Below are 72,089 nucleotides of genomic sequence, written 5' to 3'. Positions count from 1 at the left end.
GGTCTGATTACATAACATAAAATATCTTGAGAAATACCATATGTAAGGGAAATCCTCAATGGAGTTAATTGATTAAGACTCTCTCACCACACCACCTCAGAAATGTTTACAGTCACATAGGGCAAATAAGAAAATAAAAGCTACAAAGAAAAAAATTACAAATATCTAATTTTTGAGGCCCTAGACAGCAACAGGTAAGTGTGAGAAGACAGTCTACTGCTTAGCAAGGCATTCAGATAATATACCACGTGATTATATTTGGTTTCCAATTCATGAAGCCAGACCTAATAGAGCATCTGCTCTGAAAATCAGTCGGTCTTTATTCCTTGTCTAAACAGTAGATTTCAATTAAGTAAGGAAAAATTATCCTCTAAGAAAACAACAACAAAAAAAATAAGTCCAACAAGCTGAAACAGAGTCCAACATAAATTGTGTGCAGCTAACACTGCCTGCAATGTGAATGTACTTGGACAGGACTCTGTGCTCCTGGGCAACTGCACACCCCAGGAATATTATGGGATAGACGAATGGCTAAACCTCTCGTTGGATATAATTGGTATTATAATTACAGAATCCACTGAGGAAGGTTTTCTCTGAGAGGGGGTGAGAGGTTGGAAGCTAAATCCCTGCATAACCTGTATTTCACACTATGCCCTGTCTGGTCCATGCTGAACCTAGATATAAATAAATGTGACCTGATACACGGGTTCCATTTCTCCATTGCTCAGAAAAGCCATAGCTACTTTATGAAGAAGGCTTGAAACATTGATTCTGACCAAACACTGGAAACAATCTCAGCACCCTACAGTGCCCTGGCTACTATGATTATCACAGTGGTCCTCTTACCAGGTTTGACTTATTTGCTTCTGTAGAAATAGGGAGATATGGTACAAAACAGTAAACAAAAACTCAGTGTAGAGTCAGATCAACATTTAAGCCCTCCACCCAACTCTGCCATGCTGTGGTGTCTCTCCCTCCCAAGGGCAACTCTTCTTCCACCTGGCTATGGATCCATTCCCTCTCATTGCTTACATCAGGGTTGTTTTTTTGGTTTTGTCTTTTGGGTTTTTTTTTTTTTTTAAGATTTTATTTATTTATTTGAACAGAAATCACAAGTAGGCAGAGAGGCAGGCACAGAGAGGGAGAGGCAGGCTCCCTGCCAAGCAGAGAGCCGGATGCGGGGCTCGATCCCAGGACCCTGGGATCATGACCTGAGCTGAAGGCAGAGGTTTCAACCCACTGAGCCACCCAGGCGCCCCTACATCAGGGATGTTTTATCTCCCACAGATCAAGTCTGCTGTCTTTGTTGTTCCTCCTTCTTCATCTATAGAAGATTCTTAGCTCTTGTTGATACCATGAGTCAGTCTCCCATTTGTGACCATTGGAGGGCCATTAATCCTTAAGAACAGCAGGTTCTCTGCTGTGTCTACTTCCTCATACATTCCCTGCAGCCTCCTCTAATATAATTTCCATTTCCAATAGACAACTGAAAATGCTCTCCTGAAATGTGAATAATGATGCCTACATATTAGCGCTCCTACTCTCTCCTTTCAGGCCTCAAACTACTGAAGTCTGGCACTGCGGCCCACATTCATCTTCTTGGAACATTTCTCCCCTGATTTGAGACACTGATTTCTATTGTCTCCACTATTCTTAACCACTTCTATTTTAGGCTTCTATTTCTCTTTGAGTGTCAACAGTCACTAGTACTCTTTTATCAGTACTCTTTTAACTATTTACCTTGACGATGATGATGAATGTAGTCACAACTTGGTTACAAAGGTTTAGATAATTGTTTAATACCTGGTGTTTACTAAGCATTCAAAATTAAGAGTAGTTATAACAAATTTTTTACTTCATTTCCTATCACACTTTACTATAAAATCTACATTTCAATACAAGGAAGATTCTATACTTTCAAACAACAACTTGATGTTTTCTGAGATACTATCTTCATCATGGAATGTCTTGCCTCCTCCCCTAAGGACTTGTTGCTGTTGTTGTAAAGAACACTTTTTTATCGGATTGTAGTTGATATGTGGTATTACATTAGTTTCAGGTGCACAACAGAGTGATTCAGTGTCTATATGTTATCGTATGCTCACCGCAAATGTAGCTACCATCTGTCACCATACATTACTACTATAATACCATTGACTATATTTCCTATCCTGTGCTTTTTAGTCCTATGACTTATTCATTCCATAACTGAAAGCTATACTCCCACTTCCTTTCACTCATTTTGACCATTCTCTCCTACTCCTCCCTCTGTCAACCATTTCACATATAAGTAAAATCATATGGTATTTGTCTTTCTCTGACTTGATTCACTTAGTATAATACCCTCTAGGCCCATCCATATTATTGTGAATGGCAAAATTTCATTCTTTTTTTTTTTATGGCTGAGTAATACTGTATGTGTGTATATATAATAATATACATATACACACACATATATATGTACATACATATATATGTATCACATCTTTTTGTTATCCATTCGTCTATCAGTGGACATTGAGTTGCTTCTGTATCTTGACTATTGTAAATAATGCTGCCATAAACATAGGGGTGCATATATCCTTTTCAATAAGTATTTGTAAAGAACATTTAAAAAAATAAATTACTTTAAGAAAAGAAAGTACAGAATAAAAAAAGAACTTTTAGATATTTACATGGTTTAAGCATCACACAACTCTAAGGATTTCTCACAGCCTTCAAAACCTGTTTAAATATCAATACCCCATCAGAATTTTTCTCTGGGCCCTGTGAGCATATTGTTACCTCCATTAAAACGTATTGCCTTATGTCTTCAATAATAATGTAGCCTGTCAAAAAGCTAGGATCCCATGGGACTCAGTGTCTATATAAAAGTACATCCAAAGCACAGTCCAACAATTAAAATATTTACAATATAATTCCAGTTTGTATTTTCATCTCCATTTGTATATGCTATCCAATTTATAACCCACAATAATGCTTCTCAAAAAGTTCTTTTGCCATTTCTTAATTCTTTTTCATTATCTCCAACTGCTCTAGAACAATTCACATGCTAAACCCTCACTCATTCACCCAATACCCACGATGTGGGGAACAAAGGCAGAAGGATAAGTAGATAAAAATTAAATGTCCTTATAACCTGCAGGCCACTGACAAATACTTGAGGCAGGCAGAGTATAATGTGCCTCCAGGAAGCTCCCAACTTTCTTAATATTAATGCCCTACCAGAGGTAAAAATAACCTTGGTTTGACAAATAGCAAGGCCTTTGGTATCCTGTCTTCTCTGGCATCTAAAAATCCTTTTGGAACCTCCCTTACCTTTACATCCCCCAACCTCAAAGTATATCATCAGTTGCTCCTCACAGTCCCAGGGAAACAGCTCTTTCTGCCCATGAGTCCTGTCCCGTGCTTTAATAAAAACATCTTTTTGCAATGAAGACATCTCGAGAATTCTTTCTTGACCTTTGGCTCCAGACCCCAATGACACTACTTCAAAAACACATCACCCATGGCATTTTTTTTCTTAACCTTCTAGATTGAATTAGCTTCTTATTTATCTGTTGTTTGTTTTTTGCATCAGTATTCAGATATTCTTAATTCTGTGTGTCGCAAAACTTGGAACGTCCCTGGAAAAGACAGAATTCTTTTAAACGTGACAGGATTTGAGTGATATAAACTTGGGACTGAAGAGGAAAATTACCCAGAGCAGGCCCAGGGGCAGGCCCTAGAAGATGGTTAGTTACTAGCAATAGCAAGAGATAACCAGAAGCTCCATGGGGAGCTAGAGGTAACAAGCTGTTTCTGCTTCTGTAGACAGGCTTTCTGCCAGGAGCCCGCACTCCCCTAACCGCTATTCCTACCTAAATCAACTCTCCTCCCCAATTTAAAACCACCTACCAGCAGTCAGCACAGCTCTTGGAACCTGACCTCCTGCCCTGTCCTATAAAAGCTTTGTAACCCCACTACCCAGGGCTCAGAATTTCGAGTGCAAGCTCATCTGGGTCTGCGGACATAAAATAAACCTGAGTTCTCCTACTTCTCTAAGTGTCGCTTGGTTTCTCACCAGTCTGATTTTTATTTTCTCCAACAGGACAAGGAAGAAACCAATAACACTCACATATGAAGAAATCACATCATCACAATTTTAATCACATGTGTTTTCTTCCCCTTGGTTTAAAATGGTAGATAGAGGGGCGCCTGGGTGGCTCAGTGGGTTAAGCCGCTGCCTTCAGCTCAGGTCATGATCTCAGGATCCTGGGATCGAGCCCCGCATCGGGCTCTCTGCTCAGCAGGAAGCCTGCTTCCTCCTCTCTCTCTGCCTACCTCTCTGCCTACTTGTGATCTCTGTCTGTCAAATAAATAAATAAAATCTTTAAAAATAGATAAATAGGGCGCCTGGGTGGCTCAGTGGGTTAAGCCGCTGCCTTCGGCTCAGGTCATGATCTCAGGGTCCTGAGATCGAGGCCCGCATCAGGCTCTCTGCTCAGCGGGGAGCCTGCTTCCTCCTCTCTCTCTGCCTGCCTCTCTGCCTGCTTGTAATCTCTCTGTCAAATAAATAAATAAAATCTTTAAAAAAAAAAAAAGATAAATAAATAAATAAATAAAATGGTACATAGAGGGAGTCTCTATATCATTTGCATTATAAAGCACCAAAGCACCCGTAATTCATGCATTTATTTGTAGAACATGCAGTATATATCATGAATAATAGAAGCTAAGATACAAGGGAGAGGAAAAGGAAGAAAGAAGAAACAGGATCAAGAAGGATATTGCTCTTAAAGAGCTTATGACAAGTGATTAAGGTCAATATGTCTAGCACATTAAAGACACTCAAAACTTATATGCTGAATTGATTGTACTACCCCAGCTACTATTCTCTATTTTGCAGCAAACTGCCATACAAAATTTCATAAATAACTTGCAGTTATCCTCAACCTAGGTGCTCTAATTGGTTGTGAGAATTCTAAGAAGCAATTTATAATAATAATTAAATGTTTGAAAGGGTTTTAATTTTTAAGATAAATTAGTTATTTCTGTAACAAGATCACTTTTACCTATTTGCTTATAATATACATTCTTAGCTCAAAGAAAAATGAATAAAATTAAAATTAATATGCTGTAAATTGCTCATAAGCCTGGGTATATCCATGAGTGTCTGCCTTGCATGTGACCACCATTCCCATGTGTGTTCACAGTGGGGAAAAACAAAAGATGATAAGAACTGGTGATCTAATAAAGGCCCCATATTTACTACTTCTCATAATAAATCAGCAAAAAAGCTATCACAATGATTAAGAAACTCTGGCATTATCATCCTTTCTATTCATGTTTTCCCTCACCTTTTCCTCTTCATATACTCATTTTTATTCCTTTCACAAACTCCATTTCTTTCCAAATGCCTCTTTCCCCACTTGAACACTTTTTATTTTAAATGTTCATCTTCCATCCCTTTATATGTTCCTTTTCATTGCCATGCTTTCTCTGCTTCCTGCCCTACCTCACTCTGCAGCTCCCTTTGGGGACTAGAAGTGGCTAAAAGCAGCAGGAGAGGCTGAGAAAGCTGAGCAGGAAGGAGAGAGTGAAATAAAATGGACTAGCTATATGAATATGTCATTCAAGGGCTTACAACCACACAGACTTTACTTGGGGAGGTGACACGGAAGACTTTTAACCCAAGGGGAGATTCAGCATATGCTGAATAACTAGTTAAGACTCATCTGGATCTTATTTTCCTTGGAAAGACACTCCTGGATGTTAAGAATTAAAACCCACCATCCTCTTCATCTACTCTCAGGCAGTTCCTCCTGTACAATAATTGGAATGCCCTCTTTACCTTACCTTCTTACCTTACTTTGGAGGCAAATTCATGTGTCATATATATTATTCTAGAATTTTCAGTGCTTAACAAAGAATCTTGCATGTTGTCAGCATTTCATAGCCTACGAATTGGTCTTCTGTCCAGTTTTGCTTTGATTCCCTACTTGCCAATTTTCTTCACAGGAAACTCAGAGTAATATTTCTAAAATACAAAGCTATATAAACTGTTAACTGCTTTAAGATATTTAATTTCCCTCTAGTGACATTGTTCCTATATCTTCTCTTTAGGACAATATCTATCTCTCCCATTAGTCTATAAACTCAATAAGTGCTTACTCTTCCATGTGTTGTATGGAGCAGTGGGTGTGGTGCACATACAATGAATCTTGAAACATTGAAAAAATAAAATTAAATTTAAAAAAAATAAAATTAGGGCCCCCTGGGTGGCTCAGTCAGTTAAGTGGCTGCCTTCAGCTCAGGTCATGATCCCAGAGTCCTGGGATCCAGGCCCGCATCAGGCTCCTTGCTTAGCAGGAAGCCTGCTTCTCCCTCTCTCACTCCCCCTGCTTGTGTTCCCTCTCTCGCTGTCTCTCTGTCAAATAAATTTAAAAAAAATAAAAATTTAAAAATAAATAAATTTTTTTTAAAAAGAGCTTAATCTTCTTGGGGCACCTGTGTGGCTTAGTAGGTTAAGAGTCTGGCCACAGCTCAGGTCATGATCTTGGTAATGATCTCAGGGTCCTAGCACGGAGCTCTGCCTCGGGCTCCCTGCTCAGAAGGGAGTCTGCTTGTTCCTCTTTCTCTGCCCATCTCCCTTTACCCATCTCCTTTGGCTCATGTGCTCTTGCTCTCTCTCAAATAAATAAATAAAATCTTTTGTTTTTTCTAAGATTTTATTCATTTATTAGAGAGAAAGTATATCCATGAGAGAGAGAGAGAGAGAGGGCAGGCACATGAGCAGGAGGAGAGGGAGAAGCAGAATCCTGGCTGAGCAGGAAGTCCGATGTGGGGCTCAATCCCAGGACCCTGAGATCATGACCTGAGTTGAAGGCAGACACCCAGGTGCCCTTAAGTAAAATCTTTTTTCTTTTTTTTAAGAGCTTAATCTTCTTATAATTCTAGTGGTCAGAAAAAAATCTAGCACCCAAATATTTGATTCTATTTATACTGGTTGTATTTGCTTAAATATTGGTTGAAATTACTGAATGGATCTTGGGATCTATGTTTTATTCAAAGACATGTTAACTTCCCTGGATTTGGAACAATTAGGACAACACATGTATTTTATCTAGTTTATTTGTTTATATGTCTCCAATATTCTGAGCAAATCATGCTCACTCTCCTAGTTGAAAGGGACCATGATTTATTTATAGTGTGCAGGATCTAGCACAGTAAAATGTTCAAATATACAACAACTGTTTACAATGGTGTTACACTTGGGTTAACTGCCTAGTTTTTGAAAATGAGACAATAACAAAAAAATAGATTTTCAAAAGCCATATTTTTAAAGTACATTCTCAGTTTTATATTTCCCAGGACTCTGATAAATATTTTACAAATAACTAAGGATATACATCTTTCTCTAAAGAGCTTAAAAGTAACTGTCATTCTTCTTTATCACAGGAGGGTACTGAGACAGAGAGAATGAGTGATATGACCAAGGTCACAAATATAATCATGAGGTGCAGATGACAGTGACATAAACAGAATCAGATAACGATTCACATAACACAGGGAGGAAGGCCAGGAATACTAAACAGGGAATAATGATGGGGATATTAGACAGATAATTCTACAAATTCATACGCCTCATCCTAAACAATAAAATCCTTGACCATACAAAGCAGAGACCATCAGGAATAAGGGAAGCAAAATCTGAAAGCACATGTGAAATAACTGTCATCTCACTGAGGTTTTAATAAGAAAAAATCTTACAGACAAAAGCCAAAGATCATGCCCCCAACATAGCCTCTCCTAAAAGACAATGCTCATCAGGAACTGTCATCTGCATTCCTTAGGACAATCAATATTATGTAGGTTTAAAGTGGTTAATTTAACTACTATTTAGTACCTAGACTATCTAGTTCTTAGACTCTTCCTCATTTTTGCTTCTGAATGCTTACTTATTGTTCCTACTGAACCTACGGCCTGGTAGTTGATCTCACAGTCCATTACAAGAAAGTTTCAGGTTTCATGTTTTTTTAAAAGGGCATGATCTCGGGACATCTAGGGGGCTCAGTCTGCCTTCTGCTCAGGTCTCAATCCCAGTTCTGGGATTGAGCCCCACATCAGGTTCCCTGTTCTCAGTGGGAAGCTTGTTTCTCCATCTTCCTCTCCCTGCTGCTCCTCCTCCTTGTACTCACTCCCTCTCCCTGTGTCAAATATATAGTTAAAACTTTTAAAAATAAATAAAAGGGCATTATTTCATACTACTTTTTGGAGTATTGGCCTTCCTAAATTCCCTATTTTACTATAGTCATGCTCAAAGGCACACTTCTTTCTCCACAATGGGCTTAGGTTTTCAAAATCTCTTTATTCTCTGCTCTTTCACGAACCTAATCACGTGCATCACCTGGTGGCTGACGTCACATCCTTGTCAGCCCTGGCCAGAGAGGAGCTGGTCCTTCCCAGTCAATTCTGAAACTTCAAGGAAATCTACATTGTGAAGGGGCATTCCAAGAATTTATGAGGCAGGCCAAGATGTGCTAAAGATCACTGCAGTTTTAAAAGTTATAGTTCTGTCTGGTCTGGCAACTAAGACAGCTATCCTTTAAATTACTTTATATATATAATATATATATATTTAATATATATATACACATATATAAATGTATATGTGTTTATATATTATATATATTATATTTATAAATATTATAAATTTATAAATTTAATTTTAATTTTTTAAATTTTTAACAAAAAATATAGATTTTATTCTCTTTTGGTCCCTAACTCATATATTACTGCATGGAGGTTAAGATTATGACCATAGCATCAGACTACCAAGTTCAAATCCCTACTCCATCATTTGCCACCTGTGTGACCTTAGGTAAGCTCCTCACCCTCTCTAGGTCTTCATTTGCTCATCTGAAAAATGGAGATGATATAAATGTAGACCTCATAGAATGGAAGTGATGGTTTAATGAGATAATGTATATAAAGCATACATGATATAGAATGAGCCCTTCATAAAAGCCAACTATAGATTGCTTTACTTAAAAACTCTTTTCAGTTCTTGGGGAATTTTTAGGAACTAAACATTTTTAGGATCTAAAAATTTAGGTTGCTTATCTTCATATATAAATATAGAACACATTTATTTTCTAAAATATTTTACTGATTCATTTAATGTAGTAATAATAAAAGAATTTTAGAGACAAAGGAAAATTACATCTTCTAGCAAAAATTTTTTTCAAGGGTTGAGCATTAAAGTATAAACTGCACCATTTTAATGTGGGTATTTACTCAAATTCAGGAATGTTTTTAGGATTAAAGGGGCCTGTGGTCTAAGTGACTAAGTATTGCAGTTTGGCTTAGATTGTCCACATTCAGTAAATCTAGACATTAAAGAGTGCTATATAAATTAATCTTGATTGATCTTCAAAGGTATCTCTGTAACTTATGTCTTCTTAAAATCGGTTTCATTCTTTAACACCATTCCATTATGCTTTAGTATGTAGTTTAATGGTTTTTTCCTTCTTAGTATAAAATATAAGCTAAGAAATAACATGCTTAAGGCAGCGTTTTTGATCTGGCAGTCTTCAATTTTACAGTCAAGAATGTGTTCAACAAGCCAGAGATGTACAATTCTCCAAGCAGGTGAAAAAATGTGATTGTGAGGGCTGACATGACAGTTTTCTACTATTTTCAATGCATGTCCTCTGCATCTGCTCTATATCTAGGAATATGTTTTTATATTTTTTTCTAGAGAAAATTAAATGAGCATTTCTATGTTTAGTTTCCCAGTTATCATAAAATATATAAAAGAAAATACATAAATTAAAGGCCAAGGAGATACCTATCTAAGTGCAAAGCAGTAAAATTTCAAGGTTGGTTATAACCCTAGACAATCTTTGTCATCCTTACAAGTGTTTCTTCAAACAGTGATGAAATTAATGCCCGTAATGTGCATGAAATAGAACCTTGTGTTTATTTTGTTTAAAGTGAATACATTCATTAATTTGTAGATAAATTTTGCAAGACTCTGAAGTCTCCTTTCAAATAAAGGCAATGAAAAATTAAAAACTCATTTAGTTGGTGCTATAAGTTTTGTCTTGAATTTAACTGGATTCCAATTAAAACTCTAATCAGCTTAGAGATATGATACCCATTACAAGATGTCTCACTTTTAAATATTTTAACAACACCATTATACACACACACACACACAAGAAAACAGAGCCATGTATTACTGTTTATTATTTTATATTATAATATAATATATCGTATTAATACTGTTGATTATAACCTGAGGTTTTTAAGAGATACTTAACATTTGTATAGACTACCCATATGTTTGTAATTATTATTATAAAAGTATTATTAAAAATATTATAGTAGTCAGTTATTTGTAATCTTTTGAAATTTTAGTTAGTAAAGACAATTGAGTAAAATATGCCCCTGCTATTCTATTTTAGTAAAACACTTCAGAAAGGAAAAATTTAACTAGAAAATAGGGCATAATCTTAATGATTGCTATGGACTGAATGTGTTTTTTCAAAATTCATATGTTGAAACTTAAATCCCCTATATCATGGTATTTCGAGATGGGGCCTTCAGTAGGTGATTAGGTCGTGAGGGTGGAACCTTCAGGAATACTCTAAGTGACCTTGCAAGGATACTCAGAGACCAGAACTCTCTGCTCTCCACTATGTGAGAATATAATAAGAAGATGGTCATCTGCAAACCAGCAAGCCATACCTCATCAAAACTAGATCCACAGGAGTATTGATCTTGGACTTCCCAGTCTCCAGAACTGTGAGAAATAACTATTTGTTATGCAAGTCAACCAGTCTATGGAGAATTTTTATAGTAGCCCAAACTGACTAAGACAATAATATTCTTTTTTAGAAAATTTTTTTAAAGATTTTATTTATTTATTTGACAGAGATCACAAGTAGGCAGAGAGGCAGGCAGAGAGAGATAGAAAAAGAGAAAGAGAGAGAGGAGGAAGCAGGCTCCCTGCTGAGCAGAGAGCCCAATGCTGGGCTCTATCCCAGGATCCTGGGATGATCCCAGGATCCTGGGATCATGACCTGAGCCGAAGGCAGAGGCTTTAATTCACTGATCCACCTAGGCACCCCAGACAAGAATATTCTTTCAAAAGTATTCATTATTCTTATCCTTGACTGCCTCTTCTCTTTGTTTTCCCTCCATTTCCTTCCTTTGCCATCCTGAGTAACTCAACCAAAAAGGCATTAGATGTGACAGGCAAGATAAATACTCACTTGGGGGAAAGGGTTAGAATGCATGGAGTGACAAGACCCAAGAAGGGTGATGAGGGATAAGATTAGGGTTTAAGAAACAAACAGAGTTGCTGGGGGGAGGGGGGTTGTGAGAAGGGGGGTGGGGTTATGGACATTGGGGAGGGTATGTGCCTTGATGAGTGCTGTGAAGTGTGTAAACCTGGCGATTCACAGACCTGTACCCCTGGAGATAAAAATATGTTTATAAAAATTTTAAATTTTAAATTTAAAAAAAAAAAAAGAAACAAACAGAGTAAGAAGGTCATCCATGTTGGAAGGTGACCTGGTATAGGATGTCACAGTTCAGTTAAAAGATTCTCATTTAAATAGTTGCTTTACTACTATTATATTCCCATCTTTTTCTATTATATCTGCCTGTTCTGAATAATTTTTAACTCTTTCCAGCTACATACTCATGAATAGTTGATTAATGAAAAGAAATTATTTTTCAGTGGTCTTTAATTTTTTGTGTGCATAATATTGCTCATTATAAAATGAGATACTTATGAAACATGGTCTCTTAGAGAAGATAAAATTGGTCAAATGAGGGGCTTTCCTGAGGATAGTTGGGACAAAAGCATGGCCAAGCTTTGGGTTCTCAAAGATGATGCCAAAGAGCTGATTATGGACTATTTGCTCTCACATCTGTAAAAAATTAATGCTGTGTGTATCTTATGTCATTGGAATAGATTCTCTTCATTAACAGACATATTGATATACATAGAAAATCAATGGCATTAACAAGTTCTTGAGAAGGCATGAGGTACAAATGTTGAAATGTTGATATGGATACTTCAAAAGAGTTCTGAAATGTGAGCAACATCATTTGGCCTCTCTTTCAGGAAGAAGTTCAAAGTTGTTTCCAATTCCATGTTGATCCTGGGATCATCCCAGGATGAATATGGAATTTAGGTTCCTTTTAACTTCTTAGCCAGTATTCCTTGTCATGGCAGACATACTGGTGCACTTGTCTTGTCATATGTACCAACAGATTTGGGTAACTCTTCAATAAAGAGAATGAGCAATCTTGCCATTGAGAAAGCAAATTTGCATAGTGACTGAAAGTATGGGCTTTATCTTCAGAATAGCCTAGATTCAAATCTCATCTCTATCTCTTTACTATCTATATGATTAAGTAAGTCACCTGAGTAATGATTTCTTTAGCAATAAAATGGACAGAATGATAGCTAGCTCAAGGGGGTAATGTGAGTGTGAAAAGAGACAACGCTTACTGATTGTACTTAGCACACTATCAGGCACATGGCCATCACATAACACACTGCAGCAGTTCCAGTTGTTCTTTTAATTGTTCATAGAAGACAATGGGATAAATGGGGAATCAGTCATCTAGCCAGGTTTGAAATCCGGGAACCCATTTGATAGTAATTTTCAACCAAAGGTTCCTGATATAGCAGGTAGACCATAAAGGTATAATATAATTTAATTTACACATCCGTGGAAGATAGGAGAGACTCTAAGTCCCTAGGTACTCTTGACTGGTACTCTAACCATTCAATATTACAAATAAAAAGCAACTGTTGTCTCTGTTCCTAAGATAAGAATCTAAAGAATGTACATGGCCACAGATATTTTTTTAGGTGAACATACTCTTGGTATTTTGAGTTCACAGATCTGGTACAGTTTCTTCAGCACTGAGACCCTAATTGAGCCTGTAGACATCTTGTCTGGAAACTTTAAAAATTGGTTGGCTTGGTTAACAGGAAACGGTGATTATTTTGCAAACCTTAAGTCAGGCTTTCATCCAATGTCCATCTACAATAGTGAATGGTTAATGCACCAATCCCTAAAGCCTGAATACAGCCATAAACTAAAATGCCAAGCAATAGCCAGGGACTAGCAGGAGTGTAATCAATAGCCCCAGCCCTGGTAGATTTCCAGCCTTAATATTCTGAGCCTGTTGCAAAAATATCAGCAAGAAATCTGTCTTTGGGGAATTCTAGATCAGGTTCTGCTGAAAGGGTGATGATTAATGTAAATGTATCAGTCAAAGAAGTAAGTGCTTTATTCTGGCATTGCTTCTGAAATACATGGTAAGAGACTCAACAGGAACACAGAAAGAAAACATGGAATTGGAAACAACTTTGAACTTCTTCCTGAAAGAGAGGCCAAATGATGTTGCTCACCACATTTTAAGCCAGAGAAACTTTTTACTGGGTAAAGGCAGACACCATCTGGCTACCCTGGGCCATATCTCAGCCAGACCACCAGATGATGCAATAATCTTCTTACCAAAACCTAAGTAACTAAGAACAAGTATCCTGAGTGAAATAAATCAAGCAGAGAGAGTCAATTATCATATGGTCTCACTTACTTGCAGAGCATAAGAAATAACACAGAGGACACTGGGAGGGAGATCGGAGGGAGAGACAAACCATGAGAGACTGTGGACTCTGAGAAACAAACTGAAGGTTGTGGAGGGGTGGGGACGATGGCTGAACCTGGTGGCGGGTATTAAGGAGGGCATGGATTGCATGAGCAATCCTGAGTGCACTGGGTGAGGTACATAAACAATGAATTTTGGAACACTGAAAAAAAAATAAAATGAAATGGGAAAAAAAAAAAAAAAAAGAACAAGCGTCCTCCTCAGCACCACAGAAGAGTTTAGAAATAATTAAAACTAGTGTTTCCTGTGTCACCTATAAGAGGTAACACCCATATGGAACTTTAGCATCATCCAACAATGGGATGAGGGGGCAGAAACAACATTGAACTTCTCTGGAGTTATCAACCTAATTTTGGAAATAATTCAACATAGATCAAGTGCAATGATAACTGACAATCTCACTTACCAAAGTGTATTTTATTCAATATTTCATTATTCCCTTTTATAGATTTTAATTTTAAATTTTTTTTATTTTTCGATTTAATAAATATTTACATAGCATTTACCTTGTCAGGAATTTCTAAGCCCTTTACAAATATCAGCTCATTTCCTCCTTTTATAACTTTAGGAAATAGATACCCTTATTAACTACATTTTACATATGAGGGTATTGGTAGTGGTGTGATTTGAGATTCTAAAAGTGTTTCTAAAATCAGTGAAATAAAAATACTCTAAATGACTCTAGATTTCTCCAAAAATTGGCATTCTTATCAGCATAAAACAGGCCCAGAATCTGAAGACAAGAATATAAAATACCCCAGATAAACCCTTAAAATGCCAAGTCCTGGTTATTTTAATGGCATACTTTTCAACGAAAATTTGGTGAGGTAGATTCAAATGCCAAATGGCTTTACACTTACTATCCATTTCCCCTTTTGGGATTCCTGCTCTCTTCTTCTCTGCCTGTCTTTGTTTTCTTCTATGACTTGCTTCTCTCAGACTCCCTCAAAGAAGTAATTATCAGAAGATTTTTTTCTCTCTCTGATAAATGACAGGGGCTAATAAAGAGATTGGTGGAGAGGGGTACAAAATATGAAAGGACTTACTGCAAAGGACTTACTTCATAGGACATCAAAGTGATTTTTCAGGAAGTCAGGAGATGTTGCTGAACTAAGCTCGGGTAGCTTTCTTCTCCCCTCACCTCCTTGCTCAACCACTACTCAGGCAAGATTCCACAATGGAAGGTATTTCATAGCCCAAGCCATCTTTCTCTTTCTGCACCAGCTAGCGAGAGTGACAGATGCATACCAGGTGTCACATCTTTTATTTTGATTAAGTAAATGCTCTCAATAGATATCACTGAATAATATTATCACCTAATTCTCTTGGGGTTTCTTTCTCTTTCTTGAAGTATTTGACAGTAGTTTTCAAATTAGGTAGCATAAATGCAGGAAGGATTTCTGCCAGTGTGGCCTAGTGTGTTGAGTGATGAGACTAACAGATGAATCATCTGTGATGTCATCAAAAGCATATTATTAGAGCTGCAACAACACATTTTATAAGAAAGAAAACAAATGAGCTATAAAGAACCTATCATGCTACAAAACCAAATGAAGAGTTTACCTTCAAAACTGGACAATGTTGACAATATAACAAATACCCACACAGAAACTGAAAGGTTTTGATTGACACACCAATTATTTCAAATATATGGACTTAGGTTGTCACAGAAATGAAGCATTTGGATGCTTTTCTTTGTCACGTTTCATCCGTATCTTAGCTATACTTACACCATATCCTCAGAGCTATTTCCGAGTCTTTCTTTCTCCTTAGTACCAAGGTCCATTACCCATTTCCCTTTGCATTTGCTCCACTTCCCAGCCCAAGCCCTGTCCAAAAGAGGGATGAATAACACAGAGAAAATATAAATAAGTCCGTTGTGTGCAAATATTTCATGGCTTGAAGTTGATCTGGAAGACAATGCTTTGGCATGCATTGTCTAATTCCAGCAGGACAGCCCATTTTATGTCAAACTTGAGAGGATTTTTGCTAACAGTTTGCTTTGCATTTTATCTTTCTAAGAATGTGAATCAGAAGTATAAGCAGTTGATGGTAGCAAACGTCTGTATTACTTTTCACTCAGTCTATCAACTATGTGATTCCATAGTACAAAGTAATGGGAAAGAATTTAGGAACAAAATGTCTTCTCCATCTCCTTAAAGATTGAAACATGACTGACTCATGCCCAGTGTTACCTCTAAGGACTTAGAAAAATTCAACATTAGATTTTTAGTGCTGTCATCATTTTACACCTGCTGCTAAAACCCATATTTTTCTAAACCTCCTATAGCTTTGGATTTACAGGGCTATCTACAGTAGAGATTTACTTTCTAATGTGTTCAAAAACTGTAATAAACGATGACTATTGTCAGCTGAAAAGCCAAGAACATAGTGCAGAGTCTGTTTCTTTTCGTTTGCTTCTGAAGACAAAAAAAGAACAGAAAAGAAAAACTAATCAAATTAAATGGTCATGTCATTTGGCATAGAAAAAGCATTTGACAGAATCCAATACCTCTCATAATAGAAACTCTCAGTAAGTTGTTAACCTCAACTTGATAAAAACATCCACAAAAAACCTGCTGCTAACATCATACTTAATGATGAAAGGCTGAATGCTTTCCCTGTAATATCAACAATGTAAGGATCTTTGACACCTACTCTCACCACTCTTATTCAATATACTACTGGAAATTCTAGCCATTGCAATAAGGCAAAAAAAAAAAAAAAGCATATAAATTGGAAAGAAAGAAATAAAACTGTCTCCCTTGCATGTAACATGGTTATCTACACAGAAAATCCTAAGAAATCTATAAAAATTATCCTAGAACTAACAGATGAGTTCAAAAAGTTCAAAAGATAACAAATAACATAAGAAAATCAATCACAATAAGCAGCAAAAACCAAGATTAAAATTACAATCCTATTGAGAACTGTTTGAAAAGAAATGAAGTACTTAGGTATATTTAAAATACAGCATGTATAGGATCTATATACTGAAAATCAAAAAATACAGATGAAATGAATCAATGTCCTAAATAAATGGGGAGACATACTGTCTTTATAAGTTGAAGACTCAATATGGTAAAGATATCAATTCTTCACCAATTGATTTTTAGATTTAATGTAATGCCTATCAAAATTCTATTGAAAATTTTTTGTAGGCATAGCAAGTTCCTTCAGAAATTCATATAGAAAGGCACAGCTCTTTGAATAGCTAAAACAATTTGACAACAAAGAACATAGTGGAAGAAATCACTCTGATATTAGGGCTTATTACATGGTTATAGTAATAGAGACAGCAAAGTGTGTGGAGACAGAATCATAGACCCATGGAAGAAACTAAAGAATCCAGAGACAGACTCACACAAATATTCTCAACTGATTTTTAGCAGTCTGCCTTTGTGTCTGCCTTTGGCTCAGGTCATGATCCCAGGATCCTGGGATGGGGCCCGACATTGGGCTCCCTGCTCAGCGGGAAGTCTTCTTCTCCCTCTCCTACTTCCCTGCTTGTGTTGCCTGTCTCACTGTGTCTCTCTCTGTCAAATAAATAAAACCTTAAAAAAAAGGAAATGGGCAGAAGACATGAACAGACATTACTGCAAAGAAGACATCGAAATGGCCAATAGACACATGAAAAAGTGCTCAATATCACTTGGCATCATCAGAGAAATACAAATCAAAACCACAGTGAGATACCACCTCACACCAGTCATAATGGCTAAAATTAACAAGTCAGGAAATGACAGATGCTGGCGAGGATTCAGAGAAAGGGGAACTCTCCTATACTGTTGGTGGGAATGCAAGCTGGTTCAGCCACTCTGGAATACAGTATGGAGGTTCCTCAGAAAGTTGAAAATAGAGCTACCCTATGACCCAGCGACTACACTATTGGGTATTTACCCTAAAGGTACAAATGTAGTTACCCAAAGGGGCACATGCACCCAAAATGCTTATAACAGTGATGTCCATAATAGCCAAACTATGGAAAGAACCTAGATGTACATCAACAGATGAATGGATAAAGAAGAGGTGGTATCTATCTAAAATGGAATACTATGCACCCATCAGAAGAAACAAAATCTTGCCATTTGTAACGATGTGGATAGAACTAGAGGGTATTATGCTAAGCAAAATAAGCCAATCAGTGAAAGACAACTATCATATTCTCTCTCTGATAGGAGGAATTTGAGAGGCAGGGTGGGGGGTCATGGTGGGTAAGGAGAGAAAAAATGAAGCAAGATGGGATTGGGAGGGAAACTAACCATAAGAGAGACTCTTAATCTCACAAGACAAACTGAGGGTTGCTGGGGGGTGCAGGAGGGAGGGATAGGGTGGCTGGGTTATGGACACTGGGGAGGGCATGTGCTATGGTGAGTGCTGTCAAGCGTGTAAGCCTGATGATTCACAGACCTGTACACCTGGAGCAATAATACATTATATGTTAATTTTAAAAAAAGAATTGCCTAGAGATACTTATATATGGGATGATACTGATTTTTTTTTTAATTTATTTGGGTGTAGTTGACAGATGATGTACATTAGCTTCAGGTATACAACATAGTGATTGAACTTCTCTGAATGTTATGCTATGCTTACCCCAAGTATAGCTACCATCTGTCACCATACAATGTTAAAATAATATTATTGACTATATTCCTTGCACTGTACCTTTTATTCTAATGGTTTATTCATCCCATAACTGGGAGCCTACCCTACTTCCTTTACACCTATTTTGTCCATCTTCCCCGCCCTCTTCCCTCTAGTAACCATCAGTTTGTCCTCTATATGTATTGATCTGATTCTGCTTTGTGCTTGTTTGTTTATTCATTTGTTTTGTTTTATAGATTCCACATAGAAGTGAAATCATATGGTATTTGTCTTTCCTGGTCTGACTAAAATAAGGGAAAAGCAAACAGGAAAAAAGATCCAGAAGGAACACACAGGTAAGTCCAAAAAGCTGGAAATTTCTTAGTTCTTAAATTGGAAATGGATTCAAAGTGTTCATGTTATCTCCCTTTATAACCTTAATGTATCGTGCATATGATCATTCCTTATATGAATCAAATATTACAAAATAAAATTTCCAAAAAATTAAAAGTTAAGGGAAAAATTAAGAATAAGCTAGGGAATAAAAGGTAGACTTGCACTCTAAATTTCCCAGTAATGATTTCAGTAAAATGACCTTTAATGTAAGCACTTATTTGAGTGAAAAGATGGGTTTTTGAGTTTAATAATATTGGATATAAATACTGGCCCAGGGAATCCCAAGTATGTGACAAGAGTTTGGGCAAGAGTTACAGCTTCCCCCTCCATAAACAGAAAATAATTGCATCTATCTCACAAGCATATCGTAAGGCTGACTTGTGAAATAACACAAGAATAGCTAGCACAGAATCGCTCAGTATGTTCAGTCAATGGTAGCTGTAATTTCACTGATGATGCTCTCCTACAAATTGGTTAACCTTTGAGGCACTAAGCAGTTACCAGTCTCCAAATTGTGGGGAACATCTTATTTTCACCACCAGGAATCAATGAAGAGTGGAGGAAGATGGAAACTACCATTTTAGTAGAACATCTACTATTTGCTAGGTGTGGTTTAGTCCTACGAGTTCTACAGATGTTCAAACATCAAATCCTCAGGCAATTACAATGAGGAAGGCTCTATCAACTCAGTGATACAAATGAGAAAATTGAGCTTAATTACTTTGCTGAGGATAAGTCTCTGGCCATTAACAGACCCAGAATTAGACCAAAGTGGGCTCCCTTGTCCACATTCCAGGGCCTCTGCTGGAAGAACAAGTGCTAACAAACAACCTTTCTCCTGGTTTAACCCAAGTCAGCCCCTACAAACTTGCCCTCCAGCTCTTATTTTGGTCTCAGGGTCCTCTATAGCTCACAGCCCATTTTCCGAGAATGGAAAGTTGATGCCTTTGAGCTCTAAAGAGTTCTTAAAAACTGCCTTGAGATTAAGAGTCACTTATGGAAAAATAAAAAATTAATTAAAAAAAAAACAGAAAAAAAAACTGCCTTGAGTTCCTTACCTCTCTCATTTTTTAATTTTGAATTAGCTTTCATGAGTCTTCCATGAGGAAGTGACTGAAAAATTCTCGCTAAGTTTTACATTACCTAAACCTTCACAGTTTGTGTATATACCATAAGAATAATACACAAACAAGGTTATTACCATAAGACAGACCTTAAATCTTATTACTAAAACTCAGCGAAGACCTTTGGACTCTAGTAGACATTTCACTGAGGAAGAAAATAGAGAATGAAAGCAAAGCAGTGTACCAGGTGGGAAAAGATAGGAAAGGAAAACTGGAGGATTCCAAACTGAAACTGAGCCTGCTTCCCAATACTGCCAGTGGCGATTCTCACTCCGTTATGATACACATCATCATCCTCATCTCACCACTCAGAGCTCCCCACCACGTTCTAGTCCTTGGCTTTCTAAAAGCCTACACAGTTTATGTTGTGCACATTTCCTTTAAGTCTGTCAGTTTTCAAATTTTCCTCTCTGAGATGGTTGGTGGGTAGCTAACAAATCATATTGCTGAAGAGTGTAGGCTCTGGAGTCCGAACTCCTCAGTTCTATCTTTTATTAGGTAGACAACTTTGGTCATGTTATTTAAGTTTTCTGAGGTTCAGTTTCCTCATCTTAAAGTGGATTTTAATTTTTATTTTTCCAAACATTTTATTTATTTGAGAGAGAGAGAGAGAACGAGATGGCAACAGAGATAGTGAGAGAGAGCATCAACAGGGAGAGGGAGAAGCAGGCTCCCCAGCTTAGCAGGGAGCCCACTGCGGGGCTTGATCCCAGGGCCCCAGGATCATAGCCTGAGCCAAAGGCAGATGCTTAATTGACTGAGCCACCCAGGTGCCCCTTAAAATGGATTTTAATAATAGTATCTGCCTCATTAGATTGTTATGAGCATTAAATGAGGTAATGTAACACCTCCAAAGGGCATAGCCCACGACCCTGGTACACTGTAAGTGCCAGACATTTATCACCAACATTGGCATCAACATCAAATCATGAGCTCCAAATTGAAGTAATACTAATACATTTTATGCATAATAGGACCTTCTGTGATGTTTGATGATATTAATGATATGAGGTGATGATGTTGCAAGAAACCTACCAATGGGACAAAATCCCTTAAGAGAATTTTTTAAAAATATAATTGCAAGAGGGACGCCTGGGTGGCTCAGTTGGTTAAGGAGCTGCCTTCAGCTCAGGTCATGATCCCAGGGTCCTGGGATCGAGTCCCACATCGGGCTCCTTGCTCGGCAGGGAGCCTGCTTCTCCCTCTGCCTCTGCCTGCCATTCTGTCTGCCTGTGCTCGCTCGCTCTCCCTCTCTCTCTCTGACAAATAAATAAAATCTTAAAAAAAAAAAATTAAAAAATATATATATAATTGCAAGATAATTCACAATAGTTCTGTACTATAATGAGAGCTATAGGCAAACCCTGGTCCTCACTTTTTGTTTCTGTATCCTTTTCTTCTTCTTTTTTTATATTGCTCAACTTGTAAAATAATTCATCTTACTATAAGAAGGATTCCTAATTACTTCATAGGAAATAGGAATACTAGGGGAAGAAATCAGAAAAGCTGACTCAACAGCATATTCTTTCATATTTTTACTTTGTTTGGTACCTTTCCCCCACCCCAAATGTGACATAACTGTATGTCTAAAAAGATGTATTCTTAGTGATTTCAGGCTCTACAAGAGCATGAAAAAAACCCTCATGTTAATTTATGGCAGTTTATTTTACATCCATATGGGAAAGTTCATTTGGCTTGAACTTTTTTCCAGACACTGATGAGGCTGCTATTGATTTAACACTCTCCTAGAATACAAACCCACAAAACACATAACAGGGGAAAAGCTAATTATGGTAATAAGAATCAAGCATGCATAATTCCATTAAAAATAGTCACCTCTCTTTGTATACCATGACTTTTTTTTTTTTTTAACAACTCTTCTGTTCATTAGGAGAAAATTACCTTTTAGTGTTAAGTGGACTATAAATGCACTGTTTACATTGAAACCGGGGAAAAAAAAAAAACTAATGTCATATTTTGTGTCAAGATGATTATTGCTATTGGTGTTTCCTGACTACATTACTTCAAAACAGTGTGTAATGAACACCTAGTTTGCACATGCTGAGTCACTGTCTGAGATTTCATTGCAGTAGAACATGCCCCTCCCAGTCTTTGTGGGTAAACAGTTGAGTTGAGGCTCATTTAAGTCTCCAACGTTACCTTACTGGCTCTTACTTTCTATAAGGACAAGGTGTTTTCTAATAACTCAACTACTGGGACAAAAGTCTTGTGTGTTTTTTTGTTTTGTTTTGTTTTGTTTTTTAATTTCTCTAGGAACCATAGTGCAAAAATTCAGAGGGATCTCAGGGTTTCAGAGGTTGAAGAGACAGCCAAATTTTTCTATTCTAAACTTCCAACAACTGAAGAAATCCCCAAAGATGGATGCTTCCAGCAAGAAGTCCATTGCCTCAAAAGGTAAACTATTCTATATTGAGTATCCTGTTAGAAACTTCTTTACTGGTCTGAACAGCTCTGTTATCCTTATCTGTTGAAAAAAGTTCTTCTATCTAAACATAGATAAAGACCAGGAAGACACAGAGTAATGATGTGAGAAAGATGGAAAAGTTAAACAAATTGAACAAATACCACGAGAGGTAGGGAATATTTACGTGCTATAAAAATGTGAAAACTTGTCTAAATTTCTATTATCAAAAAGACACAAATTAATAAAATAAATTGCCACGTTTTATCTATCAAGCTGACAAGTACTTTTGAAAACTAGTAAATGTTAGAGGGTTGGATGAAGTAAGGAATGGGAAATAGGATCACTCATACAATGCCAGCAGACTGTAAATTATTACACATTTTTACTGTGCATTTCTGCAGTAAGTATCAAAAGCTTCAAAATATATTTATTTTCTGACCCAAACTTCCATTCCTATTTATTTATTCTAAGAAAAAATGTACGTAAGAAATCATAAATATTGGGGCACCTGGGTGGCTCAATTGGTTAAGCATTGGCCTTTAGCTCAGGTCATGATTCTAGGGTCCTGGAATCAAGCCTGCATCAGGGCGGTCTCCCAACTCAGCAGGTAGTCTGCTTCTCCCTCTCCTTCTGTCCTCCCATCCCCACTCGTGCTCTCTCTCTAACAAATTTTAAAAAGAAATCATAAATATTAATGATATTTTTGTGGCCTTGTTTAATTCAAGAGGCTTCAAGGTGTTTTCAGGGTCAAGGGTGGCTTATACTGGATGCCTGAAGCTCTCCTGTCACCTTCTCTTTTGTGGAAATCACTCCCTGGGGAATTAGTCAAAGCAGGTCCAGAAATTCACAGAAAAAGAAAGTAAGAAATTCTGAACTGCCATTCTGGATCATTCTCCTCCAAACTGGAATCTGCATGAAATTCTGTCTTCACAATGGCAGCAACCCTAAACTAATGCCTCCTTCTTACTCATCTGAGTGACCATCATTTAAATCTTCATAAAGATCTTCAAATTCAGTTTCCAAAAAAAATAATTAAGTCATCATGCCTATCACTGTTGCCTAAGTAGTTGAAATTCCCCCTTCAACATTTTAATGTGGCTTACTCTGCAAATTTTTTTTTTTTTAATTTTTTATTTTTGATAAACATATATTTTTATCCCCAGGGGTACAGGTCTGTGAATCAACAGGTTTACACACTTCACAGCACTCACCAAATCACATACCCTCCCCAATGTCCATAATCCCACCCCCTTCTCCCAAACCCCCTCCCCCCGGCAACCCTCAGTTTGTTTTGTGAGATTAAGAGTCACTTATGGTTTGTCTCCCTCCCAATCCCATCTTGTTTCATTTATTCTTCTTCTACCCACTTAAGCCTCCATGTTGTATCACCACTTCCTCATATCAGGGAGATCATAGGATAGTTGTCTTTCTCTGCTTGACTTATTTCGCTAAGCATGATACGCTCTACTTCCATCCACGTTGTTGCAAATGGCAAGATTTCATTTCTTTTGATGGCTGCATAGTATTCCATTGTGTATATATACCACATCTTCTTGATCCATTCATCTGTTGATGGACATCTAGGTTCTTTCCATAGTTTGGCTATTGTGGACATTGCTGCTATAAACATTCGGGTGCATGTGCCCCTTTGGATCACTACATTTGTATCTTTAGGGTAAATACCCAATAGTGCAATTGCTGGGTCATAGGGCAGTTCTATTTTCAACATTTTGAGGAACCTCCATGCTGTTTTCAAGAGTGGCTGCACCAGCTTGCATTCCCACCAACAGTGTAGGAGGGTTCCCCTTTCTCCGCATCCTCGCCAGCATCTGTCATTTCCTGACTTGTTGATTTTAGCCATTCTGACTGGTGTGAGGTGATATCTCATTGTGGTTTTGATTTGTATTTCCCTGATGCCGAGTGATATGGAGCACTTTTTCATGTGTCTGTTCGCCATCTGGATGTCTTCTTTGCAGAAATGTCTGTTCATGTCTTCTGCCCATTTCTTGATTGGATTATTTGTTCTTTGGGTGTTGAGTTTGCTAAGTTCTTTATAGATTCTGGACACTAGTCCTTTATCTGATATGTCGTTTGCAAATATCTTCTCCCATTCTGTCAGTTGTCTTTTGATTTTGTTAACTGTTTCCTTTGCTGTGCAAAAGCTTTTGATCTTGATGAAATCCCAGTAGTTCATTTTTTCCCTTGCTTCCCTTGCCTTTGGCGTTGTTCCTAGGAAGATGTTGCTGCGGCAGAGGTCGAAGAGGTTGCTGCCCGTGTTCTCCTCAAGGATTTTGATGGATTCCTTTCGTACATTGAGGTCCTTCATTCATTTTGAGTCAATTTTTGTGTGTGGTGTAAGGGAATGGTCCAATTTCATTTTTCTGCATGTGGCTGTCCAATTTTCCCAGCACCATTTATTGAAAAGGCTGTCTTTTTTCCATTGGACATTCTTTCCTGCTTTGTCGAAGATTAGTTGACCATAGATTTGAGGGTCTATTTCTGGGCTCTCTATTCTGTTCCATTGATCTATGGGTCTGTTTTTGTGCCAGTACCATGCTGTCTTGATGATGACAGCTTTGTAATAGAGCCTGAAGTCCGGAATTGTGATGCCACCAACGTTGGCTTTCTTTTTCAATATCCCTTTGGCTATTCGAGGTCTTTTCTGGTTCCATATAAATTTTAGCATTGTATGTTCCATTTCTTTGAAAAAGATGGATGGTACTTTGATAGGAATTGCATTAAATGTGTAGATTGCTTTAGGTAGCATAGACATTTTCACAATATTTATTCTTCCAATCCAGGAGCATGGAACATTTTTCCATTTCTTTGTGTCTTCCTCAATTTCTTTCATGAGTACTTTATAGTTTTCTGAGTATAGATTCTGTGTCTCTTTGGTTAGGGTTATTCCTAGGTATCTTATGGTTTTGGATGCAATTGTAAATGGGATTGACTCCTTAATATCTCTTTCTTCTGTCTTGCTGTTGGTGTAGAGAAATGCAACTGATTTCTGTGCATTGATTTTATATCCTGACACTTTACTGAATTCCTGTATAAGTTCTAGCAGTTTTGGAGTGGAGTCTTTTGGGGTTTTTCCACATATAGTATCATATCATCTGCGAAGAGTGATAATTTGACTTCTTCTTTGCCGATTTGGATGCCTTTAATTTCCTTTTTGTGTCTGATTGCTGAGGCTAGGACCTCTAGTACGATGTTGAATAGCAGTGGTGATAATGGACATCCCTGCCGTGTTCCTGACCTTAGCGGAAAAGCTTTCAGTTTTTTTTCTCCATTGAGAATGATATTTGCGGTGGTTTTTCATAGATGGCTTTGATGATATTGAGGTATGTGCCCTCTATCCCTACACTTTGAAGAGTTTTGATCAGGAAGGGATGTTGTACTTTGTCAAATGCTTTTTCAGCATCTATTGAGAGTATCATATGGTTCTTGTTCTTTCTTTTATTGATGTGTTGTATCACATTGACTGATTTGCGGATGTTGAACCAACCTTGCAGCCCTGGAATAAATCCCACTTGGTCGTGGTGAATAATCCTTTTAATGTACTGTTGAATCCTATTGGCTAGTATTTTGTTGAGTATTTTCGCATCTGTGTTCATCAAGGATATCGGTCTATAGCTCTCTTTTTTTGGTGGGATCCTTGTCTGGTTTTGGGATCAAGGTGATGCTGGCCTCATAAAATGAGTTTGGAAGTTTTCCTTCCATTTCTATTTTTTGGAACAGTTTCAGGAGAATAGGAATTAGTTCTTCTTTAAATGTTTGGTAGAATTCCCCCGGGAAGCCGTCTGGCCCTGGGCTTTTGTTTGTTTGGAGATTTTTAATGACTGTTTCAATCTCCTTACTGGTTATGGGTCTGTTCAGGCTTTCTATTTCTTCCTGGCTCAGTTGTGGTAGTTTATATGTTTCTAGGAATGCATCCATTTCTTCCAGATTGTCAAATTTGTTGCCGTAGAGTTGCTCATAGTATGTTCTTATAATAGTTTGTATTTCTTTGGTGTTAGTTGTGATCTCTCCTCTTTCATTCATGATTTTATTTATTTGGGTCCTTTCTCTTTTCTTTTTGATAAGTCGGGCCAGGGGTTTATCAATTTTATTAATTCTTTCAAAGAACCAGCTCCTAGTTTCGTTGATTTGTTCTATTGTTTTTTTGGTTTCTATTTCATTGATTTCTGCTCTGATCTTTATGATTTCTCTTCTCCTGCTGGGCTTAGGGTTTCTTTCTTGTTCTTTCTCCAGCTCCTTTAGGTGTAGGGTTAGGTTGTGTACCTGAGACCTTTCTTGTTTCTTGAGAAAGGCTTGTAGCGCTATATATTTTCCTCTCAGGACTGCCTTTGTTGTGTCCCACAGATTTTGAAACCGTTGTATTTTCATTATCATTTGTTTCCATGATTTTTTTCAATTCTTCTTTAATTTCCCGGTTGACCCCATTCATTCTTTAGAAGGATACTGTTTAGTCTCCATGTATTTGGGTTCTTTCCAAACTTCCTTTTGTGGTTGAGTTCTAGCTTTAGAGCATTGTGGTCTGAAAATATGCAGGGAATGATCCCAATCTTTTGATACCGGTTGAGTCCTGATTTAGGACCGAGGATGTGATCTATTCTGGAGAATGTTCCATGTGCACTAGAGAAGAATGTGTATTCTGTTGCTTTGGGGTGAAATATTCTGAATATATCTGTGATGTCCATCTGGTCCAGTGTGTCGTTTAAGGCCTTTATTTCCTTGCTGATCTTTTGCTTGGATGACCTGTCCATTTCAGTGAGGGGAGTGTTAAAGTCCCCTACTATGATTGTATTATTGTTGATGTGTTTTCTTTGATTTTGTTATTAATTGGTTTATATAGTTGGCTGCTCCCACATTGGGGGCATAGATATTTAAAATTGTTAAATCTTCTTGTTGGACAGACCCTTTGAGTATGATATAGTGTCCTTCCTCATCTCTTATTATAGTCTTTGGCTTAAAATCTAATTGATCTGATATAAGGATTGCCACTCCTGCTTTCTTCTGATGTCCATTAGCATGGTAAATTCTTTTCCACCCCCTCACTTTAAATCTGGAGGTGTCTTCGGGCTTGAAATGTGTTTCTTGGAGGCAACATATAGATGGGTTTTGTTTTTTTATCCATTCTGATACTCTGTGTCTTTTGACAGGGGCATTTAGCCCATTAACATTCAGGGTAACTATTGAGAGATATGAATTTAGTGCCATTGTATTGCCTGTAAGGTGACTGTTACTGTATATGGTCTCTGTTCCTTTCTGATCTACCACTTGTAGGCTCTCTCTTTGCTTAGAGGACCCCTTTCAATATTTCCTGTAGAGCTGGTTTGGTATTTGCAAATTCTTTCAGTTGTTGTTTGTCCTGGAAGCTTTTAATCTCTCCTTCTATTTTCAATGATAGCCTAGCTGGATATAGTATTCTTGGCTGCATGTTTTTCTCATTTAGTGCTCTGAAAATATCATGCCAGCTCTTTCTGGCCTGCCAGGTCTCTGTGGATAAGTCAGCTGCCAATCTAATATTTTTACCATTGTATGTTACAGACTTCTTTTCCCGGGCCGCTTTCAGGATTTTCTCTTTGTCATTGAGACTTGTAAATTTTACTATTAGGTGACGGGGTGTGGGCCTATTCTTATTGATTTTGAGGGGCATTCTCTGAACCTCCTGAATTTTGATGCTCGTTCCCTTTGCCATATTGGGGAATTCTCCCCAATAATTCTCTCCAGGATACCTTCTGCTCCCCTCTCACTTTCTTCTTCTTCTGGAATCCCAATTATTCTAATGTTGTTTCGTCTTATGGTGTCACTTATCTCTCGAATTCTCCCCTCGTGGTCCAGTAGCTGTTTGTCCCTCTTTTGCTCAGCTTCTTTATTCTCTGTCATTTGGTCTTCTATATCACTAATTCTTTCTTCTGCCTCATTTATCCTAGCAGTGAGAGCCTCCATTTTTGATTGCACCCTCATTAATAGCTTTTTTGATTTCACCTTGGTTAGATTTTAGTTCTTTTATTTCTCCAGAAAGGGCTTTTATATCTCTCGAGAGGGTTTCTCTAATATCTTCCATGCCTTTTTCGAGCCCGGCTAGAACCTTGAGAATTGTCATTCTGAACTCTAGATCTGACATATTACCGATGTCTGTATTGATTAGGTCCCTAGCCTTCGGTACTGCCTCTTGTTTTCTTTTTTTTTTTTTGTGTTGAATTTTTACGTCTTGTCATTTTGTCCAGATAAGACTAAATGAAGGGGCAAGTAAAATACTAAAAGGGTGGCAACAACCCCAGGAAAATATGCTTTAACCAAATTAGAAGAGATCCAAAATCGTGAGTGGGGAGAAAGGGGATAAAAAGAGGTTCAAAAAGGAAGAAAGAAAAAAAAAAAAAAAAAAAAAGAAAAGAAAAAAAAAAGAGAAGAAAAGAAAAGAATTTTTTAAAAAAAGAATACACCTAAGAAAAATGTAAAAAAGAAAAAATATATATATTAGATAAACTAGTATAAAATCGTTAAAAAAGAAAAAGGTAACAGTTAAAAAAAAATTTTACCCGAAGGCGAGAAAAAGAAAAAAATGAAAAAGAAAAAAATTAAATTAACTGCAAGACTAAAAAAAATCACAGGAAAAAAGCCATGAGTTCTGTGCTTGGCTTTCTCCTCCTCTGGAATTCTGCTGCTCTCCTTGGTATTGAAACCGCACTCCTTGGTAGGTGAACTTGGTCTCGGCTGGATTTCTTGTTGATCTTCTGGGGGAGGGGCCTGTTGTAGTGATTCTCAAGTGTCTTTGCCCCAGGCGGAATTACGCCGCCCTTACCCGGGGCCGGGGTTTGCTTTCAGGAGCTTTTGTTCCCTGAGCGCTTTCCGTAGAGTTCCAGAGGACGGGAATACAAATGGCGGCCTCCTGGTCTCCGGCCCGGAGGAGCCGAGAGCCCAGGGCCGCACTCCTCAGTGCGCCCTCAGAGAACAGCGCCCAGTTACTCCCGTCTGCCTGACCTCCGGCCGCGCTCCGAGCTCACCGAGCCTACGACCGGTTCAAGGTAACACGGAGCTGCGAGCTTACTGTCGGCTCTGTCTCTGCAGCCGGCTTTCCCGTTCCAATACCCGCAAGCTCTGCGACACTCAGACACCCCCGATCCTTCTGTGACCCTGCGGGACCTGAGGCCACGCTGACCCCGCGTGGGCTTCGCCCCGGTTTAGCCTCTGGAGCGATGTCCCTCAGCGGAACAGACTTTTAAAAGTCCTGATTTTGTGCGCGGTTGCTCCGCCGCTTGCCGGGAGCCGGCCCCTCCCCCCGGGGTCTCTCTTCCCGTCGCTTTGGATTCACTTCTCCGCCGGTCCTACCTTTCAGAAAGTGGTTGTTTTTCTGTTTCCAGAATTGCTGTTCTTCTTCTTCTCTTCGATCTGCCGATGGATTTTCAGGTGTTTGCAATCTTTAGATAAGCTATCTAGCTGATCTCCGGCTAGCTGAAGCAGTCTCAGCTTGCTACTTCTCCGCCATCTTGACTCCTCCCCCTCTTACTCTGCAAATTTAACAGGAGCATGCTACTACAGATAATTACGTTATCATTACTTTAAGTTGCATCAAAGTTCTTAATTGCAAAAAAAAAAACTTAATTGCTCATATTATGTCTTTCTTTTACCTTTCATTTGTTCATAAGTTAACCTTTCAAAAAAGATCTAGGAAAATCTTGTAATACTGTGTGGTTTTCTGACAATCTGTTAAGCAGGAATTAGATGTTCATTGAATAGATTGTAAGTTGAAGATATGTGGGAATTTGGTGTTGTGTATGACTGACTTTGGGTCAACTTAACTGATAGTACACAAATCCTCTTTATTTTGGTTTGCTCATGATAAATGATAGTGTTCATGGTATATGGTATGCAATGATAAAAATCTCTTACAGGAAGCACTAACTACTTAAGTTATTATATTACTTAATTTAAAAGGGATCTCAAATGAGAAAAATTGCTTGTTGAGTACAAAGAGCACAGTGTTCTTTCATTGAGCCACCTGTATGAATGAAAATGCCCACATACTACTTTAAAAGCAATGTAAATAAAATAGAGCTAAAAATCAATATGAGCAAAACTAAAGGGACTAGAAAACTGTGCTACTGTAATAGTGACTAGATTTGTAATAACCTGGGGAAGGAAAAAAACAGGCATTTCTTTAGAGGAGGCAGGGAAGAAATATGACATAAGAGCCAAAGGCTATACTGAGTCAGTGAAATTGTCCATTATTTAAGCTGCAGGTGGTGACACTCACATAAACTGGTATAGCAAGATGCATCTAAAGCAAGTGATGGGAGCGGATTTAGTGTGAAATCCACTGCAGGATTCTGTTCTTCGTGGAAGAGCGCAGGTGAGCTCTGCCTTAGGAAAAACATGGTCCTAGAAATGCCACCTCTGAAAAAAGACAAATTAAAGTCTAAGTACAATGAATCTATAATTTAAACCCTATTTCCCTATGTATGTATTATTAACAACTTGGCAGAAAATTTTGGGAATTAAGATTCCTGAGGTGGCAAAGAAGAAAAAGATAGCAAGGGAAAGGAAAAGAAATGACACAAGAAGATGAAGAGTAAAGCAAATGCAGTGGGAGGGGGGCTGAAGAAGGAAAAAGTGAACAGTGTGGTAAAAGAGAGATATCTAGGAGACAGGTAATAGAAGTAAGATCCAATATTACCAAAATATTGAGACTATATCAATGGAAATCTCCAAAAAAGTCTTCCTGCTTCCAGACAAAACTAAAATTGATGCTATTGGTCTTCATCATGTCTATTCTTAGTCTCTATTTCAGTGATCATATTTTCTGTAAAGAGTCTGATAAAAGTTTTTGGCTTTATCAATTACTCAACTCTGCTGTTGTGGGATGAAAGCAACCACAGGAATGTGTAAGCATATTGAAATGGGTATGTCGCAATAAAACTTTATTTATAAAAACAGGCAATAGGCCACATTTGTTCAACAAGCCCATACTGTTCCAATCTTACTATATTTTTTTGCTTCCTCTAAGACTTTCCACTAATGCCCCATCACTCAATGCACCAACTCTTTATAAGTTTTACAATTATGCTCCCTGTCTTTAAACTTGCCTCCCATTTCTTTTTTTTTTTTTTTAATTTTTTATTTTTTATAAACATATATTTTTATCCCCAGGGGTACAGGTCTGTGAATCACCAGGTTTACACACTTCACAGCACTCACCAAAGCACATACCCTCCCCAATGTCCATAATCCCACCCCCTTCTCCCAAACCCCCTCCCCCCGGCAACCCTCAGTTTGTTTTGTGAGATTAAGAGTCACTTATGGTTTGTCTCCCTCCCAATCCCATCTTGTTTCATTTATTCTTCTTCTACCCACTTAAGCCTCCATGTTGCATCACCACTTCCTCATATCAGGGAGATCATATGATAGTTGTCTTTCTCCGCTTGACTTATTTCGCTAAGCATGATACGCTCTAGTTCCATCCATGTTGTTGCAAATGGCAAGATTTCATTCTTTTGATGGCTGCATAGTATTCCATTGTGTATATATACCACATCTTCTTGATCCATTCATCTGTTGATGGACATCTAGGTTCTTTCCATAGTTTGGCTATTGTGGACATTGCTGCTATAAACATTCGGGTGCATGTGTCCCTTTGGATCACTACATTTGTATCTTTAGGGTAAATACCCAATAGTGCAATTGCTGGGTCATAGGGCAGTTCTATTTTCAACATTTTGAGGAAACTCCATGCTGTTTTCCAGAGTGGCTGCACCAGCTTGCATTCCCACCAACAGTGTAGGAGGGTTCCCCTTTCTCCGCATCCTCGCCAGCATCTGTCATTTCCTGACTTGTTGATTTTAGTCATTCTGACTGGTGTGAGGTGATATCTCATTGTGGTTTTGATTTGTATTTCCCTGATGCCGAGTGATATGGAGCACTTTTTCATGTGTCTGTTCGCCATCTGGATGTCTTCTTTGCAGAAATGTCTGTTCATGTCTTCTGCCCATTTCTTGATTGGATTATTTGTTCTTTGGGTGTTGAGTTTGCTAAGTTCTTTATAGATTCTGGACACTAGTCCTTTATCTGATATGTCGTTTGCAAATATCTTCTCCCATTCTGTCAGTTGTCTTTTGATTTTGTTAACTGTTTCTTTTGCTGTGCAAAAGCTTTTGATCTTGATGAAATCCCAGTAGTTCATTTTTTCCCTTGCTTCCCTTGCCTTTTGCGTTGTTCCTAGGAAGATATTGCTGCGGCAGAGGTCGAAGAGGTTGCTGCCCGTGTTCTCCTCAAGGATTTTGATGGATTCCTTTCGTACATTGAGGTCCTTCATCCATTTTGAGTCTATTTTTGTGTGTGGGTGTAAGGAAATGGTCCAATTTCATTTTTCCTTATGTGGCTGTCCAATTTTCCCAGCACCATTTATTGAAAAGGCTGTCTTTTTTCCATTGGACATTCTTTCCTGCTTTGTCGAAGATTAGTTGATCATAGATTTGAGGGTCTATTTCTGGGCTCTCTATTCTGTTCCATTGATCTATGTGTCTGTTTTTGTGCCAGTACCATGTTGTCTTGATGATGACAGCTTTGTAATAGAGCTTGAAGTCCGGAATTGTGATGCCAACAACGTTGGCTTTCTTTTTCAATATCCCTTTGGCTATTCGAGGTCTTTTCTGGTTCCATATAAATTTTAGAATTATTTGTTCCATTTCTTTGAAAAAGATGGATGGTACTTTGATAGGAATTGCATTAAATGTGTAGATTGCTTTAGGTAGCATAGACATTTTCACAATATTTATTCTTCCAATCCAGGAGCATGGAACATTTTTCCATTTCTTTGTGTCTTCCTCAATTTCTTTCATGAGTACTTTATAGTTTTCTGAGTATAGATTCTGTGTCTCTTTGGTTAGGGTTATTCCTAGGTATCTTATGGTTTTGGATGCAATTGTAAATGGGATTGACTCCTTAATATCTCTTTCTTCTGTCTTGCTGTTGGTGTAGAGAAATGCAACTGATTTCTGTGCATTGATTTTATATCCTGACACTTTACTGAATTCCTGTATAAGTTCTAGCAGTTTTGGAGTGGAGTCTTTTGGGTTTTCCACATATAGTATCATATCATCTGCGAAGAGTGATAATTTGACTTCTTCTTTGCCGATTTGGATGCCTTTAATTTCCTTTTGTTGTCTGATTGCTGAGGCTAGGACCTCTAGTACGATGTTGAATAGCAGTGGTGATAATGGACATCCCTGCCGTGTTCCTGACCTTAGCGGAAAAGCTTTCAGTTTTTCTCCATTGAGAATGATATTTGCGGTGGGTTTTTCATAGATGGCTTTGATGATATTGAGGTATGTGCCCTCTATCCCTACACTTTGAAGAGTTTTGATCAGGAAGGGATGTTGTACTTTGTCAAATGCTTTTTCAGCATCTATTGAGAGTATCATATGGTTCTTGTTCTTTCTTTTATTGATGTGTTGTATCACATTGACTGATTTGCGGATGTTGAACCAACCTTGCAGCCCTGGAATAAATCCCACTTGGTCGTGGTGAATAATCTTTTTAATGTACTGTTGAATCCTATTGGCTAGTATTTTGTTGAGTATTTTCGCATCTGTGTTCATCAAGGATATCGGTCTATAGCTCTCTTTTTTGGTGGGATCCTTGTCTGGTTTTGGGATCAAGGTGATGCTGGCCTCATAAAATGAGTTTGGAAGTTTTCCTTCCATTTCTATTTTTTGGAACAGTTTCAGGAGAATAGGAATTAGTTCTTCTTTAAATGTTTGGTAGAATTTCCCCGGGAAGCCGTCTGGCCCTGGGCTTTTGTTTGTTTGGAGATTTTTAATGACTGTTTCAATCTCCTTACTGGTTATGGGTCTGTTCAGGCTTTCTATTTCTTCCTGGTTCAGTTGTGGTAGTTTATATGTTTCTAGGAATGCATCCATTTCTTCCAGATTGTCAAATTTGTTGCCGTAGAGTTGCTCATAGTATGTTCTTATAATAGTTTGTATTTCTTTGGTGTTAGTTGTGATCTCTCCTCTTTCATTCATGATTTTATTTATTTGGGTCCTTTCTCTTTTCTTTTTGATAAGTCGGGCCAGGGGTTTATCAATTTTATTAATTCTTTCAAAGAACCAGCTCCTAGTTTCGTTGATTTGTTCTATTGTTTTTTTGGTTTCTATTTCATTGATTTCTGCTCTGATCTTTATGATTTCTCTTCTCCTGCTGGGCTTAGGGTTTCTTTCTTGTTCTTTCTCCAGCTCCTTTAGGTGTAGGGTTAGGTTGTGTACCTGAGACCTTTCTTGTTTCTTGAGAAAGGCTTGTACCGCTATATATTTTCCTCTCAGGACTGCCTTTGTTGTGTCCCACAGATTTTGAACCGTTGTATTTTCATTATCATTTGTTTCCATGATTTTTTTCAATTCTTCTTTAATTTCCCGGTTGACCCATTCATTCTTTAGAAGGATACTGTTTAGTCTCCATGTATTTGGGTTCTTTCCAAACTTCCTTTTGTGGTTGAGTTCTAGCTTTAGAGCATTGTGGTCTGAAAATATGCAGGGAATGATCCCAATCTTTTGATACCGGTTGAGTCCTGATTTAGGACCGAGGATGTGATCTATTCTGGAGAATGTTCCATGTGCACTAGAGAAGAATGTGTATTCTGTTGCTTTGGGATGAAATATTCTGAATATATCTGTGATGTCCATCTGGTCCAGTGTGTCATTTAAGGCCTTTATTTCCTTGCTGATCTTTTGCTTGGATGACCTGTCCATTTCAGTGAGGGAGTGTTTAAAGTCCCCTACTATCATTGTATTATTGTTGATGTGTTTCTTTGATTTTGTTATTAATTGGTTTATATAGTTGGCTGCTCCCACATTGGGGGCATAGATATTTTTAAAATTGTTAAATCTTCTTGTTGGACAGACCCTTTGAGTATGATATAGTGTCCTTCCTCATCTCTTATTATAGTCTTTGGCTTAAAATCTAATTGATCTGATATAAGGATTGCCACTCCTGCTTTCTTCTGATGTCCATTAGCATGGTAAATTCTTTTCCACCCCCTCACTTTAAATCTGGAGGTGTCTTCGGCTTGAAATGTGTTTTCTTGGAGGCAACATATAGATGGGTTTTGTTTTTTTATCCATTCTGATACCCTGTGTCTTTTGACAGGGGCATTTAGCCCATTCACATTCAGGGTAACTATTGAGAGATATGAATTTAGTGCCATTGTATTGCCTGTAAGGTGACTGTTACTGTATATGGTCTCTGTTCCTTTCTGATCTACCACTTGTAGGCTCTCTCTTTGCTTAGAGGACCCCTTTCAATATTTCCTGTAGAGCTGGTTTGGTATTTGCAAATTCTTTCAGTTGTTGTTTGTCCTGGAAGCTTTTAATCTCTCCTTCTATTTTCAATGATAGCCTAGCTGGATATAGTATTCTTGGCTGCATGTTTTTCTCGTTTAGTGCTCTGAAAATATCATGCCAGCTCTTTCTGGCCTGCCAGGTCTCTGTGGATAAGTCAGCTGCCAATCTAATATTTTTACCATTGTATGTTACATTGTATGTTACAGACTTCTTTTCCCGGGCTGCTTTCAGGATTTTCTCTTTGTCATTGAGACTTGTAAATTTTACTATTAGGTGACGGGGTGTGGGCCTATTCTTATTGATTTTGAGGGGCATTCTCTGAACCTCCTGAATTTTGATGCTCGTTCCTTTGCCATATTGGGGAAATTCTCCCCAATAATTCTCTCCAGGATACCTTCTGCTCTCACTTTCTTCTTCTTCTGGAATCCCAATTATTCTAATGTTGTTTTTCGTCTTATGGTGTCACTTATCTCTCGAATTCTCCCCTCGTGGTCCAGTAGCTGTTTGTCCCTCTTTTGCTCAGCTTCTTTATTCTCTGTCATTTGGTCTTCTATATCACTAATTCTTTCTTCTGCCTCATCATTATCCTAGCAGTGAGAGCCTCCATTTTTGATTGCACCTCATTAATAGCTTTTTTGATTTCACCTTGGTTAGATTTTAGTTCTTTTATTTCTCCAGAAAGGGCTTTTATATCTCTCGAGAGGGTTTCTCTAATATCTTCCATGCCTTTTTCGAGCCCGGCTAGAACCTTGAGAATTGTCATTCTGAACTCTAGATCTGACATATTACCGATGTCTGTATTGATTAGGTCCCTAGCCTTCGGTACTGCCTCTTGTTCTTTTTTTTTGTGTGTTGAATTTTTACGTCTTGTCATTTTGTCCAGATAAGACTAAATGAAGGGGCAAGTAAAATACTAAAAGGGTGGCAACAACCCCAGGAAAATATGCTTTAACCAAATTAGAAGAGATCCAAAATCGTGAGTGGGGAGAAAGGGGATAAAAAGAGGTTCAAAAAGGAAGAAAGAAAAAAAAAAAAAAAAAAAAAAAAGAAAAAAAAAGAGAAGAAAAGAAAAGAATTTTTTAAAAAAAGAATACACCTAAGAAAAATGTAAAAAAGAAAAAATATATATATTAGATAAACTAGTATAAAATCGTTAAAAAAAAAAAAAAAAGGTAACAGTTAAAAAAAAATTTTACCCGAAGGCGAGAAAAAAAAAGAAAAAATGAAAAAGAAAAAAATTAAATTAACTGCAAGACTAAAAAAAAATCACAGGAAAAAAGCCATGAGTTCTGTGCTTGGCTTTCTCCTCCTCTGGAATTCTGCTGCTCTCCTTGGTATTGAAACCGCACTCCTTGGTAGGTGAACTTGGTCTCGGCTGGATTTCTTGTTGATCTTCTGGGGGAGGGGCCTGTTGTAGTGATTCTCAAGTGTCTTTGCCCCAGGCGGAATTACGCCGCCCTTACCCGGGGCCGGGGTTTGCTTTCAGGAGCTTTTGTTCCCTGAGCGCTTTCCGTAGAGTTCCAGAGGACGGGAATACAAATGGCGGCCTCCTGGTCTCCGGCCCGGAGGAGCCGAGAGCCCAGGGCCGCACTCCTCAGTGCGCCCTCAGAGAACAGCGCCCAGTTACTCCCGTCTGCCTGACCTCCGGCCGCGCTCCGAGCTCACCGAGCCTACGACCGGTTCAAGGTAACACGGAGCTGCGAGCTTACTGTCGGCTCTGTCTCTGCAGCCGGCTTTCCCGTTCCAATACCCGCAAGCTCTGCGACACTCAGACACCCCCGATCCTTCTGTGACCCTGCGGGACCTGAGGCCACGCTGACCCCGCGTGGGCTTCGCCCCGGTTTAGCCTCTGGAGCGATGTCCCTCAGCGGAACAGACTTTTAAAAGTCCTGATTTTGTGCGCGGTTGCTCCGCCGCTTGCCGGGAGCCGGCCCCTCCCCCCGGGGTCTCTCTTCCCGTCGCTTTGGATTCACTTCTCCGCCGGTCCTACCTTTCAGAAAGTGGTTGTTTTTCTGTTTCCAGAATTGCTGTTCTTCTTCTCTTCGATCTGCCGATGGATTTTCAGGTGTTTGCAATCTTTAGATAAGCTATCTAGCTGATCTCCGGCTAGCTGAAGCAGTCTCAGCTTGCTACTTCTCCGCCATCTTGACTCCTCCCCCTCTTACTCTGCAAATTTAACAGGAGCATGCTACTACAGATAATTACGTTATCATTACTTTAAGTTGCATCAAAGTTCTTAATTGCAAAAAAAACTTAATTGCTCATATTATGTCTTTCTTTTACCTTTCATTTGTTCATAAGTTAACCTTTCAAAAAAGATCTAGGAAAATCTTGTAATACTGTGTGGTTTTCTGACAATCTGTTAAGCAGGAATTAGATGTTCATTGAATAGATTGTAAGTTGAAGATATGTGGGAATTTGGTGTTGTGTATGACTGACTTTGGGTCAACTTAACTGATAGTACACAAATCCTCTTTATTTTGGTTTGCTCATGATAAATGATAGTGTTCATGGTATATGGTATGCAATGATAAAAATCTCTTACAGGAAGCACTAACTACTTAAGTTATTATATTACTTAATTTAAAAGGGATCTCAAATGAGAAAAAATTGCTTGTTGAGTACAAAGAGCACAGTGTTCTTTCATTGAGCCACCTGTATGAATGAAAATGCCCACATACTACTTTAAAAGCAATGTAAATAAAATAGAGCTAAAAATCAATATGAGCAAAACTAAAGGGACTAGAAAACTGTGCTACTGTAATAGTGACTAGATTTGTAATAACCTGGGGAAGGAAAAAAACAGGCATTTCTTTAGAGGAGGCAGGGAAGAAAATATGACATAAGAGCCAAAGGCTATACTGAGTCAGTGAAATTGTCCATTATTTAAGCTGCAGGTGGTGACACTCACATAAACTGGTATAGCAAGATGCATCTAAAGCAAGTGATGGGAGCGGATTTAGTGTGAAATCCACTGCAGGATTCTGTTCTTCGTGGAAGAGCGCAGGTGAGCTCTGCCTTAGGAAAACATGGTCCTAGAAATGCCACCTCTGAAAAAAGACAAATTAAAGTCTAAGTACAATGAATCTATAATTTAAACCCTATTTCCCTATGTATGTATTATTAACAACTTGGCAGAAAAAATTTTGGGAATTAAGATTCCTGAGGTGGCAAAGAAGAAAAAGATAGCAAGGGAAAGGAAAAGAAATGACACAAGAAGATGAAGAGTAAAGCAAATGCAGTGGGAGGGGGGCTGAAGAAGGAAAAAGTGAACAGTGTGGTAAAAGAGAGATATCTAGGAGACAGGTAATAGAAGTAAGATCCAATATTACCAAAATATTGAGACTATATCAATGGAAATCTCCAAAAAAGTCTTCCTGCTTCCAGACAAAACTAAAATTGATGCTATTGGTCTTCATCATGTCTATTCTTAGTCTCTATTTCAGTGATCATATTTTCTGTAAAGAGTCTGATAAAAGTTTTTGGCTTTATCAATTACTCAACTCTGCTGTTGTGGGATGAAAGCAACCACAGGAATGTGTAAGCATATTGAAATGGGTATGTCGCAATAAAACTTTATTTATAAAAACAGGCAATAGGCCACATTTGTTCAACAAGCCCATACTGTTCCAATCTTACTATATTTTTTTGCTTCCTCTAAGACTTTCCACTAATGCCCCATCACTCAATGCACCAACTCTTTATAAGTTTTACAATTATGCTCCCTGTCTTTAAACTTGCCTCCCATTTCTTTTTTTTTTTTTTTAATTTTTTATTTTTTATAAACATATATTTTTATCCCCAGGGGTACAGGTCTGTGAATCACCAGGTTTACACACTTCACAGCACTCACCAAAGCACATACCCTCCCCAATGTCCATAATCCCACCCCCTTCTCCCAAACCCCCCCCCCCCCGGCAACCCTCAGTTTGTTTTGTGAGATTAAGAGTCACTTATGGTTTGTCTCCCTCCCAATCCCATCTTGTTTCATTTATTCTTCTTCTACCCACTTAAGCCTCCATGTTGCATCACCACTTCCTCATATCAGGGAGATCATATGATAGTTGTCTTTCTCCGCTTGACTTATTTCGCTAAGCATGATACGCTCTAGTTCCATCCATGTTGTTGCAAATGGCAAGATTTCATTTCTTTTGATGGCTGCATAGTATTCCATTGTGTATATATACCACATCTTCTTGATCCATTCATCTGTTGATGGACATCTAGGTTCTTTCCATAGTTTGGCTATTGTGGACATTGCTGCTATAAACATTCGGGTGCATGTGTCCCTTTGGATCACTACATTTGTATCTTTAGGGTAAATACCCAATAGTGCAATTGCTGGGTCATAGGGCAGTTCTATTTTCAACATTTTGAGGAAACTCCATGCTGTTTTCCAGAGTGGCTGCACCAGCTTGCATTCCCACCAACAGTGTAGGAGGGTTCCCCTTTCTCCGCATCCTCGCCAGCATCTGTCATTTCCTGACTTGTTGATTTTAGCCATTCTGACTGGTGTGAGGTGATATCTCATTGTGGTTTTGATTTGTATTTCCCTGATGCCGAGTGATATGGAGCACTTTTTCATGTGTCTGTTCGCCATCTGGATGTCTTCTTTGCAGAAATGTCTGTTCATGTCTTCTGCCCATTTCTTGATTGGATTATTTGTTCTTTGGGTGTTGAGTTTGCTAAGTTCTTTATAGATTCTGGACACTAGTCCTTTATCTGATATGTCGTTTGCAAATATCTTCTCCCATTCTGTCAGTTGTCTTTTGATTTTGTTAACTGTTTCTTTTGCTGTGCAAAAGCTTTTGATCTTGATGAAATCCCAGTAGTTCATTTTTTCCCTTGCTTCCCTTGCCTTTTGCGTTGTTCCTAGGAAGATATTGCTGCGGCAGAGGTCGAAGAGGTTGCTGCCCGTGTTCTCCTCAAGGATTTTGATGGATTCCTTTCGTACATTGAGGTCCTTCATCCATTTTGAGTCTATTTTTGTGTGTGGTGTAAGGAAATGGTCCAATTTCATTTTTCCTTATGTGGCTGTCCAATTTTCCCAGCACCATTTATTGAAAAGGCTGTCTTTTTTCCATTGGACATTCTTTCCTGCTTTGTCGAAGATTAGTTGATCATAGATTTGAGGGTCTATTTCTGGGCTCTCTATTCTGTTCCATTGATCTATGTGTCTGTTTTTGTGCCAGTACCATGTTGTCTTGATGATGACAGCTTTGTAATAGAGCTTGAAGTCCGGAATTGTGATGCCACCAACGTTGGCTTTCTTTTTCAATATCCCTTTGGCTATTCGAGGTCTTTTCTGGTTCCATATAAATTTTAGAATTATTTGTTCCATTTCTTTGAAAAAGATGGATGGTACTTTGATAGGAATTGCATTAAATGTGTAGATTGCTTTAGGTAGCATAGACATTTTCACAATATTTATTCTTCCAATCCAGGAGCATGGAACATTTTTCCATTTCTTTGTGTCTTCCTCAATTTCTTTCATGAGTACTTTATAGTTTTCTGAGTATAGATTCTGTGTCTCTTTGGTTAGGGTTATTCCTAGGTATCTTATGGTTTTGGATGCAATTGTAAATGGGATTGACTCCTTAATATCTCTTTCTTCTGTCTTGCTGTTGGTGTAGAGAAATGCAACTGATTTCTGTGCATTGATTTTATATCCTGACACTTTACTGAATTCCTGTATAAGTTCTAGCAGTTTTGGAGTGGAGTCTTTTGGGTTTTCCACATATAGTATCATATCATCTGCGAAGAGTGATAATTTGACTTCTTCTTTGCCGATTTGGATGCCTTTAATTTCCTTTTGTTGTCTGATTGCTGAGGCTAGGACCTCTAGTACGATGTTGAATAGCAGTGGTGATAATGGACATCCCTGCCGTGTTCCTGACCTTAGCGGAAAAGCTTTCAGTTTTTCTCCATTGAGAATGATATTTGCGGTGGGTTTTTCATAGATGGCTTTGATGATATTGAGGTATGTGCCCTCTATCCCTACACTTTGAAGAGTTTTGATCAGGAAGGGATGTTTGTACTTTGTCAAATGCTTTTTCAGCATCTATTGAGAGTATCATATGGTTCTTGTTCTTTCTTTTATTGATGTGTTTGTATCACATTGACTGATTTGCGGATGTTGAAACCAACCTTGCAGCCCTGGAATAAATCCCACTTGGTCGTGGTGAATAATCCTTTTTAATGTACTGTTGAATCCTATTGGCTAGTATTTTGTTGAGTATTTTCGCATCTGTGTTCATCAAGGATATCGGTCTATAGCTCTCTTTTTTGGTGGGATCCTTGTCTGGTTTTGGGATCAAGGTGATGCTGGCCTCATAAAATGAGTTTGGAAGTTTTCCTTCCATTTCTATTTTTTGGAACAGTTTCAGGAGAATAGGAATTAGTTCTTCTTTAAATGTTTGGTAGAATTCCCCCGGGAAGCCGTCTGGCCCTGGGCTTTTGTTTGTTTGGAGATTTTTAATGACTGTTTCAATCTCCTTACTGGTTATGGGTCTGTTCAGGCTTTCTATTTCTTCCTGGTTCAGTTGTGGTAGTTTATATGTTTCTAGGAATGCATCCATTTCTTCCAGATTGTCAAATTTGTTGCCGTAGAGTTGCTCATAGTATGTTCTTATAATAGTTTGTATTTCTTTGGTGTTAGTTGTGATCTCTCCTCTTTCATTCATGATTTTATTTATTTGGGTCCTTTCTCTTTTCTTTTTGATAAGTCGGGCCAGGGGTTTATCAATTTTATTAATTCTTTCAAAGAACCAGCTCCTAGTTTCGTTGATTTGTTCTATTGTTTTTTTGGTTTCTATTTCATTGATTTCTGCTCTGATCTTTATGATTTCTCTTCTCCTGCTGGGCTTAGGGTTTCTTTCTTGTTCTTTCTCCAGCTCCTTTAGGTGTAGGGTTAGGTTGTGTACCTGAGACCTTTCTTGTTTCTTGAGAAAGGCTTGTAGCGCTATATATTTTCCTCTCAGGACTGCCTTTGTTGTGTCCCACAGATTTTGAACCGTTGTATTTTCATTATCATTTGTTTCCATGATTTTTTTCAATTCTTCTTTAATTTCCCGGTTGACCCATTCATTCTTTAGAAGGATACTGTTTAGTCTCCATGTATTTGGGTTCTTTCCAAACTTCCTTTTGTGGTTGAGTTCTAGCTTTAGAGCATTGTGGTCTGAAAATATGCAGGGAATGATCCCAATCTTTTGATACCGGTTGAGTCCTGATTTAGGACCGAGGATGTGATCTATTCTGGAGAATGTTCCATGTGCACTAGAGAAGAATGTGTATTCTGTTGCTTTGGGGATGAAATATTCTGAATATATCTGTGATGTCCATCTGGTCCAGTGTGTCGTTTAAGGCCTTTATTTCCTTGCTGATCTTTTGCTTGGATGACCTGTCCATTTCAGTGAGGGGAGTGTTAAAGTCCCCTACTATGATTGTATTATTGTTGATGTGTTTTCTTTGATTTTGTTATTAATTGGTTTATATAGTTGGCTGCTCCCACATTGGGGGCATAGATATTTAAAATTGTTAAATCTTCTTGTTGGACAGACCCTTTGAGTATGATATAGTGTCCTTCCTCATCTCTTATTATAGTCTTTGGCTTAAAATCTAATTGATCTGATATAAGGATTGCCACTCCTGCTTTCTTCTGATGTCCATTAGCATGGTAAATTCTTTTCCACCCCCTCACTTTAAATCTGGAGGTGTCTTCGGGCTTGAAATGTGTTTCTTGGAGGCAACATATAGATGGGTTTTGTTTTTTTTTATCCATTCTGATACTCTGTGTCTTTTTGACAGGGGCATTTAGCCCATTAACATTCAGGGTAACTATTGAGAGATATGAATTTAGTGCCATTGTATTGCCTGTAAGGTGACTGTTACTGTATATGGTCTCTGTTCCTTTCTGATCTACCACTTGTAGGCTCTCTCTTTGCTTAGAGGACCCCTTTCAATATTTCCTGTAGAGCTGGTTTGGTATTTGCAAATTCTTTCAGTTGTTGTTTGTCCTGGAAGCTTTTAATCTCTCCTTCTATTTTCAATGATAGCCTAGCTGGATATAGTATTCTTGGCTGCATGTTTTTTCTCATTTAGTGCTCTGAAAATATCATGCCAGCTCTTTCTGGCCTGCCAGGTCTCTGTGGATAAGTCAGCTGCCAATCTAATATTTTTACCATTGTATGTTACAGACTTCTTTTCCCGGGCCGCTTTCAGGATTTTCTCTTTGTCATTGAGACTTGTAAATTTTACTATTAGGTGACGGGGTGTGGGCCTATTCTTATTGATTTTGAGGGGCATTCTCTGAACCTCCTGAATTTTGATGCTCGTTCCCTTTGCCATATTGGGGAAATTCTCCCCAATAATTCTCTCCAGGATACCTTCTGCTCCCCTCTCACTTTCTTCTTCTTCTGGAATCCCAATTATTCTAATGTTGTTTCGTCTTATGGTGTCACTTATCTCTCGAATTCTCCCCTCGTGGTCCAGTAGCTGTTTGTCCCTCTTTTGCTCAGCTTCTTTATTCTCTGTCATTTGGTCTTCTATATCACTAATTCTTTCTTCTGCCTCATTTATCCTAGCAGTGAGAGCCTCCATTTTTGATTGCACCTCATTAATAGCTTTTTTTGATTTCACCTTGGTTAGATTTTAGTTCTTTTATTTCTCCAGAAAGGGCTTTTATATCTCTCGAGAGGGTTTTCTCTAATATCTTCCATGCCTTTTTCGAGCCCGGCTAGAACCTTGAGAATTGTCATTCTGAACTCTAGATCTGACATATTACCGATGTCTGTATTGATTAGGTCCCTAGCCTTCGGTACTGCCTCTTGTTCTTTTTTTTTGTGTTGAATTTTTACGTCTTGTCATTTTGTCCAGATAAGACTAAATGAAGGGGCAAGTAAAATACTAAAAGGGTGGCAACAACCCCAGGAAAATATGCTTTAACCAAATTAGAAGAGATCCAAAATCGTGAGTGGGGAGAAAGAAAGGGATAAAAAGAGGTTCAAAAAGGAAGAAAGAAAAAAAAAAAAAAAAAAAAAAGAAAAGAAAAAAAAAAAAGAGAAGAAAAGAAAAGAATTTTTTAAAAAAAAGAATACACCTAAGAAAAATGTAAAAAAGAAAAAAATATATATATTAGATAAACTAGTATAAAATCGTTAAAAAAGAAAAAGGTAACAGTTAAAAAAAAATTTTACCCGAAGGGCGAGAAAAAAGAAAAAAAATGAAAAAGAAAAAAATTAAATTAACTGCAAGACTAAAAAAAAAATCACAGGAAAAAAGCCATGAGTTCTGTGCTTGGCTTTCTCCTCCTCTGGAATTCTGCTGCTCTCCTTGGTATTGAAACCGCACTCCTTGGTAGGTGAACTTGGTCTCGGCTGGATTTCTTGTTGATCTTCTGGGGGAGGGGCCTGTTGTAGTGATTCTCAAGTGTCTTTGCCCCAGGCGGAATTACGCCGCCCTTACCCGGGGCCGGGGTTTTGCTTTCAGGAGCTTTTGTTCCCTGAGCGCTTTCCGTAGAGTTCCAGAGGACGGGAATACAAATGGCGGCCTCCTGGTCTCCGGCCCGGAGGAGCCGAGAGCCCAGGGCCGCACTCCTCAGTGCGCCCTCAGAGAACAGCGCCCAGTTACTCCCGTCTGCCTGACCTCCGGCCGCGCTCCCGAGCTCACCGAGCCTACGACCGGTTCAAGGTAACACGGAGCTGCGAGCTTACTGTCGGCTCTGTCTCTGCAGCCGGCTTTCCCGTTCCAATACCCGCAAGCTCTGCGACACTCAGACACCCCCGATCCTTCTGTGACCCTGCGGGACCTGAGGCCACGCTGACCCCGCGTGGGCTTCGCCCCGGTTTAGCCTCTGGAGCGATGTCCCTCAGCGGAACAGACTTTTAAAAGTCCTGATTTTGTGCGCGGTTGCTCCGCCGCTTGCCGGGAGCCGGCCCCTCCCCCCGGGGGTCTCTCTTCCCGTCGCTTTGGATTCACTTCTCCCGCCGGTCCTACCTTTCAGAAAGTGGTTGTTTTTTTCTGTTTCCAGAATTGCTGTTCTTCTTCTCTTCGATCTGCCGATGGATTTTCAGGTGTTTGCAATCTTTAGATAAGCTATCTAGCTGATCTCCGGCTAGCTGAAGCAGTCTCAGCTTGCTACTTCTCCGCCATCTTGACTCCTCCCCCTCTTACTCTGCAAATTTAACAGGAGCATGCTACTACAGATAATTACGTTATCATTACTTTAAGTTGCATCAAAGTTCTTAATTGCAAAAAAAACTTAATTGCTCATATTATGTCTTTCTTTTACCTTTCATTTGTTCATAAGTTAACCTTTCAAAAAAGATCTAGGAAAATCTTGTAATACTGTGTGGTTTTCTGACAATCTGTTAAGCAGGAATTAGATGTTCATTGAATAGATTGTAAGTTGAAGATATGTGGGAATTTGGTGTTGTGTATGACTGACTTTGGGTCAACTTAACTGATAGTACACAAATCCTCTTTATTTTGGTTTGCTCATGATAAATGATAGTGTTCATGGTATATGGTATGCAATGATAAAAATCTCTTACAGGAAGCACTAACTACTTAAGTTATTATATTACTTAATTTAAAAGGGATCTCAAATGAGAAAAATTGCTTGTTGAGTACAAAGAGCACAGTGTTCTTTCATTGAGCCACCTGTATGAATGAAAATGCCCACATACTACTTTAAAAGCAATGTAAATAAAATAGAGCTAAAAATCAATATGAGCAAAACTAAAGGGACTAGAAAACTGTGCTACTGTAATAGTGACTAGATTTGTAATAACCTGGGGAAGGAAAAAAACAGGCATTTCTTTAGAGGAGGCAGGGAAGAAATATGACATAAGAGCCAAAGGCTATACTGAGTCAGTGAAATTGTCCATTATTTAAGCTGCAGGTGGTGACACTCACATAAACTGGTATAGCAAGATGCATCTAAAGCAAGTGATGGGAGCGGATTTAGTGTGAAATCCACTGCAGGATTCTGTTCTTCGTGGAAGAGCGCAGGTGAGCTCTGCCTTAGGAAAACATGGTCCTAGAAATGCCACCTCTGAAAAAAGACAAATTAAAGTCTAAGTACAATGAATCTATAATTTAAACCCTATTTCCCTATGTATGTATTATTAACAACTTGGCAGAAAATTTTGGGAATTAAGATTCCTGAGGTGGCAAAGAAGAAAAAGATAGCAAGGGAAAGGAAAAGAAATGACACAAGAAGATGAAGAGTAAAGCAAATGCAGTGGGAGGGGGGCTGGCTGAAGAAGGAAAAAGTGAACAGTGTGGTAAAAGAGAGATATCTAGGAGACAGGTAATAGAAGTAAGATCCAATATTACCAAAATATTGAGACTATATCAATGGAAATCTCCAAAAAAGTCTTCCTGCTTCCAGACAAAACTAAAATTGATGCTATTGGTCTTCATCATGTCTATTCTTAGTCTCTATTTCAGTGATCATATTTTCTGTAAAGAGTCTGATAAAAGTTTTTGGCTTTATCAATTACTCAACTCTGCTGTTGTGGGATGAAAGCAACCACAGGAATGTGTAAGCATATTGAAATGGGTATGTCGCAATAAAACTTTATTTATAAAAACAGGCAATAGGCCACATTTGTTCAACAAGCCCATACTGTTCCAATCTTACTATATTTTTTTGCTTCCTCTAAGACTTTCCACTAATGCCCCATCACTCAATGCACCAACTCTTTATAAGTTTTACAATTATGCTCCCTGTCTTTAAACTTGCCTCCCATTTCTTTTTTTTTTTTTTTAATTTTTTATTTTTTTATTAAACATATATTTTTTATCCCCAGGGGTACAGGTCTGTGAATCACCAGGTTTACACACTTCACAGCACTCACCAAAGCACATACCCTCCCCAATGTCCATAATCCCACCCCCTTCTCCCAAACCCCCTCCCCCCCGGCAACCCTCAGTTTGTTTTGTGAGATTAAGAGTCACTTATGGTTTGTCTCCCTCCCAATCCCATCTTGTTTCATTTATTCTTCTTCTACCCACTTAAGCCTCCATGTTGCATCACCACTTCCTCATATCAGGGAGATCATATGATAGTTGTCTTTCTCCGCTTGACTTATTTCGCTAAGCATGATACGCTCTAGTTCCATCCATGTTGTTGCAAATGGCAAGATTTCATTTCTTTTGATGGCTGCATAGTATTCCATTGTGTATATATACCACATCTTCTTGATCCATTCATCTGTTGATGGACATCTAGGTTCTTTCCATAGTTTGGCTATTGTGGACATTGCTGCTATAAACATTCGGGTGCATGTGTCCCTTTGGATCACTACATTTGTATCTTTAGGGTAAATACCCAATAGTGCAATTGCTGGGTCATAGGGCAGTTCTATTTTTTCAACATTTTGAGGAAACTCCATGCTGTTTTCCAGAGTGGCTGCACCAGCTTGCATTCCCACCAACAGTGTAGGAGGGTTCCCCTTTCTCCGCATCCTCGCCAGCATCTGTCATTTCCTGACTTGTTGATTTTAGCCATTCTGACTGGTGTGAGGTGATATCTCATTGTGGTTTTGATTTGTATTTCCCTGATGCCGAGTGATATGGAGCACTTTTTCATGTGTCTGTTCGCCATCTGGATGTCTTCTTTGCAGAAATGTCTGTTCATGTCTTCTGCCCCATTTCTTGATTGGATTATTTGTTCTTTGGGTGTTGAGTTTGCTAAGTTCTTTATAGATTCTGGACACTAGTCCTTTATCTGATATGTCGTTTGCAAATATCTTCTCCCATTCTGTCAGTTGTCTTTTGATTTTGTTAACTGTTTCTTTTGCTGTGCAAAAGCTTTTGATCTTGATGAAATCCCAGTAGTTCATTTTTTCCCCTTGCTTCCCTTGCCTTTTGCGTTGTTCCTAGGAAGATATTGCTGCGGCAGAGGTCGAAGAGGTTGCTGCCCGTGTTCTCCTCAAGGATTTTGATGGATTCCTTTCGTACATTGAGGTCCTTCATCCATTTTGAGTCTATTTTTGTGTGTGGTGTAAGGAAATGGTCCAATTTCATTTTTCCTTATGTGGCTGTCCAATTTTCCCAGCACCATTTATTGAAAAGGCTGTCTTTTTTTTTTCCATTGGACATTCTTTCCTGCTTTGTCGAAGATTAGTTGATCATAGATTTGAGGGTCTATTTCTGGGCTCTCTATTCTGTTCCATTGATCTATGTGTCTGTTTTTTGTGCCAGTACCATGTTGTCTTGATGATGACAGCTTTGTAATAGAGCTTGAAGTCCGGAATTGTGATGCCACCAACGTTGGCTTTCTTTTTCATATCCCTTTGGCTATTCGAGGTCTTTTCTGGTTCCATATAAATTTTAGAATTATTTGTTCCATTTCTTTGAAAAAGATGGATGGTACTTTGATAGGAATTGCATTAAATGTGTAGATTGCTTTAGGTAGCATAGACATTTTCACAATATTTATTCTTCCAATCCAGGAGCATGGAACATTTTTCCATTTCTTTGTGTCTTCCTCAATTTCTTTCATGAGTACTTTATAGTTTTCTGAGTATAGATTCTGTGTCTCTTTGGTTAGGGTTATTCCTAGGTATCTTATGGTTTTGGATGCAATTGTAAATGGGATTGACTCCTTAATATCTCTTTCTTCTGTCTTGCTGTTGGTGTAGAGAAATGCAACTGATTTCTGTGCATTGATTTTATATCCTGACACTTTACTGAATTCCTGTATAAGTTCTAGCAGTTTTGGAGTGGAGTCTTTTGGGGTTTTCCACATATAGTATCATATCATCTGCGAAGAGTGATAATTTGACTTCTTCTTTGCCGATTTGGATGCCTTTAATTTCCTTTTGTTGTCTGATTGCTGAGGCTAGGACCTCTAGTACGATGTTGAATAGCAGTGGTGATAATGGACATCCCTGCCGTGTTCCTGACCTTAGCGGAAAAGCTTTCAGTTTTTCTCCATTGAGAATGATATTTGCGGTGGGTTTTTTCATAGATGGCTTTGATGATATTGAGGTATGTGCCCTCTATCCCTACACTTTGAAGAGTTTTGATCAGGAAGGGATGTTGTACTTTGTCAAATGCTTTTTCAGCATCTATTGAGAGTATCATATGGTTCTTGTTCTTTCTTTTATTGATGTGTTGTATCACATTGACTGATTTGCGGATGTTGAACCAACCTTGCAGCCCTGGAATAAATCCCACTTGGTCGTGGTGAATAATCTTTTTAATGTACTGTTGAATCCTATTGGCTAGTATTTTGTTGAGTATTTTCGCATCTGTGTTCATCAAGGATATCGGTCTATAGCTCTCTTTTTTGGTGGGATCCTTGTCTGGTTTTGGGATCAAGGTGATGCTGGCCTCATAAAATGAGTTTGGAAGTTTTCCTTCCATTTCTATTTTTTGGAACAGTTTCAGGAGAATAGGAATTAGTTCTTCTTTAAATGTTTGGTAGAATTCCCCCGGGAAGCCGTCTGGCCCTGGGCTTTTGTTTGTTTGGAGATTTTTAATGACTGTTTCAATCTCCTTACTGGTTATGGGTCTGTTCAGGCTTTCTATTTCTTCCTGGTTCAGTTGTGGTAGTTTATATGTTTCTAGGAATGCATCCATTTCTTCCAGATTGTCAAATTTGTTGCCGTAGAGTTGCTCATAGTATGTTCTTATAATAGTTTGTATTTCTTTGGTGTTAGTTGTGATCTCTCCTCTTTCATTCATGATTTTATTTATTTGGGTCCTTTCTCTTTTCTTTTTGATAAGTCGGGCCAGGGGTTTATCAATTTTATTAATTCTTTCAAAGAACCAGCTCCTAGTTTCGTTGATTTGTTCTATTGTTTTTTTTTTGTTTCTATTTCATTGATTTCTGCTCTGATCTTTATGATTTCTCTTCTCCTGCTGGGCTTAGGGTTTCTTCTTGTTCTTTCTTTCTCCAGCTCCTTTAGGTGTAGGGTTAGGTTGTGTACCTGAGACCTTTCTTGTTTCTTGAGAAAGGCTTGTACCGCTATATATTTTCCTCTCAGGACTGCCTTTGTTGTGTCCCACAGATTTTGAACCGTTGTATTTTCATTATCATTTGTTTTCCATGATTTTTTTCAATTCTTCTTTAATTTCCCGGTTGACCCATTCATTCTTTAGAAGGATACTGTTTAGTCTCCATGTATTTGGGTTCTTTCCAAACTTCCTTTTGTGGTTGAGTTCTAGCTTTAGAGCATTGTGGTCTGAAAATATGCAGGGAATGATCCCAATCTTTTGATACCGGTTGAGTCCTGATTTAGGACCGAGGATGTGATCTATTCTGGAGAATGTTCCATGTGCACTAGAGAAGAATGTGTATTCTGTTGCTTTGGGATGAAATATTCTGAATATATCTGTGATGTCCATCTGGTCCAGTGTGTCATTTAAGGCCTTTATTTCCTTGCTGATCTTTTGCTTGGATGACCTGTCCATTTCAGTGAGGGGAGTGTTAAAGTCCCCTACTATCATTGTATTATTGTTGATGTGTTTCTTTGATTTTGTTATTAATTGGTTTATATAGTTGGCTGCTCCCACATTGGGGGCATAGATATTTAAAATTGTTAAATCTTCTTGTTGGACAGACCCTTTGAGTATGATATAGTGTCCTTCCTCATCTCTTATTATAGTCTTTGGCTTAAAATCTAATTGATCTGATATAAGGATTGCCACTCCTGCTTTCTTCTGATGTCCATTAGCATGGTAAATTCTTTTCCACCCCCTCACTTTAAATCTGGAGGTGTCTTCGGGCTTGAAATGTGTTTCTTGGAGGCAACATATAGATGGGTTTTGTTTTTTTATCCATTCTGATACCCTGTGTCTTTTGACAGGGGCATTTAGCCCATTCACATTCAGGGTAACTATTGAGAGATATGAATTTAGTGCCATTGTATTGCCTGTAAGGTGACTGTTACTGTATATGGTCTCTGTTCCTTTCTGATCTACCACTTGTAGGCTCTCTCTTTTGCTTAGAGGACCCCTTTCAATATTTCCTGTAGAGCTGGTTTGGTATTTGCAAATTCTTTCAGTTGTTGTTTGTCCTGGAAGCTTTTAATCTCTCCTTCTATTTTCAATGATAGCCTAGCTGGATATAGTATTCTTGGCTGCATGTTTTTCTCGTTTAGTGCTCTGAAAATATCATGCCAGCTCTTTCTGGCCTGCCAGGTCTCTGTGGATAAGTCAGCTGCCAATCTAATATTTTTACCATTGTATGTTACATTGTATGTTACAGACTTCTTTTCCCGGGCTGCTTTCAGGATTTTCTCTTTGTCATTGAGACTTGTAAATTTTACTATTAGGTGACGGGGTGTGGGCCTATTCTTATTGATTTTGAGGGGCATTCTCTGAACCTCCTGAATTTTGATGCTCGTTCCCTTTGCCATATTGGGGAAATTCTCCCCAATAATTCTCTCCAGGATACCTTCTGCTCTCACTTTCTTCTTCTTCTGGAATCCCAATTATTCTAATGTTGTTTCGTCTTATGGTGTCACTTATCTCTCGAATTCTCCCCTCGTGGTCCAGTAGCTGTTTGTCCCTCTTTTGCTCAGCTTCTTTATTCTCTGTCATTTGGTCTTCTATATCACTAATTCTTTCTTCTGCCTCATTTATCCTAGCAGTGAGAGCCTCCATTTTTGATTGCACCTCATTAATAGCTTTTTTGATTTCACCTTGGTTAGATTTTAGTTCTTTTATTTCTCCAGAAAGGGCTTTTATATCTCTCGAGAGGGTTTCTCTAATATCTTCCATGCCTTTTTCGAGCCCGGCTAGAACCTTGAGAATTGTCATTCTGAACTCTAGATCTGACATATTACCGATGTCTGTATTGATTAGGTCCCTAGCCTTCGGTACTGCCTCTTGTTCTTTTTTTTGTGTTGAATTTTTACGTCTTGTCATTTTGTCCAGATAAGACTAAATGAAGGGGCAAGTAAAATACTAAAAGGGTGGCAACAACCCCAGGAAAATATGCTTTAACCAAATTAGAAGAGATCCAAAATCGTGAGTGGGGAGAAAGGGGATAAAAAGAGGTTCAAAAAGGAAGAAAGAAAAAAAAAAAAAACAAAAAGAAAAGAAAAAAAAAAGAGAAGAAAAGAAAAGAATTTTTTAAAAAAAGAATACACCTAAGAAAAATGTAAAAAAGAAAAAATATATATATTAGATAAACTAGTATAAAATCGTTAAAAAAGAAAAAGGTAACAGTTAAAAAAAAATTTTACCCGAAGGCGAGAAAAAGAAAAAAATGAAAAAGAAAAAAATTAAATTAACTGCAAGACTAAAAAAAATCACAGGAAAAAAGCCATGAGTTCTGTGCTTGGCTTTCTCCTCCTCTGGAATTCTGCTGCTCTCCTTGGTATTGAAACCGCACTCCTTGGTAGGTGAACTTGGTCTCGGCTGGATTTCTTGTTGATCTTCTGGGGGAGGGGCCTGTTGTAGTGATTCTCAAGTGTCTTTGCCCCAGGCGGAATTACGCCGCCCTTACCCGGGGCCGGGGTTTGCTTTCAGGAGCTTTTGTTCCCTGAGCGCTTTCCGTAGAGTTCCAGAGGACGGGAATACAAATGGCGGCCTCCTGGTCTCCGGCCCGGAGGAGCCGAGAGCCCAGGGCCGCACTCCTCAGTGCGCCCTCAGAGAACAGCGCCCAGTTACTCCCGTCTGCCTGACCTCCGGCCGCGCTCCGAGCTCACCGAGCCTACGACCGGTTCAAGGTAACACGGAGCTGCGAGCTTACTGTCGGCTCTGTCTCTGCAGCCGGCTTTCCCCGTCCCAATACCCGCAAGCTCTGCGACACTCAGACACCCCCGATCCTTCTGTGACCCTGCGGGACCTGAGGCCACGCTGACCCCGCGTGGGCTTCGCCCCGGTTTAGCCTCTGGAGCGATGTCCCTCAGCGGAACAGACTTTTAAAAGTCCTGATTTTGTGCGCGGTTGCTCCGCCGCTTGCCGGGAGCCGGCCCCTCCCCCCGGGGTCTCTCTTCCCGTCGCTTTGGATTCACTTCTCCGCCGGTCCTACCTTTCAGAAAGTGGTTGTTTTTCTGTTTCCAGAATTGCTGTTCTTCTTCTCTTCGATCTGCCGATGGATTTTCAGGTGTTTGCAATCTTTAGATAAGCTATCTAGCTGATCTCCGGCTAGCTGAAGCAGTCTCAGCTTGCTACTTCTCCGCCATCTTGACTCCTCCCCCTCTTACTCTGCAAATTTAACAGGAGCATGCTACTACAGATAATTACGTTATCATTACTTTAAGTTGCATCAAAGTTCTTAATTGCAAAAAAAACTTAATTGCTCATATTATGTCTTTCTTTTACCTTTCATTTGTTCATAAGTTAACCTTTCAAAAAAGATCTAGGAAAATCTTGTAATACTGTGTGGTTTTCTGACAATCTGTTAAGCAGGAATTAGATGTTCATTGAATAGATTGTAAGTTGAAGATATGTGGGAATTTGGTGTTGTGTATGACTGACTTTGGGTCAACTTAACTGATAGTACACAAATCCTCTTTATTTTGGTTTGCTCATGATAAATGATAGTGTTCATGGTATATGGTATGCAATGATAAAAATCTCTTACAGGAAGCACTAACTACTTAAGTTATTATATTACTTAATTTAAAAGGGATCTCAAATGAGAAAAATTGCTTGTTGAGTACAAAGAGCACAGTGTTCTTTCATTGAGCCACCTGTATGAATGAAAATGCCCACATACTACTTTAAAAGCAATGTAAATAAAATAGAGCTAAAAATCAATATGAGCAAAACTAAAGGGACTAGAAAACTGTGCTACTGTAATAGTGACTAGATTTGTAATAACCTGGGGAAGGAAAAAAACAGGCATTTCTTTAGAGGAGGCAGGGAAGAAATATGACATAAGAGCCAAAGGCTATACTGAGTCAGTGAAATTGTCCATTATTTAAGCTGCAGGTGGTGACACTCACATAAACTGGTATAGCAAGATGCATCTAAAGCAAGTGATGGGAGCGGATTTAGTGTGAAATCCACTGCAGGATTCTGTTCTTCGTGGAAGAGCGCAGGTGAGCTCTGCCTTAGGAAAACATGGTCCTAGAAATGCCACCTCTGAAAAAAGACAAATTAAAGTCTAAGTACAATGAATCTATAATTTAAACCCTATTTCCCTATGTATGTATTATTAACAACTTGGCAGAAAATTTTGGGAATTAAGATTCCTGAGGTGGCAAAGAAGAAAAAGATAGCAAGGGAAAGGAAAAGAAATGACACAAGAAGATGAAGAGTAAAGCAAATGCAGTGGGAGGGGGGCTGAAGAAGGAAAAAGTGAACAGTGTGGTAAAAGAGAGATATCTAGGAGACAGGTAATAGAAGTAAGATCCAATATTACCAAAATATTGAGACTATATCAATGGAAATCTCCAAAAAAGTCTTCCTGCTTCCAGACAAAACTAAAATTGATGCTATTGGTCTTCATCATGTCTATTCTTAGTCTCTATTTCAGTGATCATATTTTCTGTAAAGAGTCTGATAAAAGTTTTTGGCTTTATCAATTACTCAACTCTGCTGTTGTGGGATGAAAGCAACCACAGGAATGTGTAAGCATATTGAAATGGGTATGTCGCAATAAAACTTTATTTATAAAAACAGGCAATAGGCCACATTTGTTCAACAAGCCCATACTGTTCCAATCTTACTATATTTTTTTGCTTCCTCTAAGACTTTCCACTAATGCCCCATCACTCAATGCACCAACTCTTTATAAGTTTTACAATTATGCTCCCTGTCTTTAAACTTGCCTCCCATTTCTTTTTTTTTTTTTTTAATTTTTTATTTTTTATAAACATATATTTTTATCCCCAGGGGTACAGGTCTGTGAATCACCAGGTTTACACACTTCACAGCACTCACCAAAGCACATACCCTCCCCAATGTCCATAATCCCACCCCCTTCTCCCAAACCCCCTCCCCCCGGCAACCCTCAGTTTGTTTTGTGAGATTAAGAGTCACTTATGGTTTGTCTCCCTCCCAATCCCATCTTGTTTCATTTATTCTTCTTCTACCCACTTAAGCCTCCATGTTGCATCACCACTTCCTCATATCAGGGAGATCATATGATAGTTGTCTTTCTCCGCTTGACTTATTTCGCTAAGCATGATACGCTCTAGTTCCATCCATGTTGTTGCAAATGGCAAGATTTCATTTCTTTTGATGGCTGCATAGTATTCCATTGTGTATATATACCACATCTTCTTGATCCATTCATCTGTTGATGGACATCTAGGTTCTTTCCATAGTTTGGCTATTGTGGACATTGCTGCTATAAACATTCGGGTGCATGTGTCCCTTTGGATCACTACATTTGTATCTTTAGGGTAAATACCCAATAGTGCAATTGCTGGGTCATAGGGCAGTTCTATTTTCAACATTTGAGGAAAACTCCATGCTGTTTTCCAGAGTGGCTGCACCAGCTTGCATTCCCACCAACAGTGTAGGAGGGTTCCCCTTTCTCCGCATCCTCGCCAGCATCTGTCATTTCCTGACTTGTTGATTTTAGCCATTCTGACTGGTGTGAGGTGATATCTCATTGTGGTTTTGATTTGTATTTCCCTGATGCCGAGTGATATGGAGCACTTTTTTTCATGTGTCTGTTCGCCATCTGGATGTCTTCTTTGCAGAAATGTCTGTTCATGTCTTCTGCCCATTTCTTGATTGGATTATTTGTTCTTTGGGTGTTGAGTTTGCTAAGTTCTTTATAGATTCTGGACACTAGTCCTTTATCTGATATGTCGTTTGCAAATATCTTCTCCCATTCTGTCAGTTGTCTTTTGATTTTGTTAACTGTTTCTTTTGCTGTGCAAAAGCTTTTGATCTTGATGAAATCCCAGTAGTTCATTTTTTCCCTTGCTTCCCCTTGCCTTTTGCGTTGTTCCTAGGAAGATATTGCTGCGGCAGAGGTCGAAGAGGTTGCTGCCCGTGTTCTCCTCAAGGATTTTGATGGATTCCTTTCGTACATTGAGGTCCTTCATCCATTTTGAGTCTATTTTTGTGTGTGGTGTAAGGAAATGGTCCAATTTCATTTTTCCTTATGTGGCTGTCCAATTTTCCCAGCACCATTTATTGAAAAGGCTGTCTTTTTTCCATTGGACATTCTTTCCTGCTTTGTCGAAGATTAGTTGATCATAGATTTGAGGGTCTATTTCTGGGCTCTCTATTCTGTTCCATTGATCTATGTGTCTGTTTTTGTGCCAGTACCATGTTGTCTTGATGATGACAGCTTTGTAATAGAGCTTGAAGTCCGGAATTGTGATGCCACCAACGTTGGCTTTCTTTTTCAATATCCCTTTGGCTATTCGAGGTCTTTTCTGGTTCCATATAAATTTTAGAATTATTTGTTCCATTTCTTTGAAAAAGATGGATGGTACTTTGATAGGAATTGCATTAAATGTGTAGATTGCTTTAGGTAGCATAGACATTTTCACAATATTTATTCTTCCAATCCAGGAGCATGGAACATTTTTCCATTTCTTTGTGTCTTCCTCAATTTCTTTCATGAGTACTTTATAGTTTTCTGAGTATAGATTCTGTGTCTCTTTGGTTAGGGTTATTCCTAGGTATCTTATGGTTTTGGATGCAATTGTAAATGGGATTGACTCCTTAATATCTCTTTCTTCTGTCTTGCTGTTGGTGTAGAGAAATGCAACTGATTTCTGTGCATTGATTTTATATCCTGACACTTTACTGAATTCCTGTATAAGTTCTAGCAGTTTTGGAGTGGAGTCTTTTGGGTTTTCCACATATAGTATCATATCATCTGCGAAGAGTGATAATTTGACTTCTTCTTTGCCGATTTGGATGCCTTTAATTTCCTTTTGTTGTCTGATTGCTGAGGCTAGGACCTCTAGTACGATGTTGAATAGCAGTGGTGATAATGGACATCCCTGCCGTGTTCCTGACCTTAGCGGAAAAGCTTTCAGTTTTTCTCCATTGAGAATGATATTTGCGGTGGGTTTTTCATAGATGGCTTTGATGATATTGAGGTATGTGCCCTCTATCCCTACACTTTGAAGAGTTTTGATCAGGAAGGGATGTTGTACTTTGTCAAATGCTTTTTCAGCATCTATTGAGAGTATCATATGGTTCTTGTTCTTTCTTTTATTGATGTGTTGTATCACATTGACTGATTTGCGGATGTTGAACCAACCTTGCAGCCCTGGAATAAATCCCACTTGGTCGTGGTGAATAATCTTTTTAATGTACTGTTGAATCCTATTGGCTAGTATTTTGTTGAGTATTTTCGCATCTGTGTTCATCAAGGATATCGGTCTATAGCTCTCTTTTTTGGTGGGATCCTTGTCTGGTTTTGGGATCAAGGTGATGCTGGCCTCATAAAATGAGTTTGGAAGTTTTCCTTCCATTTCTATTTTTTGGAACAGTTTCAGGAGAATAGGAATTAGTTCTTCTTTAAATGTTTGGTAGAATTTCCCCCGGGAAGCCGTCTGGCCCTGGGCTTTTGTTTGTTTGGAGATTTTTAATGACTGTTTCAATCTCCTTACTGGTTATGGGTCTGTTCAGGCTTTCTATTTCTTCCTGGTTCAGTTGTGGTAGTTTATATGTTTCTAGGAATGCATCCATTTCTTCCAGATTGTCAAATTTGTTGCCGTAGAGTTGCTCATAGTATGTTCTTATAATAGTTTGTATTTCTTTGGTGTTAGTTGTGATCTCTCCTCTTTCATTCATGATTTTATTTATTTGGGTCCTTTCTCTTTTCTTTTTGATAAGTCGGGCCAGGGGTTTATCAATTTTATTAATTCTTTCAAAGAACCAGCTCCTAGTTTCGTTGATTTGTTCTATTGTTTTTTTGGTTTCTATTTCATTGATTTCTGCTCTGATCTTTATGATTTCTCTTCTCCTGCTGGGCTTAGGGTTTCTTTCTTGTTCTTTCTCCAGCTCCTTTAGGTGTAGGGTTAGGTTGTGTACCTGAGACCTTTCTTGTTTCTTGAGAAAGGCTTGTACCGCTATATATTTTCCTCTCAGGACTGCCTTTGTTGTGTCCCACAGATTTTGAACCGTTGTATTTTCATTATCATTTGTTTCCATGATTTTTTTCAATTCTTCTTTAATTTCCCGGTTGACCCATTCATTCTTTAGAAGGATACTGTTTAGTCTCCATGTATTTGGGTTCTTTCCAAACTTCCTTTTGTGGTTGAGTTCTAGCTTTAGAGCATTGTGGTCTGAAAATATGCAGGGAATGATCCCAATCTTTTGATACCGGTTGAGTCCTGATTTAGGACCGAGGATGTGATCTATTCTGGAGAATGTTCCATGTGCACTAGAGAAGAATGTGTATTCTGTTGCTTTGGGATGAAATATTCTGAATATATCTGTGATGTCCATCTGGTCCAGTGTGTCATTTAAGGCCTTTATTTTCCTTGCTGATCTTTTGCTTGGATGACCTGTCCATTTCAGTGAGGGGAGTGTTTAAAGTCCCCTACTATCATTGTATTATTGTTGATGTGTTTCTTTGATTTTGTTATTAATTGGTTTATATAGTTGGCTGCTCCCACATTGGGGGCATAGATATTTAAAATTGTTAAATCTTCTTGTTGGACAGACCCTTTGAGTATGATATAGTGTCCTTCCTCATCTCTTATTATAGTCTTTGGCTTAAAATCTAATTGATCTGATATAAGGATTGCCACTCCTGCTTTCTTCTGATGTCCATTAGCATGGTAAATTCTTTTCCACCCCCTCACTTTAAATCTGGAGGTGTCTTCGGGCTTGAAATGTGTTTCTTGGAGGCAACATATAGATGGGTTTTTGTTTTTTTTTATCCATTCTGATACCCTGTGTCTTTTGACAGGGGCATTTAGCCCATTCACATTCAGGGTAACTATTGAGAGATATGAATTTAGTGCCATTGTATTGCCTGTAAGGTGACTGTTACTGTATATGGTCTCTGTTCCTTTCTGATCTACCACTTGTAGGCTCTCTCTTTGCTTAGAGGACCCCTTTCAATATTTCCTGTAGAGCTGGTTTGGTATTTGCAAATTCTTTCAGTTGTTGTTTGTCCTGGAAGCTTTTAATCTCTCCTTCTATTTTCAATGATAGCCTAGCTGGATATAGTATTCTTGGCTGCATGTTTTTCTCGTTTAGTGCTCTGAAAATATCATGCCAGCTCTTTCTGGCCTGCCAGGTCTCTGTGGATAAGTCAGCTGCCAATCTAATATTTTTACCATTGTATGTTACATTGTATGTTACAGACTTCTTTTCCCGGCTGCTTTCAGGATTTTCTCTTTGTCATTGAGACTTGTAAATTTTACTATTAGGTGACGGGGTGTGGGCCTATTCTTATTGATTTTGAGGGGCATTCTCTGAACCTCCTGAATTTTGATGCTCGTTCCCTTTGCCATATTGGGGAAATTCTCCCCAATAATTCTCTCCAGGATACCTTCTGCTCTCACTTTCTTCTTCTTCTGGAAATCCCAATTATTCTAATGTTGTTTCGTCTTATGGTGTCACTTATCTCTCGAATTCTCCCCTCGTGGTCCAGTAGCTGTTTGTCCCTCTTTTGCTCAGCTTCTTTATTCTCTGTCATTTGGTCTTCTATATCACTAATTCTTTCTTCTGCCTCATTTATCCTAGCAGTTAGAGCCTCCATTTTTGATTGCACCTCATTAATAGCTTTTTTGATTTCACCTTGGTTAGATTTTAGTTCTTTTATTTCTCCAGAAAGGGCTTTTATATCTCTCGAGAGGGTTTCTCTAATATCTTCCATGCCTTTTTCGAGCCCGGCTAGAACCTTGAGAATTGTCATTCTGAACTCTAGATCTGACATATTACCGATGTCTGTATTGATTAGGTCCCTAGCCTTCGGTACTGCCTCTTGTTCTTTTTTTTGTGTTGAATTTTTACGTCTTGTCATTTTGTCCAGATAAGAGTAAATGAAGGGGCAAGTAAAATACTAAAAGGGTGGCAACAACTCCAGGAAAATATGCTTTAACCAAATTAGAAGAGATCCAAAATCGTGAGTGGGGAGAAAGGGGATAAAAAGAGGTTCAAAAAGGAAGAAAGAAAGAAAAAAACAAAAAGAAAAGAGAAAGAGAAAAAAAAAAGAAAAGAAAAGAAAAGAATTTTTAAAAAAAGAAAACACCTAAGAAAAATGTAAAAAAAAAATATATATATATTAGATAAACTAGTAAAAAATCGTTAAAAAAGAAAAAGGTAACAGTTAAAAAAAAAATTTTACCCGAAGGCGAGAAAAAAAAAAAAATGAAAAAGAAAAAATTAAATTAACTGCAAGACTAAAAAAAAATCACAGGAAAAAAGCCATGAGTTCCGTGCTTGGCTTTCTCCTCCTCTGGAATTCTGCTGCTCTCCTTGGTATTGAAACCGCACTCCTTGGTAGGTGAACTTGGTCTCGGCTGGATTTCTTGTTGATCTTCTGGGGGAGGGGCCTGTTGTAGTGATTCTCAAGTGTCTTTGCCCCAGGCGGAATTACACCGCCCTTACCCGGGGCCGGGGTGAGTAATCCGCTCGGGTTTGCTTTCAGGAGCTTTTGTTCCCTGAGCGCTTTCCGTAGAGTTCCAGAGGACGGGAATACAAATGGTGGCCTCCTGGTCTCCGGCCCGGAGGAGCCGAGAGCCCAGGGCCCCACTCCTCAGTGCGCCCTCAGAGAACAGCGCCCAGTTACTCCCGTCTGCCTGACCTCCGGCCGCGCTCCGAGCTCACCGAGCCTGCGACCGGTTCAAGGTAACACGGAGCTGCGAGCTTACTGTCGGCTCTGTCTCTGTAGCCGGCTTTCCCGTTCCAATACCCGCAAGCTCTGCGACACTCAGACACCCCCGATCCTTCTGTGACCCTGCGGGACCTGAGGCCACGCTGACCCCGCGTGGGCTTCGCCCCGGTTTAGCCTCTGGAGCGATGTCCCTCAGCGGAACAGACTTTTAAAAGTCCTGATTTTGTGCGCGGTTGCTCCGCCGCTTGCCGGGAGCCGGCCCCTCCCCCCGGGGTCTATCTTCCCGTCGCTTTGGATTCACTTCTCTGCCGGTCCTACCTTTCAGAAAGTGGTTGTTTTTCTGTTTCCAGAATTGCTGTTCTTCTTCTCTTCGATCTGCCAATGGATTTTCAGCAGTTTGCAATCTTTAGATAAGCTATCTAGCTGATCTCCGGCTAGCTGAAGCAGTCTCAGCTTGCTACTTCTCCGCCATCTTTATCGCGTGTCCATTTCTTTTTTTTTTTTTTAAGATTTTATTTATTTATTTGACAGAGAGAGATCACAAGTAGGCAGAGAGAGAGAGAGTGAAGGAAGCAGGCTCCCTGCTGAGCAGCGAGCCTGATGTGGGAAACGATCCCAGGACCCTGAGATCATGACCTAAGCCGAAGGCAGAGGCTTAACCCATTGAGCCACCCAGGCGCCCCCCATTTCTTTTTTTTTTTTTTTTTTTTTTTTTTTTTTAAGATTTTATTTATTTATTTGACAGAGAGAAATCACAAGTAGGCAGAGAGGCAGGCAGAGAGAGAGAGAGGAGGTAGCAGGCTCTCCGCTGAGCAGAGAGCCCGATGCGGGACTCGATCCCAGGACCCTGAGATCATGACCGGAGCCAAAGGCAGCGGCTTAACCACTGAGCCACCCAGGCGCCCCGCGCCCCCCATTTCTTATCACGTAAGTCTTTCTGTATCTTTCAGGTAGCATTTAGACACCATAATAAAATTTCCTGGCTTAGAAACTCCCAAGAGGAAGACAACGACACTCACAAGAGCACCACAGATCCTTCTATCACTACCAAATGCATCCCAAGTGAACTGCATTTGGCTCCTATCCAACATCTACATCATTATGTGTTCAATCATTCAAGAATTGAGTACCTGTTATGTCTTTCATCCTATAAACAAAGATAATTTTTAGAAATTAATTCTTGGCTTTAAGTAACTTAATCTACAATCAGTAGAGATTACTTGCATGCCCATCACCTTCTTAAATCCAGCCCACCCCATCAAGTCATTAGAAAGCCATTCGTAACTTCAATAGTGGCAAATCAAACTGGAACAGGGAGGCCAGAAGTAGGAAAAAATAATGGAGAAGATACTTGAGGATCAAGGATTTGATGATATATGGCAATTATTTCTCCCCACAGGAGTTTTATTTCTAGTCAGTCACTAGGATATGTTGGGTAGCAGGCACCAAGAATGCTCTGTCCTGATAAGGGAGAAGAGAAGAAACCAATTTATCAGATAAAAGACTGCCTTTACTCCTTTAAGTTTATTTCATTTTGTGAAGAACTTCAGGAGAAAAATGCTTCATGATTACCAACCCTTGATACCAAAACTAATTTAAAATTTTTATTAAAAAAATAAGATGCAAGAGTCTGGTTATAGCTATGGAACATTATAGTATATCAGATAAATCTTCCTACGAGTGCCAACTAGAAGAGCTGGATAGCATGTAAGAACATCTGCTTGGAGGCAGCAAATGGCTACCATGGTAGCAAGACAAGCATGGAGGTACACATTCCAATCTCCATTCAAGAGAGAACACGCTGCAAAGATTGCACTTAGCTAACAGCTCCATACTTCAGGATGTGCTGAGGCACTCATGCTGAGGCCATGTACTCTCCAGGCTGCTCCTGCCCAAAGGAAACTCTGCTAATGAGCATTCTACTCTCCAGCTCCTTATTAGTCTAGCTGAGCCTATCTCAGAGCTGCACTAGTCTGAGAATCTTCCTGTCCAGTCCTCCTGTTTCCTTCCTTCTCTGCTCTCACGGGCATCGGGTCTGCATTGCAGTCTCTACCTACTTCTGCTCTATGATTCACAATTACCAACCTCAAAAATAATGACACTTTCTCAGTAGTGCAGCCACATTCCACAGAAGGCTAACAAATGGTATTTTAATCAAATACTTTGCTTTGGTATATAACCAACAGCTTATATAAACATAGCAAAATACTTCCTACCATGTGAACTTTTGGAGTGTTTTGCCAAGCAAAATGGCTGCAGTTTTCTATTAGTGGAGAAGTTTTTCCTGAATGGAAATGCATAATTTAGGTTTAATAAGACTTTTTAACATAAGCTGTACATACAAATGTGTATTTTCTTCTTTCCTTGTGTTTACAGCATCAGATAAGCTATAGACCAATTTTATGCAACCATTTTATATGCAAATAAGAGGTTATTTTTACGTGTCTTCAGTTTTATAGGAGACAGGCAAGAGAATTTCAAATAATGCAGTTTCCCACTCTAGTCAGAGAATTGACTTTTATATTTTCTGCTTTCTGTGAACATCTTTATCTCTTGACAGCTGATGACAAAATGCTTAAACACTAAAGGTTTAAGACATCAATACAATTTTACAAACAATTTTATTATTTCAGGTTAAATGACCTCATTTTTGCTTTTTTTTTTAATTTATTTATTTGACAGAGAGAAATCACAAGTAGACAGAGAGGCAGCCAGAGAGAGAGAGAGAGGGAAGCAGGCTCCCTGCTGAGCAGAGAGCCCGATGCGGGACTCGATCCCAGGACCCTGAGATCATGACCTGAGCCGAAGGCAGCGGCTTAATCCACTGAGCCACCCAGGCGCCCCCTCATTTTTGCTTTTTGAGCATGAGTTGAAATGGCCAGTTGACCTCTTCCTCCATTCAGAAGAAAGAAGCATCTTCTGTATGAATAATTTCCCAGGCTCCCCACATGGAGATAAGTCAGGTAATGATGTCACCTCCCCCAGTCCTCATAGAAAGGGGAAGAGGAGTTAATTTATTGGATGGCATCAGTGACCACAAAAGGAATTGAGAAGAGGATTCTAACATGAACAGATTACAGATCCCATAAATGGAGCTTCATTTTTGGCAAGATGGATAGGTTTGGAAGGACCCACAGACCTAACAGAGCTAATACAGACAGCATGCTGCTGATCCAATGATTCTCCAGCAGAAACAAAATCTGCTTTGGCCAATAGTACATTGAAGGAGCCAACGGCCATTAGGCAGAGGCTCAAGTAAGCAGGTGGTTTCTGTCAATGAATGTCCTACAGTGGACAAAACAGAGCATGGAAGAGGAAAAGGAAATAGGTACACAATAGGTAGAGATCTGGGCAGAGAGTTTTAATGGATATGGTATGGCAGAGGGAGCAGAAACACGAGTTCAGCAAGACTTCTGTTCTGATATAACTGAACAGAAGGTAGCACCTAAAATCAAGAGGAAAAGAAGTTCTAAACAGGGCTCGTTCGACAGGATTGACCAAAATCTACTTACTAGAGTCTACTTACTATATTAAGGGCCATAGCAGAATGACCAGCAATTATTTTCATATGCTCCATAGTCAGAACTCTTCAAATCCCCCCTGAAAAGTGCCAGGTCTGATGGAGGGAAGGTGGCCGGGAGAACTGCTGGAATTCACACCTGTGAGATTCTAGGGGCTGCTATAACAGGAAGCCAGACAGAATAAATAGAGGGAAGGGCTATGAGGGATTGGAAGAGAATAGGTCCTAATGAAACTCAGTATTACCATCTGAAAATAGAAAATAATGTCAACTTCTAGAATTGTGGAAATGATTGAAAGCCAGGTAGTTAGCTCACAGTAAGAACCCTATGGATATGAGTGAACCAGCCCTTTCAGCTACCCTTAGAATCATACAATGACCAAAGAAGGACGTTCTCTTAACTTGGGAGTTTTTAACAGGTTATGAGCAGTGTGGCAATTATAGCTAACATACCTTGAGTACTTATTATGAGCCAATCACTACCTTGGTTCTTTATAACTATTATCCCATTTAATCCTCTCAACCTTATGAGATGAGAAGCAGTATCAACCCCATCCTACAAATATATGAAAACCAAAGAACAGAGGAGAAGTGACTTGTCCAAGGTCACACATTAGCAAAGTGGCAGTAGCAGAATTTGAACAGAGACTTAGGAGGCACCACTAATAGTTGAATTACACATAGCATCATACTTCTATTATGATGGGGAGGGGGGAATAGAGAAAACAATGTAAAAGCAAGAATTGGTCCCTTTAGTACCTACTCAGAATACCAGTGGTAGATCACAATGAGATATGTAGAAAAAGTATTTAAACTGTGGCAGCAAATTTTTAATGTAATTTGTCCAGTGTTCATTCCCCTAACTATGTTCCTGGCATGGAGATATGTTAGCACAGCCATGCCAGGAGCAGGGTTTATGGCCAGAGTCTTTATTACCAGCATGAGCAATGGTGCTGTAATGACCAGCATCAGGAAGATTTAATATGGTTTGCAAAGGCATCGACTCAAAAAAGCTTTCAATGATAATTCACTAAAAATAAAATAAAAGTAGAAGAATGTTTTAAACAGCAGCCTGACATCTATGATATATCCGCAGTGTATTTAATATGTTTTGATGCATTTTTTACTTATACTTAAGCACTGTATGCTCATTTTAGATAACTTAGAATAACATAATTTAAAAATCACCTGAAATATTACCACCAGAGATGATCATTATAAACATTTTATTGTTAAGCCTTCCAGAATTCTGTCCTGGTCATTTAACAGTTAGTAAAAATAAAAATATATTTGTCACACTATATATCCTGTATAACTGCCACACTCATTTAGCTATATTACGAATACCTTCCCAAGTCCTATATGAAATTACATTTATATATATATATATATATATTTTATTTATTTATTTGACAGACAGAGATCACTAGTAGGCAGAGAGGCAGGCAGAGAGAGAGGAGAAAGCAGGCTCCCCGCTGAGCAGAGAGCCTGATGTGGGGCTCGATCCCAGGACCCTGGGATCATGACCTGAGCCGAAAGCAGAGGCTTTAACCCACTGAGCCACCCAGGCGCCCCTATGAAATTACATTTTTAAGCCTACATATTTTTATTTTGCTCTATGGGTGCCCATCATTTATTCTGTCAATCCCCCATTGTTGGATATTTGCATTACTTCCAATTCTTCTTACTTACAAGACTGCTTCTTGGGGCGCCTGGGTGGCTCAGTGGGTTAAGACTGTTTCTTACACTTAGCAAATTAACATTTAATCTATTATATAGAAGTATTACATAGAAGTATTTAATCTATTATGTAGAAGTATTGTTGTCCAGTCTCTAGTTTTCCTTTTAACTTTATAGTAGTTTGCATTCAAAAGTAATTTTTTTTATTTTTGTGAAGAAGTGTATGAACATTTCAACTGTGAATTTTGCCTTTACCGCTACTCTGAGAAAGCCTTTCTTTCAATAATGAATAACCCTCCTACCCTGTGATATGTGTGTATTCATGGGTGTTTTCCTCCAAGGCTTTTATGGCATCATTATTTTTCATTTAATATGTTCTTGAAAGAATAGATACTAATATAATCCTGGAAAATTGCATATCAAGAACTTCCAGATAGCTTGCTTTGTAAAAGAATATGAGATGACTCTGCTTCACAGGAGAAAGGGGCCCTTGCATTTTATAAAAACTCAAAGTAGAAGACATTGGAGAAGTAAATGATTTGAGTACCTTTCTATAAAAGTTGGTAAGACTGTACTATAAGGACAAGGAAATACTATCTTCAGTGTAGATATCCAGAGCAGGCTACCTGTGATTAGTAAGCATAACCATTCCTTGCTCTATTTGTAAGGACTTTTTCCTGAAGATGCTACACCATTCCACCAGTTTACTATAATTCCAAATGGATTGCCTCCATGACTTCATCTATTTCTTAGGAGACCATGAGAGATATTTTTACATCAGAGTACACTGGTCAGAAAAAGAGAATACATACCATAGCTGCTACTCCTAATAATAGTACTACATTTCCACACCATGTAATTTGACTACAGAGGTTTTTTAATAGTAGCAGCTAAAAAGTTTGACATGTAACATGCAAATTGAAAACCTTGACAAGATTCAACATGCCTTTTTCTTTCGCTGATTTTATTTCTAAATTATTTTTTAGGATCCTACAATGCCTCTATGATTAAACTTTAATAACCTTAAAAATCTATTCATTATTCCAAGGCCACCTTTAATACATCAGCCAGTGATATCACTAACTTCCCAGCTTAAGAGGTTTTTCCCCTTGGAAGAATCTGTTCATTACAATAGTTAACAGCTACTCAGTTAGCAAAGAGCCCTAAGACAAGGCATGGGACAAGTTAATGGTGTAACAAATCAGTCGTTAAGCTAAACGGTCAGTTTGCACAGTAGAGTATTATTGCTTTATTGAATCCAACTTAAAGATTTACAGAAGTTACACTTTATTCCAGGTACAAGATGCCCAAATGAAATACAGAGGGGTGCAGTTTTGTTTTACGCTGCTTTCATTAAGAACCCAATTGCATGGCAAAATCAGTTAGTATATATCTCGTTCCATGTGACAGCCAATTTTCCACTGAGATTGGAAACTCCTGGAGCCTTTTAATCCTTGTCCCTACTCTGGGAGTACAGGAGTGGGAGTCACAGCATGTTTTTAAATTGTTTAAAGTAAAGCATCAATGGTAACAAGGGCTTATCCCTGACTCCTGAGCAATGGAACATCTCTGGATGGATGGGGCATGGCCTGAACTCTAGGTCTACTTTGATGATGAAATCTGTCTGGGACATACTCTTTGGCCCAACATACTACAGTGGTTTTTAATCCAGTGAGAAAATACGTAGTGTTATAAACATAGCTACATTAAATAACCTGTGACACAGTCAACTTGACCACCTAAAGGTTCAAAGCTGATAGCATCATCATTCATTTAACAAATATTTTTTGTATCCCTAATACATGCCAAGTACTTGCAAAGATCTAGGGATATAGCAGGTACTAATTCTCATAGGGTTTATATTCTTGTGGAGAAGGCAGACTTCAAAAACAAATAATTTTACATTAATACATTATCATATTACATTAAACAGGATACATTAAGTACATAAAACATTACATGAAACAGGATAAAATACATTAAACACAAACATTAAACAGAATAATTTTGCAAGTAATGAGTGTTATAAAGAAAAAATATGTCCAGGAAGAGTGTTGAATGGAATTCAACTGTTCATGTAAGGAGTGGAAATTATGTTATTTGGAGGACTGCAGACAATCAGTCAATCAGGGGTCCATAAGTAAAAAGAAAGATAAGTAAGTATTTCACTGAATACTTATAAAGCACCCTTCTACATGCTTTCAAAGGCCTGTCTGCTGCTTTTAGTTTCCATGAGCAAACCTTTCCCTTCAGAATAGAAGAGCTACGGCGAAAGATTAAAGCTTAGCATTTAGGGATAGTGCATGCCCAAGATTCCTGCTCAGTGCCCAGCACTACATACATAATACTTTTTATAGCACTAACAACAATGACGAGAAAGGTCAAATAGCGAGGTTTTGGAATAATTGCTCAGTTCAGATCTATAAAAAGCTATTAAATCTGTCCTCTAGAGAATAATATGTTTTGTTATTCTATAAGGGCATAAGTGTAAAAGTTATCTAGCTTACAGACTAATTCTGGACCTCAGCTTACTATCACTTAATACATTTATGTTCTAGAGTTGCAAACCACAAAATCACTTTTAATGTCTTTAGTGGGAATAAAATACCACAAAATAAACTGTTAGATTTTGTGTGTGTATGTAATAACATCTGAAAATCTTCACTTTCCAGACTAGTACTTATGAGCCAGCAACAAAAAAGAAGAGCTTTTTCAGAAAGCCTGTGTTTCAAAGTATACATATCATCTGAAATATTTTAAAAATGAATTCTTTTGGTAAGAGTTATTTCATTTTCATATTGTGGTTGGCAAGATAAACCCTTGCTTTGACAACGAAAAGGCTATTTATGAAAAACTAATGACATCATGTGTAGCTCACATCATATGGTATATTTACATAAATGTAAATGACATAATTTTAGGATCCTTTGTTTCTTGCTCCACTGGTACTCTTCCCAAATACAGCTTGACAATGTTCCTGTACTAATTAATCCATTTATTAAAACAACCATAACAAAGTAAAACCTGTTGTCCTTTCCTCTTGGAGCTCACTGAAAATTAAATGAGAATTCCTTGTCATGGTTCTTAGTTCTCCTGGCCTTAGAAGAGGAAGCAAGGTGTATCAGTCGGGGACCCAGCAGGAAACAAGTGGCATTGTATCAAAGGTAACTCAATAGAGTGTAAGGAACAGGACATCTTACAAAGGTGAGAGCAGGGTAAGGGAGACCAAGGTGGTGGTGCAGCAACCCAGACTGGCAACAGCAAGAAGAGTTTCCACTATGCTTACAATGGCAAGGGGAATGTGTTAGTTTCCTATTGCTGCTGAAAAAATTTACCACACTAAGTGACTTAAAACAACAGAAATTTTTTTTTCTTATAGCTCTAGAGACCAGAAGTCCAAAATCAATCTTACTGAGCTAAAATCAAGGTGTTGGCTGGCAGAGACACTCTCCCTCTCCCTCATGAGGCGGTATGGAAAAATCTATTTTCCTGTCTTTTTCAGCGTCTTCTTTAATTTTATTTTTTCAGTGTTCCAAGATTCATTGTTTATGTACCACACCCAGGGCTCCAAGCAATACACGCCCTTCTTAATAACCACCACCAGGCTCATGCATCTCCCCATCCGCCTTCCAAAACCCTCAGTTTGTTTCTCAGAGTCCACAGTCTCTCATGGTTCATATCCCACTCTGATTTCCCCCAAATCACTTTTCGTTTCCTTCTCATGTCTTCCATGTTATTCCTTATACTCCACAAGTAAGTGAAACCATATGATGATTGACTTTCATTCCTTGCATTTAGGCTTGTGGTCCCTTCATCTTTCAAGCTAACAGTGTAGCATTTACTCCTTCTGACTTTGCTTCTAGCACATGTTTTTTCCCCTCATCTGTATGTAGTCAAATCTCCCTATATTCTCTTTTAAGAATATTTTTAACTAAGGCACTAGGTTGGCTCAGTTGGTTAAGCATCAAATTCCTGATTTCGGCTGAGGTCATGGTCTCTGGGTCATGAAACTGAGCCCCATATCAGTCTCTGTGTTCAGGGGGGAGTCTGCTTGAGATTCTCTCCCTCTCCTTCTGCCACTTCCTCCCTCTTTGCCCTTCCCCAGCTTGCATACATGAAAACTCTCTCTCTTTCTCAAATAAATAGCTAGATAAAATCTTTTGGTTGCAGGGAGTGCCTAAGTTGGTTCAATTGCTCAGGTGTCTGACTCTTGGTTTCTGCTCAGGTCATGATCTCATGGGTCATGAAACTGAGCTCTGTGCTCAGCAGAAACTTTGCTTGGGACTATTTCTTTCCCTCTGCCCCTCCCCTCACCATGCCTGCCTGCGTTCTTTCTTCTCTTTCAAATAAATAAATATTTTCTTAAAAAAAGAAAATTATATTTTCTATAGGGCCCCCTTGGATAACCCAGGATAATTTCTCTATCTCAAGATCCTTAACTTAATCACATCTGCAAAGACCCTTTTTTATATGAGGTAATATTGATGAGTTCTAGAGATTAGGATCTGAATATCACTGGGGATCACTACTCACCCTGCTAGAGGATGAAGGGTCTGGAACTGGAACTGGAACCCAGGGAGATCTATAGCAATAGGGAAAAACCATCTGACAGAATATGTGGTTTATAAACACTGACCACATATGTTAGTAGAACATGGCCACTACCAAGAGATGACCAAACAAGAAGAGACTCTGGGAAATAAGTACCCCAAACTCTCTCTTATCCCACCCTCCAATTTCTGCCTGTGAATCCCACAGTCCAACCTCAAATGGAATCCAGAGGGCAAGGAAGGTCAAACCACCCATCCATAAAGGTCAGCCTGCTAGCACATAGGATGCCACAGAAAACTGACCAGTGGTCTCAAGAATCAAATGAAGAATATCCAGCAATGTGCACTGGAAGGAAACTGACAACAGTTCTGGAGCCATGTGTAAGAATGAACACTTCCACAAGAGACCGGGGAGATATGGATCACATACCACTGCTTAAAAAAAAACAACCAAGCAGCCTGAATGCAGAGAAGTAGGTTCATTTCAGCATCCACCATAAGGGCCGACACTGGAGACTGGGAAATCATTCTAGAGTTCATTCACTGTGCATTCATGGAGCTCAACCAAGCTTTAACTCTGCAAGACTCATTCCAAGATTTTGGAACTTTAATCAGGTTTTTCAACTGGAGATTTACAGTTTACAAATGCAAATAAAGAATGTATTTGTTAAAACCACTAATTCAAAGGGATAGGTGCACCCCTATGTTTGCAGCAGCATTATTTATAATACTGGAAACTTGGAAGCAGCCCAAGTGTCCATCAGTGGATGGATGGATTAAAAAAAAGGACATTTTTAATATAATTTTAAATATAATTATATATGTGTGTATGTATATATAAATAACACACACCCATACATATAATGGATGTATGTATGTGTGTGTATATATATATATATATATGTATATATATGAAATCTTGTCATTTGCAATGACATCGATGGAGCTAGAGAGTATTATGCTAACTAAATCAGTCAGAGAAAGAGAAATACCATATGATTCTACTCACATGTGGAATTTAAGGAAAAAAAAAGAGAGAGAAAAGAGAGAGAACCAAACCAAGAAACAGACTCTTAACTATAAAAAACAAATTGATGGTTACC

At 38.7% G+C, this 72,089-nt stretch overlaps 1 long non-coding RNA gene across 1 annotated transcript; it reads right to left on the bottom strand.

Moving 5' to 3' along the window:
* Window positions 1-38,431: 38,431 nt before the first annotated feature.
* On the bottom strand, window positions 38,432-54,602 carry LOC123392253. The gene is made up of 3 exons (XR_006606967.1): window positions 54,470-54,602; window positions 46,470-46,608; window positions 38,432-38,605 (listed from the first exon to the last, which is right to left on the bottom strand). It is a non-coding gene; the product is annotated as an uncharacterized LOC123392253 (long non-coding RNA).
* Between the last annotated feature and the right edge of the window lie 17,487 nt (window positions 54,603-72,089).

This window comes from Mustela putorius, unplaced genomic scaffold, assembly GCF_011764305.1.
Source record: "Mustela putorius furo isolate JIRA1106 unplaced genomic scaffold, ASM1176430v1.1 tig00000480_pilon_pilon_pilon, whole genome shotgun sequence".
In the NCBI taxonomy this organism is placed as follows: domain Eukaryota; kingdom Metazoa; phylum Chordata; class Mammalia; order Carnivora; family Mustelidae; genus Mustela; species Mustela putorius.
This window is presented reverse-complemented; position numbering and strand designations above follow the sequence as displayed.